Raw genomic sequence first — 72,089 nt, 5'->3', positions numbered from 1 at the left:
GGTTGTCCAAAAATCTCCTAGAGGTACTCCATCATGGTCTCATGCTTCTTGGTAAGAATGTCAGATAGATTTTCCAAGATGTAGACTCAAACCTTATCATTGGTCTTCTTACAACGGTCATACGCATCTTTCAACGCTTGGGATGCATTTCGAGCGGGGACTGGAGGACATTCCTCCGTCAAGACAAACCGTAGATCATCAATGACTAGAATGGTATTCAGGTTAGATTTTCACGCCGCATAGTTTTCACCGGTTAATTTCTCATTTTTTAAGCAAAGATATGATTGTGGAAGAAATGCTAAAACATACAACAATCAATTGATCGTACTAGTTATATTTGTCATAACCCATTACTAATAATCCAATCAATTCAGCAAAAATATATGTAATCATAGAACCTTAATTAAACTACTGATTTCGTTTTTGCAATTTTACTTCAAAGATTCAGAGCAACAGCCACTGAAAGGTGATTAGCTACTCCTCCCCTGAATTGAGACAATCTCAGCCAATCACTAATCCCATAATAACTCTCATTCCTATAGTTTTTTAACTATCGTTGTTTCGATCAAAGATTCATTAACTAACTTAATTCATTTCGTAAGTGTGACCCTCCCATTTTCAGATCCTAGAGGTACGCTTCAACATGCTATCGAAGGGAAAGACAACTATTGAAGATTAACTTAAGAAACCTTATCCATTGCTGGAGTTTGCATTGTTCTGACCCCTATGATCAAGCCCTCCAAAAAGATGGTCACTCCAAGACGACACACAGACAAACCATAGGAATCTCACGGTGCAACCTGATGGAGAAGACCGTAGGATACATTGACACGTGTCCCTCTCCCACTTACTATGAACATTTTCCCCATTCACCTTGTTACTGACTCATGCAAATAGTTTCCGAATGGAGGTTGCGCCCAGAGCGATACGAAGCCGAGCATAAATCTTACTGTGTGAACTCTTGGGGACGTGAGAGTTGAAATTTGATATATCACATATACCAATATCCTTCCACTAAAGTATTATAATATTTTTAGAATTTTATTATACTTAGTTAAAACTCGGCTAATGAATTTATTTAAGTCCTTTTTAATTTGCTCGATATAATATTTATATTGAATAATTTAACAATACTTGATTTCATTTATTAATCTATTTTAATAAAATCAATCATTTATTGCATGCTTATAAAAATATTTACTCAATTCATCTTTCAGGTCGGTTCCCAGGTGGAGGTGTTCCGTTTCTGTTAGCTTAAATACCCCCTTCTAGACAGAACATTCCATAGACAAAGGTCCCTTATGGGCAATTATTTTATAAATTTAATCTTTTAATTAAACTTATATTAATCCTATTAAAACATATTAAAAAGATTAACCTATTCCTAATCTCATTAGAAAAACATATTCCTAATCTCATTAGAAAAACATAAGTCTAGCTTGATTAATTTTAAACTATTTAAAATTAATATTTGGACCTATGTTTGCATGCAACACTTGATTATAGATTTTAAATTATCTCATTAAAACTACAACATTTATATTTTAATGCTTTATTAAAACCTATAAATTTTCATCTAAAGATATCGATTAAATGCAACAATTATATTTATCTAAGTAATGTCATGCTCAATGAAAATTCATTTTCATTTGTAAATATAACAATTATATAAAGCATTCATGAAAAACAAGCATTCACATACATCATTCTACTATTTATTATAACAATTTTAATATATAGTATGATGCATGGACATGCCTAGATTAATCATACATCACTAACATAATACTTTTATGCATGAACATGCTAATTTAATCATACATCTATAGAATATAACCCTTATATTTAATTATGATGCATGTACATATTTATCGTAAGGTGAGTATTTTTAAATCTATATAACATACAATATATAAATTGAATTCAAAATTAATTTAAACATACATCCAATGCATAATTAAATTAAACAGCAAAAAGTGGACCAATTTTGGCACCCTAATGCAAAAAAAAATGATTAAATTAATATAACTATTAATTTAATTAATTAAAAAATACAAAAGGAATTAGGGTAAACAACTTCAGTCGCGTCGTCCTCGTGGCTGCCAGCACTCCATCAGCTTCAGCTTCAGCCACATCATCCTCGCGCTCTACCAGCACTCCGTCAATATTTGCAACACTACAACTATGATGCGTTACGTCTACCTCTCAGCGTTGCAAGACTGGGATAGTAGCATTGTGACATTGATTGGTAAAATGCTACTGTTCTCCTACTTCTAGACCCTGAACTTGTCCCAAACACCTCCATTTCTTTTCGATCTCTTCAACAACCGTTGCTCTTTCGATTGACACGGACGTACAGACTCGAAGCAAGAATTAAATTGCCCAAAAAAATATAACGGGCCTTACAATTTAATCAAATTAAAAGTAATCTAGTGCCAAAATCGAAAACATCTGATTTTGAAAATCGACATTCAAATGATCCAAATGCAAAATATTAAACCCACTCTAAACTTATTTTGTTTCAAAAAATACGAAGAAGGTGGATGCAAGAAATTGGCTCTAATACAAATTGAAAGGATCGAATCTCATAGTGGAAACGTTTGTGTGAGAACGCCTTACATCCTGCAATTCGATTTTTACATAAACAATTCATTATACTAAAACAGAATATAAACATGTAAATTAGCATGCTTTGGAAAGAGATTAGAACCGTTCTTACCTTTTTAGATTCCCAAGTTTTACAAACAATCCTTTTTAAGTTCCAACGAACAGCTCCTCTAACAATCTTGATCACGAACGATTTCTTGAACAATCTCGAATACTACTACGAGAGTAACCTCATTATTCTATATGACTCCAATAGAGGGATAGGTGGTATCCAACTATTGGGAAAGAGAGAGAAGAAAAGGGTTTTGGAGAGTAGAAAGGATTCTCTTTGTGACTTAGGAAAAAATTTGCACAATAACACTTATGTGTTATGTATTGTCAGTGTCTGTGTCTATCTTCCAAGGGGCCATAGGGAAATCTTTATATAGAGAATGGCTAAGCCATTTTCCAAATCTTTTTCCTATTTTCCTTTTCCAAAATAAATTAATTAAATAATACTTATTTAATTAATTAGTCTAATACTGGTTATAAAAATAAACTCAAGCATACAAATCAAGACTTCAACGACTATTTACACTTTCTTTACAATTTGTATGCAAATACTTGTATCAGCTCAAAGTATAAATAGGCATCATTTATATTTAGTAGATAGATCTTTTTACAAACTTACAAGGAAGCTATAAGATCTGTAAAAGAAAAGTGACTTAGCTCTTGAATAATAGAAGTTCTTCTCCTTCTCGTGGTTGTAGGCACTCCATTGCCGAACCACGTACATCTCATTGTAGCTCTTCTCCTCTTCTTTCTCTTTATCACATTGCATGTTTCATCTTCTTCTTCATTCACACAGCAAACTCACGCAAACGATCAAACAAGAAGAAGGTTAGAGAGAAAGCTTCTGTAAATAGAAGTCTGAAACGAGAGAGAAAAAGAAAATTAGATTGTTTTGTTATTTTTTTCCCTTTTTCCCATCAGAGTGGTGTCACTTCCATCAGATAGTGATAGTGGTGATTACCACATGTTGCACATCAGCTGGAAGATCATGGGCCTTTTCAGCTGAAGACATTTTCATCATTTGGGCTTTTCTTGGTCAAGCAATTAAGTGAGCAAGCCCAACAAATACTTATTTAATTAATTAGCACAATTAAATAACACTTATTTAATTTAATTTGCACATTAATTAAATAACTATTAAATCTAATTTAATGTATATAGATATATAATTATCATAAACATTATATGTATATGTCCAATACCTCTTTATTAATTAATTATTTGTGAATCTAATTCACTTGAATTAATTAATTGAATCTTATTCAAATATTACCTTCCAATTTAATTTGAATTATAAATTATATCCATAATCAATTATATATCAATCACATGAATACATAGTTTCCTCAAATTAGTTTGAACGATTCAAATCATCCCTCTTAAATATCCTCTAGTGAGCTAACAAGGAGACTTGGTGGACCCGCAGATCAGAAACTCCAACGATATGAGATTAATTGGCTAAACTCATTAATCAAGTTAATCAATATTTGTTAACTGTGGATACACCTCACTAAAGACCCACAGTTGTACTCTTCTCACTACAAATATATTTCTATGTTCATAGATATAGAGTAATAACAATTGCACCCTTACTTTTCCATTTTTAATTATGTTTATTGTTTAAGTTAAGCAAAATGTTGGGTTAAATATCTAAGTTAGATTGGATTTGTGCATCCCAAGATAAAGGATGAGTTTGAAGAAGGAAAAATGGTTAAGGAAACTTAACTCTCAGTACATATTAATCTGGCTTTACAAGAGAAATTTTGGCTAAGTGTTGATCGTGCTGAAGGATGCTTGAGCATCGAGTAAGTGTCAGGTAAGCATCAAGTAAATGTTGTCGAGCATCGAGTATAAGTAATTGAGAAGGGTCAAGCATCGAGTAAAGTCTGCCGATGTCGAGTATAAATGAGCGAAGAAGGAGGCGAGTATTGAGGGTAAGCAAGGAAGGCTCGCATGTTAAGTTCGAGCATCGAGTGAGGAGTGTATGTTGAGTGAGCTCCCAGCGTCGGATTTTCCCATCGAGTAGCAAGTCCTCCTATCGAGTATTTAACAGAGAGTTTTGAAATTTTCTGTTGAGTAAGGATCTCTCTCCATCGAGTTTTCCCAACAAGGATCAAGTTGCTCGAAACGCTCAGATTTAAACGCTCAGTTTTAGACTTCTCTTTTAGTTACCTAGACAGACAGCTTAATCTTGGCCTTTGATTTCCACTAGTGGGTGAAGAGCCTTAAGGAGATTTCATGTAAAGGGTTAGACAGTAGTATAAAAAGGAAGAGAACTTCAAAGGCTCGTTTTGGACAATTTGTTAGATAAACCCAGACAAAATTGATGCTATTGATCTCACCGGAAAGAGGGTCGGAGAAGGGAGGAAGAGTCGAAGGCTCATTTCAGGTGTTTCCGGGCACTCGACGAAGAAACATGGATCTAGACCGAACCAATTGAATTTTCAAGCCGAGACTTTAAGGTATTCTCGTAGACACCATTTCAAGTAAGTTTGTAGACATTAGAGGGCCCAGGTTAAACTCTTATACTTTAAGTAAGTTTGTAGACATTCGAGGGCCCAGGTTAAACTCTTATACTTTAATTTAAGAAAGAAATTTGCTTACATTTTTTATGCTTCGTTTTTATAACTATACTAAAACTAATAAAAATAATTAAGAAAAAATACGAAGAATAAGAAGTCAAAGTTTAAACTTTTTTTTATAATTACATTTTTATATTTTAATAAGAAACATTATTTTGTAATTTAGTGGTTCTATATTATTTCATATTTAAGTTAAAATTAAAAAAAAAAAAAACAATATTGAAAACTATATGAACATATTTCTATGTATTTGAAAATACAAAAGCCAAACAAAAATTATACAAGTGTTGGTCGTAACGATTAATTGATGATTTTTAATGATTTAATTAGATTTCATATTTTTCATGTTTAGATTTTCATTACATATAAATTATTTTAACTACAATAATAGGTTTTGTTTTTCCCTTAATAATGTCATTGTGTAATATTTGTTTATGTGTTTTTTTCATCTTGTATAATTTATGTACACAAATGCTAGTTGAATTGAGCTCTGGTTAGCATATAATTTTTATAATTTTTGTATTGTGTTGAAAGTTTAATTTTGAACAATTTTTTCTCATAGTATTTTTCTTTTCACATATATATTTATATTTAGTAATTAAACATATAGGCCAAGTATTTTCTTTTTTTTTCAATTTGAATTATATATCTTATATTAATAAGTATACCCCATATTTATAGAATATAAACATGGAATGATATAATAATATACATCTTATATTAATTAATCTACCCTTGCTATTAATCTACCAAAAAAGGTGATTAATAGCAACGGCAGAACGAGCAACACGAAGACTAGAAATCAAATTATGGGATTCAGTTCAATGAAGAAAACTAATTAAACCTTTAGCACATATAAGTATATATGTTTAAAAGTTCTCAAGTAACTTTTTGTTATTTTAAATAATTATATCACATTTTGAATTAGTTTAAAATAATTTTAGAGAAAAAATTTTAATTTATGTTTTTAATTTAAAAGAACAAAAAAATTATATATTGGGACCTTTTGAACCTATTTTTAAAAATTCAAAGGTGAAAAGTTTTGAATTTTATTTGATAGATCGATTTATAGTTGTTTTGGATGTAGCATTTTCGGGGGATCTAAAGAAGTAAGATTGCTCTCCTCTTTCAATCTTTCCTGCCATTTGTCACAATCGCTCTTTCGGAAGCTTCTCTTAGCGATTGTACGGCACTTTTTCCCGCTCATGAACAAGTCAGCCAACTCGAATACGGACTGTCGGTGGCACACCGAGTGCCTCTCGCAACCTCCACCCCCGTTTTAGGGAAAACGGTTTTAGAAAACGGGTTTGGAGAAAAGGTTTTCGTAAGCAGTTTTTGTGAGTGTGAATAAATAAAGAAAAATTGTAGTAGGCTAGAAAGCAATAAACAACAACAGCAGCTTTATAGAGTACTACTCCGGGTATGGGGAAGTGATGATTAGTCTTATCCCCATATAGTGCATTCTGAACAAAAAACTAACTGACACCCTTGCATATGCAAAAGGGCGAGTGGTCACTTACAATGAAAATGTAAAGAAAGCAAGCTAACTAAGCTAATACAACCCATGATATGAAAGTATGCTAGAAGGGGTTGGATCGGGCATGCGGCCATGGGCAACAGGCCCTGGACAAGCATGACCGTGACATTCTCCCTCACTTAATTGGTTGACGTCCCCGTCAACCGACCTTGTTCAAAATCTGCGATGGCTGGAGCTGCATTCTTCAAATCTTCGACCCGCTCCCAACTGATCTCTTCGTCAGGGAGATCCTTCCATTTCACTAAGAACTCTGTCAGTTCTCGTCTGGGTCTTCCAACATAGCGCGTACGTTTATTCAAGATTTATGCAACTTCTTTCTCAGCGGAATTCTTCATCGTGACCGGTGGGCACCTTAGCATGTTTCGTTGTTCATCCTTGGGATCAAGATGATAGGGCTTCAGGATACTCACATGGATGACAGGATGAATCTTCATCCATGAGAGTAACTGAACCTTATATGAGGTTCTCTCGACCTTCTCAATTACCTCCACTGGACCTTCATATTTCCTTACTAGCCGTTGGTCTCTCTGGCCTCGGAAACGAAACTGTTCCGGTCGTAGCTTGATCAGGACCTTGTCCCCAGCTTGATACTCGAGGGCCCTCCGCTTCTTATCAGCCCACTTCTTCATCCTTCTTGATGCTTTTTCTAGGTAGGCGCGAGCTATCTCAGAGGTTTTTCTCCACTCTTTAGTGAAGTTATGTGCTTGAGGACTTTTGCCTGCATAAGGGTGGTCCACCAAGTGTGGCATGAGTGGTTGTCTACCGCACACCACTTCGAAGGGCATTTTTCCAGTCGCGGAACTCTGCTGGCTATTGAAGCTGAACTGGGCCATATCTAACAACTGGACCCAGTTCTTCTGCCTAGCGTCGATAAAGTGACGCAAATATTCCTCGAGCATACTGTTGAAGCGTTCCGTCTGGCCGTCAGTTTGAGGATGATAACTAGAGAAGATGTTCAGTGTTGACCCCAATATTTTGAACAAATCTGTCCAAAATGTCCCAGTGAATCTTCCGTCCCGATCGCTAACAATGCTCGCGGGGACACCCCATAATTTCACGATGTGTTTGAAGAACGGGCAGTCATCACGGCTGTGCACATTTTCGGCGTTGGGATGAAAATGGCATATTTTGAGAATCGGTCAATGATAACAAGGATCGATTCGAACTCTCCCACCTTAGGCAAATGGGTAATGAAGTCAAGAGACATGCTCTCCCATGGTCTAGAGGGCACAGGTAGGGGTTCCAGCAAACCCGCTAATTTCTCCCTTTCGACCTTGTCTTGTTGGCAGACAAGGTAAGTCTTGGTAAATTGCATGACATCGTCTCGAAGACTTGGCCAGTAGTAGCCTTGTTTCAGGAGGGCATAAGTCCTCTGCCAACTATTATGTCCTGCCCACGGTGTGTCATGGCACTCCTTCATCAGCGACCTTCGTAACTCCCCAGATCTGAGGATGTAGAGGCGATTGCCCTTGGTGTATAGTAGATCGCCTTCCACCCAAAACTGGCGTGTCTTCCCCTCTTTGGCCAACTGTATGATGGTTTGCGCTGCTGTCTCGTTTGTCAAGTGAGTTTTGATAGTTTCTCGTACTGTTGCACTCAACGTACTTACTTGTAGGCGGGCGAAAAGGCACAAGGCCGCATGTTCGCTTTTTCGGCTAAGAGCATCGGCCGCTTGGTTACTTTTCCCCGATCTATGTTCGAATTGAAAGTCGAACTCCACTAGATACTCCTGCCACCGTGCCTGTTTCGACGACAACTTCAGTTGGTTAAAGAAGTGGCAAATGGAGTTGTTGTCGGTCTTGACCACGAACTTGGCTCCCAAGAGATACTGTCTCCAAGCCCTCAAGCAGTGAACTACTGCTAACATATCTTTCTCAGAGGCGGCATACTTCCGTTCGGCATCATTTAGTTTCCTACTCTCATACACGATGGGGTGCCTGTCTTGGAGGAGGACACCGCCCAACGCGAAGTCAGAAGCATCAGTCTCTACTTCAAATGGCTTGGTCACATCGGCAATTCCGAGGACTGGCCCCTCAATCATCACTTTCTTCAAGCCCTCAAAGGCGGCTTGACATTCAGAAGTCCAGCTCCATTGGCTATCTTTCTTCAGCAGTTCGGTTAATGGCCCTATTCTTCTTGAGAATCCTTCTACGAACCGCCTATATTAGTTGGCTAGTCCGAGGAAGGATCGTAGTTCGGTCACGGACGATGGTACCCTCTAGTCTCTGATCGCGGCCACCTTGCCCTCTTCCATACCAATCCGACCACACTCAATCACGTGGCCGAGAAAATTTATGCGCTCTTGGGGAAAAAAGCACTTTTCTCTCTTTACATACAACTGATTTTTCCTCAGCTTTTCGAAGACTAGTTGGAGGTGATGTTGATGGTCCTCCAACGAGGCACTATAGACCACAATATCATCGAGATACACTACGACGAATTTGTTGAGGTATTCGTGAAACACTTGGTTCATTAAGGTACAGAAAGTTGCTGGAGCATTGGTGAGGCCAAAGGGCATCACGAGGAATTCGAAGGCTCCATATCTCATGACACAGGTCGTCTTAGGTTTGTCTCCTTCAGCAATTCGGACCTGATAATATCCCGACCGCAGGTCCAGCTTCAAGAAATACTTAGCGGCGTGAAGCCAATCAAATAAGTCAGTAATGATAGGAAGGGGATATTTGTTGTGGACTGTGAGCTTGTTTAAGACCCGATAGTCGATGCACAACCGGAGGCTCCCATCCTTCTTCTTCTGAAACAGTACTAGGGCTCCGTAAGGGGCTTTTGCCGGTCTGATAAATCCTGCATCTAACAATTCATCTAACTGTTTTCGGAGTTCGGCCAATTCTGGCGGGGCCATCCGATATGCATTCTTGGTGGCCGGCTTTGCACCTGGTAACAACTCAATCTCATGGTCAATCCCCCTTCATGAGGGTAAGGACTTGGGCAAGCTTTGAGGCATGACATCTCGATACTCTTCCAAGACAAATAGAACGTCTTGGGGGATCTTCTCTTCGGTGGATTCAACTAATTCTATCGGGATGACCATGAACATGAGTTCATCGTGGGCTAGGCCTCTCTTTAATTGAAGGGTTGAGATCATTCTCACCCCATGTAGCTGCTTGATACTGGCTTGAACTACGGTGGGTGTAGATCCGGTAATGACTAGACATTTGGCGAGGGGCATTGGTATGACTTTATGTTCAAGTAGGAACTTCATCCCCAATACCACGTCGAAATCATCCATCTTGACAATCACGAAGTCAACGAGGCCCTTCTAGTCTCCTAACTTCACCAGAGTTCTCTTCGCTATCCCCGTAATCGGTAGGGCTGCAGAATTCACAGCTTTCATCTTCCCTGCATCTCTTTCCCAGGTCAAGTTCAGGAGGCGGGCTTTCGTTTCAGCCATGAAGTTATGGGTGGCCCCAGAGTTGACCATAGTGCTCTTGGCCGATCTTTGGTTGACCCAAGCGTCTACATACATGAGTCCTTTCTCTAGTAGCTCCGTCGCCTTTCCCATTTTCTTCTGGAGCACAGATAAGAATTTCAATGCCTTCATCCTGGATTCTCAATTTCTGCAGCTAGCTCGATTACTGTCTCTTTCAGTTCAGCCTTGTCTTCGGAGGTAGAGGCTAATGTGGCTTGAAAAGCATTGAACGCGATTCGATTTGGACATTCGCCCGCCCTGTGTGGCCCTCTACATATGAAACAAGATAGGAGCCGATTGTAATTGTTATGCTGTTGCGACGGCCCCCGCCAGTTGTTTTCTGATCTCGGTTAGGATGATTTACGGTCCCCCCCCTGTGTTCTTGTTTCCTCCCCCAAGTCTGGGAGGACTGAAACGACTGTTTCTGTTTCTCCCATTTAAGGAAGTTGACTGCTTCCTCACATCTTGCGAGTCAGTGCTAACGTCGTATAGCCGTTCAGCTATCGCATAGGCAGAGGGGAGATCCTGTACTCTCTGTTCATATAATTTTGATTTCGCCCACGGTTTCAGCCCTTCGACAAAGCAAAAGACCTTGTCTTTCTCAGACATATCTCGTATGTCCAACATGAGTCATGCAAACTGTTTTACGTAGTCCCTGATGTTACCTGTTTGCTTCAGCTCTTGGAGTTTTCGTCGAGCCAAGATCTCGAAATTTTCAGGGAAGAACTGCGAGCGAAGTTCTTGTTTCAATCTATCCCACGTATCAATAGTGCATCGCCCTTCCTGTATGTCTGTAAATCGTGATCTCCACCATAGTTTTGCATCTTCAGCCAAATGCATCGTTGCTAGTGTGACTTTTGACTCTTCAGTCACTGTGTTCGTCGCCTTGAAGTATTGCTCAAGGTCGAAGATAAAGTTTTCCAGGGCTTTTGCTTCTCACACCCCACAGAAGGATTTCGGTTTTGAGATTTTTATTCTGCTTACTGTCATTGCTTCCCTAGATGGGGCTTGGTACGCTACCGCTAGGATGGTAAGATTCACCCTTGCGCTCACATCCATTATCTCGGCTCTGACGACGTCAAAGGTCGACCGAAAGTCTTCAGACAAATCGGTTACCATCTGAAGTATTGCTTTTTGGGAGTCGTCCAGCTCTTCGACGCGCTCCTCTATGTGGGCAACAAAGCCCGATGACCTATCGTCTTGTTCAAAGCTATCGGACCGTACTGTTTTGGTCTCGAGGGTCTCTACCTTCATCATCAATTCTCTGACGGGTAATCCGACTAGGCGGCCCACTACCACATCAATTCCATCGGCTTTCTCAGCAACTTCTTGTAGCCGAGTCTCTAGGAAACGGATATTATTTGAGACCTCTCTCAGCTAGAGCATTTACTCTTCCATCTCTACCAACCTATCCACATGGGACTTGTTCAGGTTCTTCGTCGCCGACATGATCACTGATCTTTCCCTCTGTGAGCCGACCTAGCTCTGATACCAACTGTCACAATCGCTCTTTTGGAAGCTTCTCTTAGCGATTGTGCGGCACTTGTTCCCGCTCACGAACAAGTCAGCCAACTCGAATACGAACTGCTGGTGGCATACCGAGTGCCTCTCGCAACCTCCACCCCCGTTTTAGGGAAAACGGTTTTAGAAAACGGGTTTGGAGAAAAGGTTTTCGTAAGCAGTTTTTGTGAGTGTGAATAAAGAAAGAAAGATTGTAGTAGCCTAGAAAGCAATAAGCAACAACAACAGCTTTATAGAGTACTACTCCGGGTATGGGGAAGTGATGATTAGTCTTATCCTCATATAGTGCATTCTGAACAAAAAGCCAACTGGTACCCTTGCATATGCAAAAGGGCGAGTGGTCACTTACAATGAAAATGTAAAGAAAGCAAGCTAATTAAGCTAATACAACCCATGATATGAAAGTATGCTAGAAGGGGGTTGGATCGGGCATGCGGCCATGGGCAATAGGCCCTGGACAAGCATGACTGTGACACCATTCACTTGAGTGAGTGGAAATTTGTGCGTAATAACCCACTTTTGACTTAATAAGATATGGGAAGAGTATTTATAGGTGAGCAAAAGTAGCAAAGCGACCAACAATTCGATAAAGATATTTTAGGTAAAATCAATTTTAAAAATTTAGGAAATAAATATATATATTCTTAAAGAGTCGAGTACTAAAAGGATACATTTTAAAAACACTCAAGTAACTGCTTGTGTTCATAAAAATTTGGAACTAGAGGTAATTTTCTGGTAATTCCCAAAAATAGCACAAAAAAATTCATCTTTTATAAATAGCACCATTTTTTGCTAATTATTTTAATGTCACATCCCGATGGCATCTTGGATGGGATTTTTAAATAAGAAACCTATCTTTGACCATATATTTTCATAAATGTCTTTAAATTTTATTTTTTTTAGAAAGGTCTTTTAGTGTTATTTTTGGACAAGTTTACCCTTTTTATATTTATTTATATTCGTTTTATATTTTTTTCCTATTTTCGAAGCTACTTTAATAATGGAGAGAGAAAATAAATTTATTATAAAGAGAAAAAAAATATATTTAATATACACTAGAAGAATTTCGGGCTTTAAAGTCGGTTGACAACCAACATTAAAGATAGTGTTATTAAAGCCCTTTAATGTCAGTTGTCTTTAATGTCGGTTAGGGCTTTAATAACACGGTCTTCAATGTCGGTTGCAACCGACATTAAAGCCCTTTAATGTCGGTTGCAACTGAAGACTTTTTTCAAATGAAACCCTCTTAACCGACATTCAAGCCCAGAATCTGTCCTTTTTTTTTTAATTTCGTTGCTGAATCCAGTTTTTTGGTCAAAAAGTTAAAAACGACATTATATGTCTCGTGTTGGGTTAAGAAATGTCCATCATTGTTTTATATTAAAAAGTATAAAAAAGATTGCATGGCAAGCCCATCAATATTTGTCTTCCACCTATGAATTTATCCACAAACAAGAATCAATATTTCCAATCCATTACATATACTCATCAAAATATGAATTAAACACACTAATCACCAACATTTGCATAACAATACCAGACTTTCATAGAATATTTACACCAAGCCCTCATTTCTCTCACTTACACCAAGCCCTCATTTCTCTCATTCACAAATATCAATTAGTACTAATTTCATGAATACTTAACACCAAATACCCCATGAACACAAAAAATATTATACATAAATCTTCCAATAATAAACAGATCATGGTTAGATAAGTTTGCATTCATTCTAAGCTAGCATTTACATTCTATTGAGACAAAAAACAAGAATTTCATCGTTACACAAATCGGCCAATAAAACTTGCCCATTGAGTTCGAATTACATCAATCTCCCCTTGTGTATATGCATTTTTTGTATTTAGAGACTACGAAACAAAGATTCGAATGATTAGGTGAAGGAGTCTTTTCATTTTCACGTGCAATATTCCTTTTTTGTAGGGATACAATTCGAAATAGAAAATTTCAAGAAACTTATTTTCTTCCAATAAGTAGATTCGGAATTGAACTACAAAGAGGAAAAAAAATCAACATAAGTTTACGTCCATTTATTAAATTAAAGTTAGTACTATATAAGAACTAAATAATTTACGTACGAGGCTAGTAATAGGAGTAGTAGGATTATGCACTATTTCGTGTATATACTTTTGCACATAGTATCCGCATCCGACAGAATCTAATTGACGAGGGCACTGCATATAAATAAGTTGAAAAAAATTATTCTTATGTTCGAATGAACATAAATTGTTACAAAATGAATGCAAATTTACCTTTACAGGTTTCCATTTTGAAGAAGACCAATGGTGTTGGAAATCGTGCTTGGCTTGCCATGTTTTCAATCCACTAAATAGTTTGAAAACATTAGTTAAACATAAATACTTTAATTAAGAGCTAAGAAAGTTCAATTACACTTACATATTTATAACTCCATGAAAGTCCTCTTGAACCTTACTTCGAAGAGAGTCCAAAACATAAACACAATTTTCTTGTAAATTGATTACAATCAATATCTAATGATAACTATAATAAGCAACAATTTTGAAATATTAGTAAGTGTATAATGCAAATTAAAAATAACTTAAGAACTTGTATCTACTTACCCTGTGTTATATGGAATAAGGATTAATCGGTCTAAATTAGCCAATTCTAGTTGATTGGCTAAATTTCTGGATCGAATATCTTGAGACTTCACGTGTGGCGATATTCTTGCTTGATCAATTATAAAAAAAAAACTTCTTCATAATATCACGACCACATTCAACCCAAAGATACCTAAACAAATTAAAAGTTCTAATTTAAACATGAAACAAAGTATACATGAGTGAATCTAGATGAGTAATATTTAAGCAATGTATGTCAAAATACACATGTAGCCTATTTCAATCATATTGCAATATTAGATCAGATCATCGCGGCCTAAATAAATAAATTTATCTCTTCCAAATATATGCTCGTCCAAAGTGATACGAATCATGTCTACATCGTTCATGTTATGCATGGCATGTTCGTTCAATAGTTTGATGGTACCATTGGCGTCAGTATATTTGGAGGATTGGTTGAAGCTCTTACTTGTTGAATGGTCCTACCATAACCAAAGTTACAAAAATTCAAAGTAGGAAAAATAATAAATAACCAAACTCATATACTGAAAAAGAGACATACTTTTTTCTCGTCAACCATAAATACAAGTTCACGAGGTCATTTTACAAAGTTGCCTATTGGTTGATTTAAGGACTCTATTTTACCCTTCACAGGAATTGATATAGGAAACTCTTCTCCAATGACAATGTCAATCAGAACTTTAACAGTTAAGCATGACACATCATCATCAAATGTAGCGGCTATTGCAACAATATTATCTACAGTTCCTATCGCCAAGTGGCCTGGTGTCCCCTTAACAAATTTAAAAGAACTTATGTCATGCATGGTTAAGCATGTACAATATGATTAAAATTTAAAAGTCAGAACAAATAAATTACCTCCAAATCTTCTTTAGACATCTTCTCATTATCTTCTTCTTCAAATGCACTTAGTACAACACTTCCAACAAATGATTTGGACTGATGAGATTGTCTGCTGTGAGTTCTTTCTTTTGACACTTTACCATGTCGAACATTTTTTCACTAGAGCCTCCTTCAATTTCTTGGCTCATTGAGGACTTTGGTTTTACTTATTTGAAATATTGAGAATGGGAAACAAAATCACTCATTCTTCTAACACGTCCCCAATGTTCTTCTGTACCTAATGCTTTGGTGAGAACATCTTCACCTACATAGACTTCAGCCAATTACAATTTTCTTTATCCTATAAAACATATTACAATTTTCACACAATATCTATATCATCACAAGTTCCAAACATTATATATATGTCATCTTAAACTTTGCACAATATATACTTACAATCCGATTGGCACATTCTCAAGTAACTTCATCAAAGTATTCATTATTTTTTCCTTTTCTTGCTTCTTTCCATAAAGTCGCCTGATAAGAAAGGCCATTCGATAGGTTCTACATGAACATACATATTTAATTAGCATAAACATATTAGAATAAAATATTTAATTTTAAGTCGAATAACTCACAAATTCTTGGGCAAGATTCGCATAACCCTTCCGAGAAATGTGATGATTAAATATACATTTCGCACGTCTTTCTTTTTGAAGACGACAGATTTTCTGTACAATAAATCTAGTTGAAGTTACCTATCAAAACAATGATAATGTTGACATTTAATTTATTGTGAATGACTTATCTCCCATTCTTCACTCAATCATTCATTGACGAATGATGTCCACTGATCTTGCTCTATATAAGAATATTGTTGTGGGAGGAAATTGCAAGACCGAGGGTTCATCCTTAAATGGAAGTATGAACTTTTGAGTCAATGTTGTCTTGAAAGTCCAAAACTTCCTAGATGCAGATATTAGTATACAATGTTTGGATTTAGAGTCCACATCAAATGACATCTGCACAATGAAAAAAGTAGTTAAACAATAAACTAATAAACTACTATGCACATGAATTAAAATTTTAGAAAACATACCGCTACACAATCAAAAAGTTTGTCTTTTAAATGGTTTGGAACTTTTTTCCAAGAATTATATGTTATAGGTATTTGTTGTCGAACACAAACTCCTATATAATTTTGCATCTTCTTTGCTCCAGATCCAACCGGTTGTCCATGTTCATTATAATCAATGGTCAACTGTTGCCCAGATGTTCTTATTTGTGTCAACTCAGACATTGTAGTTAGGCCACGTGGTATACTTATCCTGCTATGTTTTTGTGGGATTATATTTCTATCATCCTTGCTACTACTTGTTGAATTTTCCATGTCAATCTGAAAAAAAAAAAAAAAAAAAAAAAAAAAAAAAAACATTATTCACACAAAAAACATATAATCTTAATATTTAAATACATATAACCATAGTAAATGACATACCATGTTTAATACATTATTTATCAACCCATCTACCCTCACAATCATTTCTAATGTATGTGGATGTTGTATCATCAATCTCAATAGATGTATCAACATTGGGCATTCTTTGCATACCTCCATAACCACACTCTTGTAGCATATCTCCTATTTCATCTTCATAAAAATCATCCTCAATTGTTCGTTGTGGAGATGTTAAAACAATTGACCAACTCGAATTTGCGGGGTCTTTTACATAGAACACTTGTTTTGCTTGGGAGGCTAAAATAAATGGGTCTGATTTATGTCCAATACGATTGAGGTCCATAATAGTAAACCAAACTCGTCTGTTTTGACTCTAGTTCTATTCTCAACCCAATTACATTTGAATAAAATAAATGATAATCCATGATAGTCAAGCTCCCATATTTCTTGTATTACACCATAAAAGGTCATATCTGACATGACGGGCCTTTTGTCCTTAGCATTAGAGACTTGCATTGTGGTAGTCGTTATACTAACTCCACTATTTTGAATCCTCCTAACATCATCGCGATTCTTTATGTGATAGTAGTAACCATTGACCACGTAACCAAAATATTTTGCCACAGTTGGACAAGGTCCATTAGCTATCCATCTCAAAGAAGGCGATATGAAATTTTTAGGAACTTCGAGAGCTAGTGCAACCTATGATATATTTCATAATATTTTAGTAGTTAACATTTAATTATACATCAAATAGTAGGTCTCTAGAGATTACCCATGTGGACAACCACCGACTGAATGTACGATTATGCTCTTCTTGAAGCCACTTTCTACTTTTATTTTTACCAGAATTGAGCTTAGACAAAATATCCATATGTTGCCTATTATAAATGACAAAATTAGTAGATTATTGAATAATCAAGTAACCTAAAACGAGAATAAGATGGAGATCTACATACTCGACGTAAGGAAGCACATCATTTACATTTTGAATGACATAAAGATGAGCTTGATCCAACTCATCCTTACTCGGTCTGATAAAAGAAGCAGCTGACAATGCTCTATCAATGTTTGAATTCGCTTTCTTTGTTGATGAGTTTAGCCCAATAGAATTAACACCAGATACGAATTCAGAACAAAACTCTATAGTCTCTTCGACAATATAATTTTCTCCAACACATCCTTCTGGTCGATTTCTATTTTGTACATAAGTTTTCAATACTTTCATGTATCGTTCAAAAGGATACATCCACCTCAAATAAACAGGTCCACAAAACTCAACTTTTCTTACAAGATGCACTACAAGGTGTACCATTATTATAAAGAATGATGGTGGAAAATACTTCTCTAAGAGGCATAGAGTGACAACGATATCCTCTTGCATACCCTTTAACTGAGATGAATTGATCGCCTTGCAACATATAGCATTAAAGAAGAAGTATAGGCGAGTAATTGCAAGTCTTACATGTTTGGGTAAAATATCATGAATGGCTACCGGTAATAATTGTTGCATAAGAACGTGATAGTCATGCGACTTAAGTCCGTAGAGTTTCAAATCTGTGAGCGACACTAAACTTTGAATGTTCGATGAATAGCCTTCAAGTACTTTAATTTCTGATAGTACCTTACAAAAGCTCAATTTTTCATCTCGTGTTAATGTATAACATGTGGGAGGTAAAAAGACTTTTTTCTCTCCTACTTGAGGGGCTAACTCTGATCTAATGTTCAGTTCCACCAAATCTAATCGAGTTTTTATTCCATCCTTCGTTTTACCAGAAATATCAAGCAATGTGCAAATAAGATTTGCACATACATTCTTTTCAATGTGCATCACGTCTAAACAATGTCATACGTCAAGATACTTCCAGTATTCTAACTCAAAAAGAATAGATTTTTTCTTCCAATAAGTTGAAGGGCTATCTCCACTGTTCTTTTCCTTGATAGTTTTCTTGCCAAATGAATATTGATACTTGCTTGTTTCTGCAAGAATTTCTTCCCTACTCAATGGTTCTTGACCAAATTCTAATTCTTTTGCGCTATTAAAAGCTTTCTTTTGTTTCCTATATGGATGATGGCGGGGTAGAAACTTGTGATGCCCGAGATATGTCATCTTCTTCCCTTTTGGTAAATAAGTAGATAAAGTATTCTCTCCACAAATTGGACATGCATGATATCCTTTAATCGTACAACCACACAAGTTACCATACACAGAAAAATCATTAATGGTTCATAATAAAATGGCTTTAAGCATGAAACGTTGTTCTTCATATGTATCGTAACATTCTACCTCATCTTTCCAAAGTTTTTTCAAGTCATCTACTAATGGAGCTAAATAAACATCTATGTCATTTTCCGATTGTTTAGGACCAGATATTAGTGCAGTCAACATCAAAAAAATTCACCTCATGCACAACCATGGAGGTAGATTGTACGTCACTAATATCACTGACCAACAACTATATCTACTACTAAGATCTCCATGTAGATTTATCACATTTGTCGAAAGAGAAAGACGAAGATTTCTAGGTTCTGACCCAAACTCTGGCCACAAATTGTCTATTTTTTCCACGATAGGGCATCTTTGGGATGTTTTAATAAACCATCTGTTTCTTTTTTTTTTAGCATGCCACGTCAATAAACTTGTTGTTTCTTTACTTTGAAATATTCTTTCAAATCTTGGAATTGGGGGAAAATACCACATGACTTTTATTGGGATATTCTTAGCCCTTTCCTTTAAATTTTTTTTAAGCTTCCATTTTCACACCAGAAATGAGGCATACATTTGCATTAGAGAGTTCTTTTCTAAACAAGCAACAATTATTTCTACATGCATGAATCTTCTCGTACTTCATTCCAAGAGTACCCAGCATCTTTTTTACTTCATAAGTAGAAGTTGAAATTTCATTAGGACTAGGTAATATGTCATGAATTAATTCCAACTGCTCAGTGAAACTCTTATCGCTCCATCCAAATTTAGCTTTCAAATTATATAACTTTACCAATGTAGATATTTTGTAAAAAGTTTTACAATTTGGGTACAATGGTTTCTTTGCACATCTAATAATTCATCAAAATTATTGGATTTTCCACTAAAATAGTTATTGTATGCAGCGTCAAACATTCCAATTGTGTCATCAACATCAACATCATCCTCATCAATTTTGTCTCTTTCACTAGTAGACACATTTTCAATGTTTCTCTTAATCAGTAATGATTCACCGTGAAAATCCATGTCTGACAACTTTGATCTATACCATTAAAAAATAAGTGATCTCTTATTTTGTTCACATTTAGAGTCTTTGCATTCACACACTTCAAACATGGACAACTCATGACATTCGGTATATTTGAATGTTGTAGACCATTTTTAATAAACATCTCGACCCCTAAACCATACTCAGTTGACATTCTATTCATTTTCATTCATGACTTATCCATGATTGTAAAATATGCAACTTAATCTACAGAAAAGAAAAACAATAACAAGGAAAAATTTAAAAGCATAAAATTATGATTGTAAAATATGCAACATCAACAAATTTAGAACAAATAGAATAAATAGACTTTTAAGATAAGCATCTTATAAATATTACCTTGTACTTGTTATTAAATTGTTATAAAGTCCTTTTTGTGTTGGGTGCACCTTCTCCACTTATCAACCTTCTTAAAACATGTCCAATGCAATCTTTCTATCTTCCTTCCAAATCCCCAAGAATCAAAATTTAGCCTTACACGTCAAACTTGAACCTAACAAATGAAAAACTTCACTCAAAATCATTTCATTATTGCTCAAATGAGTTGGCTCAAAGATTCTAATTCAACTACTTTCCAAAAGAACCTTACTCTGAAATAGTTTAATTCTTATCTCAATTTAACATATGCAAACAATGAATCAACAATCCTAAAAAGAAAGTCTAAGAATTTATACTATCACGTAATGTTTGCCCAATAATGGAGGGCTTGAGGATAATTTGTTGTCATGAACCTACATATAAGAATCCAGAATCTTTCTAAAGAAGAAAAATACCTTATTTTTTTCACAGATTTATATGTCATGATGGTATTTGTCAATAATTCACAAATAGGGAATTGAAGAAACTATATCTGCAATTGTTAATTTGGAGATCCAATGGAAAAATGTCAAACTATTATAATAGTTGTACAATGGGAATATTTTGAGAAAATGAAGAAATTGAATCTGGCTCAATTAAATCTAAAATGGAAAAATGTCGATTGAATCTTCAATAATGACCAAACTGGGATAACCTATATGTGAAAATATTAATCAATGGGATGCTTGAATAATTCTAAAGAGCAGAGTTATTATTTGTCTCCTACCATTTTCTTATATAAACAAGACAGAAAATATTGGCATTTTCTTATGTAAACAAGACAAAAAACACTGTTAACACATTAACGACAGAGAAATGAATACCGAAGATCAATATAAGCCAGTAGCTGAACAACAAACACATTAACAACAATAATATTGGCAAAAATCACTACTGAAATCTAAAGAAATGAATACCGAAGATCCTTTTTTCGCCTGACAATCATCAAAACTTCTATATACCCCAATAATATCTCCCTTTCGAACGACAAAGAAGTCACCCATCTCTGATTCCATGGGAGTTTCAGAATCTAACTTGGGTGAAGGAGAAGTGGCCTTCACGGCAGAGACCCACGACCACAAGGAATAGCAACAGCAACGGTAACGGCAGAAACCCACGACCACAAGGAATAGCAACGGCAATGGCTACAGATCTGAACACTGGCAGAGACGACCCACGACCACAAGGAATAGCAACGGCAATAGCAAACGGCTACAGATCTGAATACTGGTAGAGACGACCCACGACCACAAGGAATAGCAACGGCAATGGCAAACGACTACAAATCTGAATACTGACAGAGACCCACGACCAAGGAGAGACCCAAACGTGATGGAGACTGACGGACGAACGGACGGCAGACACCCTGATTCGCATGGCCAAGGGGAGATAGGGTTTGGGTCAGAGAGAAATGAAAGGGTTTGGGTAAGATAGATCGGCGTGAGATATGTCGAAATAAAAGGGATTTTTAATAAAGTAAGAAAAAATAAATTAGACCTTTAATGTCGATTTAAAACCGACATTAAATTCCATCTTCAATGTCAATTTAAAACCGACATTAAAGATTTGTTTATTTTTTTATTTAAAACCGAAATTATACATCCGATTTTACTTTTTTCAACCGACATTAAAACCCAAAATTCTTGTAATGATAGTTTTCCCATTTATCAATTGGAGAGAGAAAATGAATTTATTTTAATTTTTTCTATTTTTCAATTTGGAAAAAGTGCATTTAATGAAATTTTATTTCTATTTACGTTGGTTTTCACATATCATTTTATTGGTTTTTTTTTATGGATTAATAGTTATTTTAAATATATCTTAGAATATTTTGACGGATTCATAATTATTTTAAATATATCTTAGAATATTTTGTTAGGTATTTGAAAATATTCTAACCAATATATGAATTATACTACCAGTTTATAAATTAAAGATTTCAATGCTTGACATAAATCACAATATAAACCAATGAAATATACCATAGTATATAAATCTTCATAAATTTCATTTACACTACAGTATATATATCATAATACAATAGGTCTAAATAAAGAAAAAACACTCGTTTATATCAAATAAACGAATACATATACCACAATATATAACAAATTTCCTACAAAAGCTAAAAAAAAGTACATATATATCACAGTATATATAAAAAATAGGAAAAAAAATAAAGTTCATCTTCATATGGGGGTTTATAATACATAATTCTCCATCTTTATCTCTTCTTCTTCAGTCATGGCCACCACGGATCTCTCTCCCCGACATCGTCGACCAGATTTGCTTGTCCCACCATGCCGTCGATCGAATCTGCTCAATCCATCACTATCGATTCGTCCCACGCGATTCGTGTCATCAATTCGTCCCAAGTCATTTGTGTCATCTCGTGTTGAGCCATCAATTCGCTCCACACCATCGTCTACCGCCTGCTACTCACACCGCTGGAAGGAGAAAAGAGAGGGAGTGTGAAGGAGAAAAAAGAGGGAAGAGGAAGAAATTGGTGTGAATTATGGGGGAGAAAATATACTAAATATATTATTGAGGAGAAAGAATATATGCATGTGGGAGAGAGAATGTGCATGGGGAGAGAGAAATAAATAAACATATATATATATAATGAACGTGGAGTTAAATTATAAATAGTCACCGATTGAAAATAGAGAGACCAATAAATCTTTTTTGGTAAAAAAAAATGAAATATTCAAGTAATATTACCTATTCTTTAGCCTTTTATGTAAAAATTCCTAAAAAAATAGAAAAGAATAAACCAAAAGCATCCCTCCTTTCTCTAGGAAATTTGACCATACATAACGCAAGAACACCAAAACTTTCACTTCTTTTTCTCTTCATTTTTATTCAATCTGGATTGTCAGGACTGAGACTCCACCGAGAAAATCCAAAAAATATGTGATTTGAATGTATATTAAGAAAAAGTAAAGTTTTTATTTTGATATTAATATCAAACCTGGCCGAAAAGAAACAAGACAAGTCATTAAAACAATTGATCAAAGATAGTGTTTTTTTATATATAGGAAGAAAGAGTGCTATTTATTAAAGATAAAACTCTTTTGTGCTGTTTATGACAATTGCCAATTACTTTTCCTTTTTCTTTTAATATTATGTAGTAACTTTTAAATTTACGTGAAAGGAAGTTAAATAGTCTCTGATAAATTTTGATTTTAAATTTAAAAAGAAAACTAAACTAGTTACGCAATGAAAATTTTGAGATTGGTAAATAGTTTGCAATGATGAACCAAAGCAAACTTATTTTTTCTATTATTTTCGTATTGATAATTAATTTATAATTAATTATAATATATTCATTTAAAGTTCTACATGAGTTGAATTCCAACTTAGTTTGTTTAACTAAATTAGTTTATTAACGTTCAAGTAAAATAATTATTATAATGGTAGATTCAAATCGCTCTCAAGATTATTAAATATAAAATTAGTTTATTAAAGTTTAAAGTAAAATAATTATTTGAGAGTGATTTGAAATTAATGTGCTTTTAATCATCCAAAATTTATTTAATATTTAATTTTGTACTTTGTTAAAATAGATTACGAAGGATTAAAACCTTATTCTAGAGTGCTTTTAAAAAATGACGAAAATCACTCCTGTATAACTTTGTTTTAAAAAAGTGTTAAATATTGTACAAATAACAAATTGCACGGCAATGCATGGAACTTAGGCACATTTTTGTGTAAATTCGGGTGAAAGTAATGTAAGATTGACCCAGTGCAAGTGCTAACGTTAACAAAATCCCAGAAAACTTCCACACAAGTCTCGAAGATCAATAGTCAATTAAAAAAGGCAATGACAGCTTGCTGAGACAAAAAAATTGTCCAAAAATGAAAGAAAGAAGAAAGTAGCCAACAAAGACCTAGAATTGCAAAGACAACCAACCGAGTTTTTTTTTATAACTTGGAAAAAAAGGCAACAGAAAAAAACCTCAAATACAATACAAAACCCCAACAGAAACAAAAAGGCCCATAATTTACCAGAAAGGCAATTTGACAATCTTTTATATTGCAGTGGTGTAGAGCACACCATTTTCCAAGGTCAGATAGGTTCAAGAATATTTTAATTTAAGACACTAAAAAAGTAGAGAGCAAAAAGATAAAAGAGGTTGAAAAAAGCTTGAGTACTTCAACGAGAAAACCACGCCTCAATCTCTACCACAATATTTCCCCTTCCCTTCCCTTCCCTTCTCACAGGAGATCAGCAACATTAGCGGGCAGCTCTTCAATTACCACATTGTAGAACTTCTGAATGTCGAATAGCATTCTTTCATCCTCCGTCGTTACAAAGTTGATCGCAACACCTTTCCTTCCAAAACGTCCACTTCTTCCAATACGATGAAGGTAATTCTCCGGTTGTGTCGGCAGATCATAGTTAATAACGAGAGAAACCTGCTGGACATCGATACCACGGGCCAATAGATCAGTGGTGATCAGAACCCTAGAAGAACCCGATCGGAACTCACGCATAATAATGTCTCGGGTGTTCTGGTCCATGTCACCATGAGTAGCAGATACGGTGTGGTCACGGCTTCGCATCTTATCAGTGAGCCAATCAACTTTACGTCGAGTATTGACAAAGATAACACTCTGGGTGATGGCCAAAGTCTCGTAAAGATCACAAAGAGTCTCAAGCTTCCAGTCTTCCTTGTCAACATTGACATAGAACTGCTTGATACCTTCCAAAGTGAGCTCGTCACGCTTTACAAGAATTCTAACAGGCTTGTTCATGAACTTCCTGGTGATCTCAAGGGCTTCAGGAGGCATTGTAGCAGAGAAGACCCCGACCTGAATCTTGGATGGCAGCAGCTGGAAAATGTCATAAATCTGCAATGGGGATAAACATGTAAGGGCAGTTAGAAGATTGAAACCACACAACTCAAAGATGTGATCAGTTCCAAGGCAATCAGCAATGTACAAATCCGTCATTTACGTATACAGATTCTGTAAATTGAAGAATGGTGAAGTATAAAATTAAAATATATAAATCAAAGCACAGCACAAGAGCAAAATAAACAAACGGCTACAAACTTCATCACCAATAGTTCTCAGAAAAAGATTGAAGAAAGAACATTGGTGGAAGCATCCTACATCATTTTCTACATCTTCAAGAACTAATTACGCAGATAAAAGTAGAGAATTCAAACAGTACATAACATGTCTCGTTGACAACTGATCAAACAAACTGTCAGAATAACAATCCATAACCACTTAATAGATTCTTAATGAAAAATAAGAAAGTGAAAATTTTAATAAAGGAAAACAAAAAAAGCACCATACCATAAAAATTTTAAAGCCAGCCAATGATCAATCTCTTCTGTTGTACTTATCTTACAACTTACATCACAACCCCAACCAAGTATAGAATAGACTCAATCTTCAGAATGCTCTTTGTCATGGTGGAGACAATATAAGCTAAACTAAATTGATAACACAGTCCAGGCAACAACACATTGCCATCTTAAAGAGTGGGTAGAGAGAGAGAGAGAGGAAAATATTAAAATCAGTGTAATAAACTAAAACAAAGTTTCCACGCATGCAGGACAATAGTCATGATAGTAAAAGAGTAAAACTACAAACCTGATCCTTAAATCCACGAGAAAGCATTTCATCAGCCTCATCCAACACAAACATCCGAATGTAGTCGGGACGAAGTGACTGTCTACGTAACATATCAAACACACGACCAGGTGTACCAACAACCACATGAACACCAGCTTGGAGAATGCGTTGATCTTCACGTACACTTGTCCCACCAACACAAGCATGAACCTTCACACCAAGATAATCACCAAGGGCTCGCATAACCTTCTCAATCTGTTGTGCAAGTTCCCTAGTGGGTGCCAGGACCAAAGCCTGGCATTGCACAACACCGTAATCAAGTTGTTGCAAAATGCCAGAGCAAAAAGTTGCAGTCTTCCCAGTTCCAGACTGGGCTTGTTGGATCACATCAAGCCCTTTGCAAAAAGGAACAATTCCCCTTTGCTGAATTGCAGATGGCTTCTCAAAACCTTTAAAACGATATTGAAATTACAATACAGCAAATTGCAAACAAGCCAGAGCGACAAAAAAATAAACTACTACCACTTAAATAACCGTATAGTTTGCTTAATTATTAAATATTAAAAAGAAAACAATAAACAACTCGAGGAGAAAATAAATAGTGCTATATACCAACCATAGGCATAGATGCCTCTGAGAAGATTTTCTTGCAGGCCCATAGAATCAAAACTATCGTAAACTTCATCATATGAGGTGAAGAAATCCTGTCCATCAGCTGAAAGTCTAAATTGACCAAGAGATAATATATAAGAAGGAATCTAGAATTAGAAGGTTACAAGAAAGTAATGAAGATAAAATGCAATGAAGCATAATAATATCACATACAAAAATGGTCTAGGATGTCCAGAAAAGTTAAAACAGAAAACTTACAACTCATTCATTTTCGTGTCATATTGACGTGCATCAAATTGAGAACCTTCCGGAGCCAAACCAGCCATATCTGTATGCAGACAACATATAAAACATGGGGGTAGTTCAGGTTAAAAAAATGTTATAAAGACATCTATTACCAATAAACACGCACAAGCTCACACGACCTTTAATTTCAGCACTACCAAATCTAGACAAGAATAGAGGAAAAGAAGATTGTAGAAAATTTTAAACATATGCCACATGGAAAGAAAATAAAAATGAAGTGTAAACATATTTGATGCCGTGGCGACATCAAACCCTAATGATCTGTTAGGTTTTTCCTGGTCTCCAAATTCATCGTAGATTACAAATGAATTCTGTTAGTTATCATATGAGAAGGAGATTGGTTTGCAGAATTTCGTAGAATTCGGAGGCTAATTCGTCATATTTTAATTTTCTATTAATAAATTAATATAAAAAGCCTCTATTAGTAAATTTCTTTTCCAGCAAAACACAAAGCTTAATGTACATTCATTACAAAACCTTCTGGTTCCAAACAATATGAAGAACTTAACTTCAAGTCTCTTGACCCAAAACGGAGGGTAAAAGGTGGAAGAGAAAATGTAACAGAAAAGCCAAACTTGCACACCAGACAAAGAAGAGCGCAAGCATTAAAATTCTGTCTTTATTTTTCGGGAGACGTTAATGAAAAACGAGAATGGCTAACTGATGTATCAGTACAATCTTCCCGCATCAGAAGCCACTTTACCGCTCCCCAAAACTTCACGAATAAATGATGAAACGTACAGAAAGCAAGGAAAGTATCTGCTTGATATAGAATCAGATGATAAAGAAGAAGAGATTATCCTGATGAAACATCAAAACAATATACAGAGCAGCGCAAGTGTGTCATAAGAGAATCAAACAAATTATTATAACAGAAGCACCTCAGAGAAGAAAATCTCCTCCGATACTGCTAAATCCGCATCATCCACCTCCCCAGAGGCATTAGAAGAAAAGATTAGCCAAGTTAATCAAATTTCTACACTCCATACCACATAATCGCACAGCGCATGTCCAAAACATCAACTAATCTTAACATACACTTAAAAAACGCAATAATCATTATTTAAAGCCTATTCATAGCTCACAAGCAGCAGATTTCTCAACAAAAAACACACACAGACGATCGACGCTCAAACCAAAAAAGAAAACGAAAAAACTCGACGAAAAACGTAGAAATCGATACCAGATCCAACATGAATCGATTTCAGAGATTACAACAAGGTAAAAACTGACTAAATCCAACCAAGATGTCACCGGGAAGATTAAGAAAAGTAAAAACAGAGCATTCACGGTGAATCAAACAAATCGATATGAACAATAGATATAAGAAAGGAAGTAGAAAGAAACCTGTAGATCAGTGAGAAACGAAGGATTGGAAGAAGATTAGAAAGCGTTGGAAGATAGCGAGAGATTCACAAACTCCTCGGATCTGCGCCGTGGAGTTGAAAAGGAGGCTAATGCTTAAGGACTGAAGTTATAATGCGAGGGCGTTAGGTTTTCTAAGGCGGCCCTCTGGCCTTTCGGCTTCTGCTCCAAATCTGCGGTATCAAATTACATCTTTACCCTTACTTTTATTTTTTATTACTTTATGCCCTTAGAAATATGGACTTCGTAATCATTAGTCACGTGACTTGCGTGTGAGTGAACGTGTGCATGTTTTTCTTTTTTTCCTCCCTTTCTCTACGTTTTTTTCCTTTTCTTGGCTAACATTATAGTTTATAAGTATGTCATTTCGGATGATTATACCTGTGGAAGTGGAATATACATCATGTTTTTTGAATCTTACTTTTGTTTTAAACACCTAATTCATAATTTATATTTATAATATTTATAAATTATATCAAACCGAGCATAACTCAATTAGTATATAAGTATTAAAAATCATGAGATCTGTAAATCAAATCCCTCCTAATACTTTAAAAAAAAAACTATAAATTGAATTTTCATGTGATACTTGTCAATATGTAATATATACATTTAGTTCTAACCACGTAGATAAATTATTTACTTATCAACAATTGTGGTGGTGAAATCTTTCTTTTTCTCTCTTCTTTTTTTTTCTTTTTTTGGTTTTACTAAAAGTATCTTCAAATAGTCTTTCATAGTGAGTCAAATTAACATATGACAAGAAAATAGCTTCCATGAAGATAGCTTCCTTGGAATTTTCATTTAGTCATTGATTATCTATTAGTATAGGGTCTATTCTTCTTCTTAAACCTTTTCCTACTATAATATTTAACAAAATCCTTGATATGATAGATTGAAGTTCTTGAAGTTCTTGAATTTCACGAATTTAATCGAACCTATAATTTCTTATTATTAACTCAAAATTACAAATCAAAGCGACGAAAGACTAAATCTCAATAGATCGTGGTCACAAGACCACTCTACCACTTACAATACCCTTATTAACTCAAAATTAAAAGGTCTTCAAACTTCACCTAAGCAGTTGAAAACGATAGGCATATTAAAAGTTGACAAATCATGCAAAATTCAAGGACAAGTTATTCAAATTAGCCAAAAATATCCAACATTACACCAAATTTCTTACTTTGATTTTAGATGCAGCGAATAATGGTTGTTTCCAACGCCATTGTTTTTTTTATATATTAAAAAAAACACTATTTTTGGAAAAATGAACCAATTATGACCTTAATATCCTTTGGAAAGAAACTACCAAACCAAAACTGAGTAACCTCTTGTTAAAACTGTCCAACCAAATTTCAAAGGAAAAACAAGTTCATTTTAAGAACATCTAGTTAAATATTTGTATACCAAACTATAATTAATTCGATGCATCCCGAAAAAGAAGAAAAAACGAAGCAACGTGGAATTTGGAGGCACAGAGAAGGCTGAAAATTCCACTGGATTGAAGAATTTACACTGCGGATACTAAAAACAACAAAGGATTGGCCATTAAACTTACAAGTGATCTAAGCCAAGAGAATAATTTCACCACGGGAACCTGTGACATTACACACAGAAAAAGAGAGGTTGTTTTAGAAGTTCCAAAGCGCCTGTACTTCATGAGGAATAGACACTTCACTTACATTTTTCATACATCTCTTTTATAATCTGTAGCATCGAATCTGTATCTTCTGCCATCTTTGCGATTCTCTCTGCCTCCTTGACAGCTTCAGCAGCTAAGAAAGATTTGTTCTCTGCATCAGCAACTTTGTAGGCAGCCGCTTTCGCTGCATCTTCCACCGTCTCCCCCGATGGCATCACCCCTCCCATAGTATATTGCGCTATCCGTTGCCTGACATCTTTTTGTTTGGGAGTAGGAGTTTTAACTGCCAACGAATTGTCTTTTTTTACCTTGTAGCAATTCTGAACCTGTAGTGTGGCAGAGAACAAAGAAACCCGATTCATAAAGATTTCAAACAAATATTTTAACTCCTACAAAACTGTTCACAACCACAACCCCATGTCATCACCGAACTCCTATTTATTAATAATATATAGACCAACTAATCCCCAAGTTGTTAATATCGATCGTTAACATTGAAAAAGGTTGAAAAACTTCTCGTGATTGGTTGAAAAATGGAAGCATAATGTAATTTAAACATAACTATAGTAACAAATGCGATGTGGCACTTATTTTAATTAAAAAAAATTATATTTCCAAAATAAAAATTTTAATATGTTTTCTTTTTTCTCCCTCTTCTTTCTCCCTCCCCCCATCCAAGGCCATTGCCGCTGCCGTGCTCACCTCTTTCTTTTTGTCTTTTCTTTTTCTCCTTTCCTCTTCTTACTTTCTTCTTCTTTCTCTTTCCCTTTCCTTCTCTCCTCCCATTTATTATTATTGTTTTAAAATAAATAATAAATAATAAATAAGACATTCTCGAAAGAGAAACGATGGAGATGCTTAAAACTCCTCTGTTTCATCTGACATGGGGATTTTTTTTTTCTTAATTGCGCGTGGAAGGAGGAAGAATGATAAAGAAGGGGAAAGAGAAGAAGAAGAAGAAAGAAGAGGAAGGAAGAAAAGGAAAAGATAGGGGAAAAAAGGGGCAATATGCAACGGTGGGGGCTGTGGCAATAGCCATGGATGAGGGGAAAGAGAAAGAAGAGGAAGTGGAAAGAGAAGAAGATGAAAGGAAGAGGAAAAGATAACAAAAAAAGGGCAATGTACAACGGCGGGGGCAGGATCAGTGGCAATGGCCATTGATGCAAGGATGGGAAGAGGGAGAAAGAGAAGAGAGAAGACAAAAACATTGTTTTAATTTTTATGAAAAAAAGTGCCGCATCAGCTTTCATTCACTATAGACTACAGTAATAGAAAATTGACAGCATGAACCAAAATGCTATCTAACCTAAGTCCCAAGCCCCAAGGACCAAAAGTGTAACTTTTCCTCAAATGTCCCATGTAACATCTTAATTTTTCCCATAAAAATACAAAGTTTTCTTTTAGCAGGGGGGAAGGGGATATAGATGTAAGCATATATAAGAGTCAAACTACATAAATTGGTAAAGCATATAAAATATCACAGCACCAACAAATAGCCTTCAAAACTGATTCAATAAAAAAATGAAGAGAACATTCACCTTTTCAAGCTTCCCTTGTGAAACAAGCCTCCTCAACTTTGAGCTCAATTGCCTTCTAAAATTTTGTGGCACCTCATGCCTTTGCTGCATCACGTGAAATCAACAGTTGAAATATCATGTAATACGAACAATGATGTTAATGAATAACAAAAATAGTTCAAAGAAGCTAAAAAAGCATGAAGCATCCCCATATTTCACAAATATATATTGCAAGTGTGTAAATGGTATGTTGGAATAACCTTCTCGAAAAACTGAGTGTCTGGCCTGAGTAAAATTATAATCATGATCTCCATGCAGATCATTGTCACATAAAAGAGTACTACCATTGCTCCTTTAATAAAAATGAAAGGAAGAGGAGAAGAAAAGCAACTGCCATCTTACCTCAATAAAGTTAACAATTGTACCTATGTCACATCCATTAGAATCTTTTATGGTTGAGAGGGCTTCAAAAATCATTGAATAATACCTGGTCAAGAGATCGTTATAAGACCAATGATGAGACCTCAACAAAATAATAAATGACTATGAAAAGGTCAATCGCCACCCTACTGTGATTTTCTAGTGAGCAAAATTTTGCTTGAGGTAGATCAAATAAAATTTGTTTCTTTCATTTACAGTCTACAGAAGAGGTGAATTTTCTCATGTGTAAAAGAAGTCATAAAACTCAACTATAATTGTCAATAGTAAAGAAAAACAACATTCCGCAGACCCAATCATAATTTATGATAGAGCAAAGAAAATGTACTACAATCTTTTGTTGACGAATAAAATACTATAAGATTAAAATATGATTTCGGTTCCTATTCCATTTCTATCTAAAAATATTTCATCAGATATTCAATTTCCATAAACCATTGAACCTCTTTAAAAACTACTCTTTTATCTTTCCTTCACTTGTGGATTGGGGTGGGGTAGGTGGTCGTGAGTGGAGAGGGGGGGAGGCTAGGTTTATAAACACTCTCCCCCCTCCCCCATGAGGTCCAAGAAAATAATAATAACAATAATAAACAGATGATTTCTGTGCTAAAAATCTAAAATAACTAAATGGTTAGAGAGACAGACCTTGGGACATTTTTCCCATCTTGTGTGCTGTTGTTTGGTGTATCATCCCCTGCAGTATCAGCAGATGCATTAACCTTAGCAGGAGCAGAGTTTTGGTTGTTAGAAATAGCAGCAACAATAGCTTTTGCTTTAGGAGCCGCCCTAGACTTCTCTTTTGAGCCTTGTGAAGCAGTACTGACACTCAAATTACGCCATTTATCCTGGGTTCATAAGCAACACGATAGAATAAATAGTTGCAAAAATTATTAGTTAGATAGCCATGCTGTTTCGAGTACACAATGTTTTAAAGTTACATGAAAGACATAAGATTTTTAATCAAGGGATTTACTTATTTAAACCTTAAATTTGAGGTGAACAAAAACCATATCATCATTGTTTTAAGTAATACTGGAATATTAGTAATCTCAAAGATGCATCTAGTAACAGACTCGAAGACGATCTTATACAGTTCATCCAATCCAAGGCCACAGTTACTTGGGGTCCACTAGAATAGCGTTATCCAGACATAGCTTTAAGCCTTTGGGTAATCAATGACCATTGCCACGAATCTCCCCTCACAAGAAAACCCTATCCTATGAACTCATTATCGCCCCAAAACCGCAAAAAAATTGTCAATCAACCAAGTACATGGCATCCATTGAAGCAAGCTAAAAAAACGCGCCATCATATTAATGATATTTATGTTTAAATACCACCTTAAGTTCCACGTTCTGAAAAAGATCTTCTTACATAATTCAGTTGATCAAAAGCAAAACTAAGGGCAAACCATAAAGTAGAGTTCAGTCCAAAAATCAACGTAGAAAACTGTTGGAGAGCATTGGGAAAAGATTTATATTTATTTGAAAAATGTAAGAATAAACCCAAATTCTTCCATGTTAAACCACTCAACTAAGCGAGTGGAATTGCAACTAAACCAGGCAAATACCATTAGATTCTAAACAAACCAAAGCTAAACTTGAACAAAAATCCCACAAGATTTCAGTCAGTCCCACCTCGAGTTTCTACTTAAAACCCTAAATATCAATTCAAACAGGTAAACCAAATGCGAAAAAACACGCATAAGGGAATTGAAAGGAACAGATGGTTGAATGGGGACCTTGAGGTCAATGTTAGAGCGATGAGTGAGAGACGGAGCGAAATCAGGATCTTTGAGAATGTTCTTCCACTTTCCAGGACCGTGCTTATTGACGCCCGCCAAAAGTGCGTCTTCCTCCTCTGACGTCCACTTTTGCTTCTGGTTTCCCATTCTGATTCGCCGTTTTTGGCTTATCTGAAGATCACTTCGTGAAGAAAAGTTCGCCTTCGTTGGGGTTATTACTTCCAACAACAACGAGAAGAAGAAGAGGAGTAGGCTGTTCTTCGGCCTCTTTTTGTCTCTGGTCAATTTTTTCGTTCGTTTCTTTTCGTCATGTTCTTTGAATTTTGTCGCAATGGGCCGGCCCAAAATTCAAACTCCATAATGGGCCATTAATTTTTTTTAGGAATTTCTACCCTTTAAAAATAAACTTAAATTAGGTTAATGACATGAACATTTCACTTTTCCAAAATAATAATAATAATAATAATAAATATATAAATAAATCTATTGATCTCCCTATTATTACTAATATTGTGGACTATTTACAATAATAAACCTAGGTTTTTGTGTATCTTTCCTTATAGCCTATGCTTTCGTATCCATGTGCTTGTTGATATTACTTTTTATTAAAAAAAAAAAAAAAAACTTTGTTGGACCACATTTTTTTCTTCTTCTTTCTTATTTCTTCCTCCTCTCTCTTTTTCTTTTTTCCGTCATTGTTCTCCTTTCTCCTTTCTTCCTCCTATCTCTTTTTCTTCTTCCCATTGACATGACTTGTAGGTGGCTAGACGATGCAATGGTCGATTCGGGTGAACGATGGTGGCGCGATGAATAGTCGATTACGTTGGCAAGAGAGGAATCAATGGTGGCATGATGGATGACAAAATACTAACGTTGGTGACACGATGGTTAGCGTGATGGAGGCTGCAGATGATGAACAAAGATGTTGCAGTGGGCAAATCTAGACAGTGGTGCATGCATATTTGGTAGACCGACGACGTAGCTGGACAAGGATCTAAGACTAGGCAAGTAAGGTTTATTTCATTGATAGTCAAGTAAGATTTATTTCTCGATGTCAATTTCTCTATCTCTTAACTATTTAATTTTGCAATTAATTTGTTCTTAAATTTTATTGGTTGAAATTATTTGCAATTTTTGTTCTTAAATTTAATTGCTCATATATGTCTATTTTATTGATAATTCTTAAATTTATATATCCTTTACCAATCCTTTTATTAGATTTAAAAATTGTGCTTTGAAGTATAATGGTTAATTTTTTGTTTAATTCAAAGTGAAATTATTTGTATAAATTACTTGTTAGCAAAAAGTTTGTTAATTTGAATAATTGGATTCACATTAGTAAAAAAAATCAATTAGTTTGATTAAACCCTATTCGCTTTCTATAGGGTTGCCATATCGATCCTACAAAAACACAGAACGATAAACATAATTTTAATCATGCTTTCTAAACGTACAGAGAGGAAAGAGAAGAGTAAATGCTTACCCTTGAAGAAATCATTCTTCATGTGCTCCTCTCATAATGATCACAGACCCATCCTCTACATCACGAGACCTTCTTCCACAAACATAGCAAGAACACAAAAACTCTTGGACACCACCACTTAAGTCTTCCTTACTGTTTTTAGGGTGAGAATCAAGATGGAGTTGTGGGCTCTCCATTTAATTTTGGTGGAGGAATTGGGAGGAATTCTTTAGAGAGTTTTTGGGAGAGGGAGGAAGAAATTTGCAGAGATAAAATCTTCATTGTGTTTCACGCATCTTTCAAAAGTTCCTCTAATTCCCATATATGAGAAAGATAAGGGGAGTTATTTTCTTAACTCCGTTCATCACCTAAGAGTTATTTTACCTTTAATTATATTAAAATCATATATTAAATTAAAACATTATATTATATCTCATATAATATAACATGTACTTTATATTATATATGATATAATATAATCTCGTAGGGTTTTGTAGTTTGTAATTGTATCATACAAATAATGTATTGAATCAAATATGAGATGTTTTATTTGATATTTAGTAGTATTAAACCCACAAACCAAACTATACATCAAAGGTTATCATTTGTAGCTTAAACATGTATGTGAGACATACAGATGGATCGTGTTTAAGTGATAACCTAAATAGTCTGTAGTAGACGAATAAGATTGGATACCTTATCTTGGTGACACTACAAATATGATATGTTTTGTAGGTGTTACAATTGTTGTAAAGTGCTACAAATGATCTGATCTTGATCATTCATATGAAGGCATGTAAATAAGGGTGTTCTATGCAAAAGAGTTTGTATAAGACCGGACCATAAAATGACTAGTCTCATTATATAACACCATTCATAATAAAGACTTACATTTCATTAGGATGACCATAAGTGAATGACCTGAATCCTAAGTGAATTGTGAACTCTTGTCTATAAAGGCGGTTATTTGATTTTGTATGAGTAAAAGTGGCCAGATTATCGTCTCAATAAGCCTACCATTTTGGAGATTCGTTTGATTGGGGAGTTGGGAACACAATTACACAAGACGAAATTCACTCATTCATCGATGTCAGGGTAAGTAGATAAATTACTCCCTTAAGGGCTGATTTTGGGGCTTGAACTATCACACCTCCTTCCGAGCTCACCTCTTGAACCTAAAAGGGGGTGTGAGGACAATAGATACCACCCTTGTGTGATATCTACTGTCCAACTCTTCTAGCTTGCTTAAAACAATAAACTCGCAACGGTATTTGAGAAAATAATTGAAAGCGTAATTCATTTGAAAATCAGTTTATACAAGGTCGACAAGTTTTTACAACATTAGCCCTACTTCAGCTACAACTAAATTAATCACATTCTAGCCTGTGGCAGACCTCGACTTCTCGCAGCAACCTGGACTCTTCTGCTACCTGCAAGGAAAACATAAAAGAAAAGCACGAGTTGGAAAGTTCAGTGAGTGGCGACAGCTCAACGAATCTTTTTTAACTCAAAAAAATAAAAGCATATCATATTACGAGGTTAATACTTAAACCCCAACCCTTGAACAAGTCTGTTTTCTACCATACCTACACACACGGTAGATAGTTAAAGCTAGCACTCATCATATTCGCTCTATCTTCTATATGCACATAGATTTTCCTCTCATAGGCTCAGAATCTAGGCCTGTTGACCCTCTGACCATCCCATATGAGGTTCCTCCCATAAGGTCAGGAACTAGTCCTTATGGCCCCCTAACCATCCTGTGAGATTTTGCCCCGAGCTCAGGAACTAGGTTCAATGAATCCCTGACCATCTCATCCACATATTCTCATTCTCATTCTGGCTACTCATTCATGACATAAATATATAATCTAAAAGATATGTTTAAGACCTTAAAAGAATACCACTCACAGTTTATTTGTCGAAACCCTTCTCTCCTCGTAAGTTTCGTGGTTTCTCCTGGCTCCCTTTTCGAACCCTAATTTCTAGATTCATATTGAAGCTCCAATTACTCATTATTTAAGACCTTATTTTGAGACACATTCTCCTATAAACTTGTTTAGAAATGTCTTAACTTACTTACCTTAAAATTTGAGCTTCAGATTCCAACTCAAGAGCTCAATAGCTCAAGATTACTCCACCTTGCTCGACCGTCACAACTTCTATGAACACTTCTCAGTTTCCTTCAATTTTGACAACCCTTATCTTATTCCTCACAGAAACCCTCATACATAAATTAAACTCAATTTATGAGATTTTGGTTCAAGAATCACCTGATTTGCATGAGTAGTTTGAGAGAACTTCTTGTTTGAAATTGATGCAGCAACACTGAATGATCTCAACGGCCAGAGAGCTTATTGGATGCAGGGTTGCACCTTCTGGACTCTTGGAACACCTGATTAATGCATGGACTATGCTGATTAATTTGTGCCCTCCTTGATCAATGGAACCCCCTTGTGGTTAATGCGAGGCCTTCCCCCAAAACCCGAAATCTTGCCCTTAATCACTTATTTTGAATGTTCTTTGAAGGAAGATTGTGTTGTGAGCTGAAATGAAGTCTTGTGGGGTATTTACAAGCCTTAGGAAGCAGCTTAGTCGTTGAATACAAGCCATCAACGCATGCCACATTGAGTGCATGAAAATCCTAAGTGTCAGTACCATGCAATGTCCAGCGCAAGGGTCCATGACACCTCATACTTGTATAAATTTGAGGTGTCTTCTTCATGCATTGTCCAATGTATGAACCTCTTTTGCATGCCTTGATATGTGTCCACCTCCTTCTAGGTTGTCCCATCCTTCATTTGGTTGAGCCACGCACTCCATTTTGTTGTCAACTCATCTTTGTCCTCCAAGACAACACCCATTGGTGCATTTAACCTATGTTGGGCGCATGGTTGCTTTAACAACCTACCCTATGCACTCATCGTTGCCTTCTATGTGCCCATGATGAAGTTTTTCAAGACATGCTCTCTTAATTTGGTGGTTTGGCTCCTAAAATCAACCCTAAGCTCACCTCAAAGCTTCATTTTGAGCCCCAGACCACATTCTTGCACCATCCAATGGCCAATATGCGCCCATGCCTCAATCCATGCATCAATCCTCTTCTTTCTTCTTCCTTTGGTCTTTGCTTCCTCTTTCCATGCATAGTCTATCTTCTACACCCATGGACTTAGCCATATGCTCTTCATGCCCTACCTCTCTTTATGGTATGCACCCATGAAGTCCAATTGGCTCATTTATGTGTCTAACCCTCCCTTTTTAGGGTTTCTTCACTTGTGGTGCTTCAAAGCCTTCAACACTTAGTCAATTCTTCCTTTCTAAAGGCCCTTATGCGTTCATTAACTCCTCTCATGTGTTCATGAGATGTCCTATGCGCTCATGAGGGTACCAATGCCCTAATCATAGCATAGTTCACTCATCTCCCCTCATAGCATAGCTTCCTTTTTGCATTAGCCATCCGAGGTTGTCCAAAACTCCCTTAAAGATGTTTAATGTGTCCAAGTCCCTTCTTTTCCCTTATGCTATGGATTCAGCTTCTCAACCTCATAGCATAGCCTGGACACTTAGCCAAAATTTGGGCTCTTAACTTACTATGTTTCCAACACTTAGAAATTTTTCTTCTTCTAAAGCATAGTTTAGAGACTCGCCCTCATAGTCTAAAGCATAGTTTGTATAAGACCGGACCACGAAGTGTTATAGTCTCGTTATATAACGTCGTTCATGACAGAGACTTCACTTCACGAGGATGACCATAGGTAACATGACTTCAATCCTAAGTGAGTTGAGAATTTTTGCCTTTGAGGGCGGTTTTTTGATTTGCATGGGTGCGAATGGCTAGTTCACCGACTCAAACCTACCACTTTGAAGATTCGTCCGATTTGGGAGCTGAGAATTCAGCTACACAAGATGGGATTCACTCTTTCTCGAAGAAGGGGTATGTAGATAGATTGCTCCCTTAAGGGCTGATTTCAGGGCTTGAACGATATGGCGCCACACACCTTCTCATGGCCCGAGAGGTGTCCACACATAGTAGAACTATGTTGTATTGTTCATTAGAGGGATCAGTGGTACTTAAAAAGTTAGATGTAACTACATGGGCAAAACGGTAAATTGACCCAACTGTACTTACAAGCATCTGTGAAGGGTTATCGTACTGTTGATTGGTTATATCCAATGGACACGAAAATATATTTGTGGTGAGAAGAGTACAACTGTCAATCTTTAGTGGAATACCTGGCAGTTAACGAATGGTGGATCTCGTGGCTAAAAAGTTTAGTCAGCTATTCACGTATCGTTGGAGCTTCGTGCCATTGGTTCATAAGATCCCTTTGGTAGCTCAATAGATTCAAGTTGAAAATTAGTTTTTGGGTCAGTTTGAAATGTTCAAATTGACAAGAGGGAGTTCGATTATATATGATGTGATTGAACGGGTCAATTATATATGATATGGTTGACATGATGTATGAGATACATTAATTGGAGGGAAATGACATAAATATGATTTATATCTAGTGGAGGAGAAAAGGGCTATGGTTAATGTATTGCATATGATGTGATATTAAACTACAAGTTATAAATATAATAAGATTATATTTATTTTTTTAATTTAACAATTATGGGATAACTGTGTATGTTTTTTCCCTGTAACCGAATGAGTTAGTGGGAGGTTGCATTCAATTTTCGTAACTGAAGAATAAAATAAAAATTGTTTTCATTTTGCAAAAAATCAGACATTCGCTCATCGAGTTGTGCATACTACCTATCGCATAGCAAATCAAGAGCTTACACGATAACTCAAAGTTTCTAAATGATCGTATACACGTATACAGTTTACTAAACGATCGCATAGGATTATCTAAACGATTGTCTAGTTCTTTCTAAACGATCGTGCACCTGAGCGTTTTACTAAACGATCGTCTATATGATCTCGCTCCTTTTACTACACGATTGTGTACCTTTACCTAAACGATCAATCGTCATCTATACGATAGACACTCGATATCTTCCACTTGCTTGGTCGTGGTAAACTATCGTCTCTTCCTTCTTCCCTCTACCAAATTCAACAGAGCCACACCTCCTGGATTCTCACTCTGAGAATACCGAGTGTAACATCCCGCACATTTTTATTTAATAATAATGTAATTTTTAGTAACTTTATTAGTTGAAAATTCAGTAATTGTCCTTAGTTGAAGAACATGTTTGGAATTTTGGATTTGAAGTATAAGTGCGAGAATTTAAGTGTTGCCGTGAAAGTTATTCAAAATTATTCAATTTGAAAATTAATGGCATGAATTAATTTTCTTTGGAAAAGAAAAGGAATTAAATAGTATAAAGTGGAATAAGGAAATGATTTATTTATAATTATAATATTTTCCTTTTATTATTATTATTATCACTTTTTTAAATAAAAAGAAACCCCCCTCATCTCCCTCACGCACGGTTTCCCCTCTTCCCCAAAAAACTTTCTTCTTGCCTTCACGAGCCGCCTCCCCTCACTGCCCATTCCGAACGTCATGCCCCCTCCCCTCACTGCCATTCCAAACGACGCGTCGCCTCCCTTCACTGCCCAGATCCGAACTCGCCGCCGCTCGCCCAACCGGTTTCTCCACCGCCCGCCGCGCCGTCTTCCAGGAGCTTGGCTTTTAGCTTTTGGGTAATATCTATTTTTTGTGGTTGGGTTTTTGAAAGACTTTGGATGCCCACACTAAGTTGGATTAAGGATTAAATTAGTCACCTTATTTAATTTCATATTTGAACTTGGGAAATCAAAGCAGCGACTGTCCAGCAGATTCAAGATCGTTCGGCAAGAGTATTGGTAAGAGTTTTGATCCTTATTGTTGGTTTATGGGAACGCTTTGGTTATTGAATTAAGTTTGACTTAACCCTTGTATCTTTAAGGTTCCAAGTCATCGTCCATTAGGAGTTAAAATCTGTTAGCAGAAGATTTTTGGAGTCGAAATCTTGGGAGTGGTTATTGATCAAGTTCTTTGGTTAAGCTTTGAGTATTGTGGTTTTGAATCTGAGATTTTGCAATTATTGTTGGACTAAAATTTAATGGTTGTATTCGTATGTTAAGGTTGTTACTTCAAACCGCGGTCATCGTTTGGTTGTCTGATTTTATCTGTGGAATTTCGATTAAGGTAAGTAATCTTACTACTGGAACTGCCCACGGGCCAGGCTTTAGTTGTATGCCAGTGTGATGAGTGTGTGTTATGGCGAATGTTAGCATGACGATGATAGTATGATCTGAACCAAAGTATGTTCTGGCACGAGATCTGAATTGTTTAAATATACACATAGATACTTGAATGTTAGTATGAGATGGTATGTGTTTCCATATGATTGTATCTGAGCTATTGATGTTGAGGCATACATGTATGTTGTAGAACTATGATATTAATGTATACTTGAATGTTGTAGAATATGCTGTTGAGGTATATGTGTATGTGGTAAAGCCATGGTATCGAGGATTATATGTATGTCATAGATTCGTACAGTGGTGATTTTGGATGTTGAGATCATGTGATTGTCTTTACTGATTAGTTAGATGCCTCTTTAGATTTTGTGTTTCCTTCGGGATTCACCAGTTTGTGTCTCTTTCGGGATTCACCAGAGGTAGGGGCATGTTTAACTACAGTAGGATAAGACTCAGTCTCCTTCTTGCTTCATGTGTATATATGCCATAGGTGGGTATCTAGAGAACATAGATGCCCAGGCCGACCCAGTAGTGGGGTTACTTACTGAGTATTTTATACTTATTCTTTCTCGTGTTGTTGTTTCATGTAAGGGTAGAGATGCACCTGCGATGGACAAGCGGAATCTGTGATCAAGCCACTGGGACTAGTTTTTACGCTTTTGCATAAAGAGATTTAAAGTTCTTTTCATATTTTCCTTAATGTTAGTTTTGATGTTCGAACTTGTTAGTAAGAATTGTTTTTTCATATTTATTTATTAACCTTTATGATTTATGGGTATCCTAATTTTGTTTTTGACGTTTGCATTTAATAAAGGGCCTTTGAACTTCCTTATCTATTTAACATGTATTTCAACATAAAGGAGTGTCGCTTTAAGTGCCATGCATGCATGTATTTTAGTAATGGCCTAACTTAATTCCTAGGGGGTCGGGTCGTTACACTGAGGGTTTCAAGTGGTGGTGTCTTCCTTGCTACCGTGTTCGTGAGGAGTCTGTTCGTGGGTAGACAATAACGATTTGGTGGACGATTGCTTGGACAATCTCAGCGAGAGCGAGATTGGCTTCCTGGACGAGAACGGGTTTTCTGTGAAGAAGAGTTCTTAAACTGGTATGTATTTCGTTCTCTTTGTAATTTAAAGTTTCAAAACATGCCTGTAATTTGTTGTTAATGAATAACTTGTGTGTTTGATTGTGAATGCGGTAATTCTATCACAATGAGTTTGGAATGATCTTGCTTCCACTCAGAGGTACTCTTTGATAAGAGTTCCTTCAATCACGCTGTTGACTAGTTATATCCAATGAACACAGAAATATATCTGTAGTGCAAAAAATGCAGTTGTCGATCTTTAGTGGAGTGCCCACCAATTAATGGATGTTAAATAATTTAATTAAAGGAGTTTAATTACTTATTCAAGTACCATTGGAGCTTCAATCCATAGGTCCATGAGGTCCCCTCTATAACTCAACAGCGATTTAATGAGAATTGTTAAAATTAAATAAGGGAATTAATTATATTTAATTTAATTACATATGATATAATTAATATAATATATTTGATACATTATAATATAAAGTTTATTTGAAAGAGAAAAAATATTTGAATATGATTCAAATATAATTATGTGAATTGGATTCATATAATTAAATTTAGTATAAATGAGATTTATATTAAATGTCATTGATGAGAGAATTAAAACTATAGGTTATATTGTATATGATACAATATTAAACCATAAGTTATATGTTATATATGATATAATATATAGTTACACACACATATATATAATAAATTAATTATTATTATTATATATAATATATATATATATATATAATTAAAATTAATTAATTTATTATTAATTAATTTTTTTTTACTTTTGAATTTTAAAGGGAGGGCAGTAACTTCCCTTCCCTTAATTCTCTATTTATCTCAAAATCAAAGTGGTTGTAAATGTGAGACTCTTTATGCTTCTTCTGACAGTTTACAGAAAACAGAGAAAAAGTTATCTGAAAAAAAATAAAATAAAATTCTCCCCCTCTTCTCAATCTCATTCTCTTCCAATTTTCTAAAGAGCCCATAGCTCCTTGGATTATCTTCCCAGAGAATACATAAGTAATTTTCAGTGTGGAGGCCATTTTGGGATTGATCGTGTTTTGTTCACGATAATCCGGAGAATGGAATTTTCGTGAAGATTGTGAGTTCTTCAAGTATAAGTTCTCTCTAACCCTATTTCTCTTCTTTTCATTTATTAAGGCATGCTGTAAATTTAGTTTTTGCATAATTTTACATTATGTAAGTTTGCATTCTATGAAATATTAAAAATGAGGACGATCCACATTTTCGCTCAGGGCCCTCACAAGTTCTTTCAAATCTAACTTTAAATTTTTCCATATAATATATAGTTTTAACATGAATCATATTCATATTAATTTTAATTAATAGTTTTTATATGAATCTCATTTATATAATTAATATTTGAATCATATTCAAGTGTTTATCTCTCTCATTAAACTTAATATTATAATGTATTCATATTTATATTAATTCCATCTCATACAATTAATTCTCTGTAATTAATTTGAATGAACCAAATTTAATTCAAAATTAATTGGTTATCATTTAACCCTTATTAAGCTAGCAAGATACCTTATGAACTTACAGATTAGAAGCTCCAATGATACGGGATTAATTATAAACTCTTTAATTAAATTAATCAACATTCATTAACTATCGGTCAATCTATTAAAGACTGAGAGTTGTACTCTTCACACTGTAAATATATTTCTTTGTCCATTGGATATAACCAATCAGCAGTAAGTTGACCATTCACAAATGGGTCAAAATTACCGTTTTACTCCCGTAGTTACACATCTAACTTCTTAAGCACCACTAATCCTTCTAATGAACAATTAGTTATAGTCTAACTATAAACTATACCCCTTTATGACTAGTAAGAGAGTGAGGCGCCTCATTGTTTAAGATCTAAAATCAGCCCTTAAGGAAGTAATTCATCTACTTACTCTAACAACGGGAATGAGTGAATTCCATATTGTGTAGCTGTGTTTCCAGCTCTTCACTCGAATGAATCCCCAAAATGGTAGGCATATTGAGTTGGCGAAACTGGCCACTCTCACTCATACAAATCAAAAGACCGCATTCACAGGCAAAAGTTCACAACTCACTCATAATTAGGGTTAATTACCTATGATAATCCTAGTGAAATGTAAGTCTCTTCAAGTAACAGTGTTATAAAGAGAGACTAATTAGTTCATGGTCAGATCTTCTACAAACTCTTTGTATAGGATACCTCGCTCACATGTCTCCATATGAATGATCAGGATCAAATCATTTGTAACACTTTACAACAGTTGTAACAATTACAAAGTGGGTCATATCCATAGTATCATCAGAATAAGGTATTCAACCTTATCCATCTACTACAGACTATTTAGATTATTACTTAAACATGATCTACTTGTATGTCACCACATACATGTTTAAGCTATATTAAATAACCTATGATCTTAGTTTATTGGATTTGGGTTAATACAAACTAAATGTCAAATAGAACAACACTATATTTTATTAAATAAATAATTTATATACGAATAATTTACAAACTACAAAACTCACGAGATTTAGAGCATCAACCCTAACATAGACGTAACCCCAAGTTTGGCATGAACCAGTATCAGTGCCATTCTTTTTTATCCTTATCCTCTTTATTTGCTATTTTATGATCGATTACTTATTTGGCTCTACCCTGTGAAGTGGGAGTTTAAGATATAATTTAGTTTATTTCGTATTTATTTATATCTTTCATAAGTTCCCAACAAGTGGTATCAGAGCTTTTGGTTCAAGAGTCGTAGATCTAGAGCCAAGAAGTTTCGAAGGAATCATAAAATTTAGTGGGACAAATTTTCATATTGGAAAATGCAGGTTAAAAATTTCTCGACTTACAAGAAAATGTATAAAGCATTGAAGAAGAGATTGATAAGGATGTCATAAGATTTGGGAGAAGCTGGATGAAGAAGCAGTCACAGTCATCAAAATGTGTTTGCCGATGAATGTTGCCAATCTTGTAGCCACTGAGACTAATGCAGTCGATTTGATGGAAGCACTTACCAATAGGTATGAGAAACCATATGCTAATAGTAAAGTTTATCTCCTTAAGAAAATTTCAACATGCAAATGATTGAGGATCTTTATGTTAATTCCTATATCAACGAGGTTACCACTTTAATTATTCAATTGAAATATGTCAAGATAGAATTTATTGATGAAAATAGCAATGCCTAATTCTATTGGGTATTACACATTGAAGTTTTTAGCCGTTTGTGATTTAGTTATAGCTAAAGAAATTCGTAGGAAGGACAATAGTAAAGAATCTATTGTAGGTTCAACTTTAGTTGTAAATAGAGGTGAAGACAAGATAAATTCTGAAAATGATGGGTCGAGTAGTAGTATAAAAAGTGAAAGAATAGGAAAAATGAGATAGAGTGCTTTACAATCACGAAAAGGGCAACTTTAAAAACTAGTGCAGGAAATTAGAAGAGGATATTAAAAAGAAAGAAGTAGGCAAATATAGTCGAAATTGATGGTGTATGTGTCTATTAAGAGTAATACAGAAAATGGTGGCCACTCATCAAAATGAACGTTTGACAGTGTAGCTTCTATACGCATAACTTCAAATAGGAATTTAACATCAGGGCACCATGATTTAGTGAGAATGAGTAATGGTAAAGTTTCCAAAATAATTAGAATTGGAGATGTTAATATGAAGATGAAGCATGGAGAAAAGTTAGTGCTACAAAATGTCAAGTTTGTGGCTAGAATGAAGATAAATCTCATATCTATTGGCAAGTTAAATGGTGAGGGTTACAATTGTGAGTTTGGCAGTCACTAGTGCGAGCTCACGTTAGGATCCCATGTAGTGGCAGTTGGCCAAAATATTCTACATTGTTCAAATGTCAATTTCATGTTGCCAAAAGATCAGCGAGATAGTGGATACCAGTTAAAGAAAGGTGCAGTTGAGCTAGCAGTAAAGATAGCCAATTTCAATCAGTCAAATCAAGATCCATAGATTTAGAAATAGTTGGGAAGTCCGAGAAAGGAAGTTGATGGCTCTCACGAACCCTAGTTGTCAAACATTCAAATGAATTGATGAAGTCGCCAAAGCGAATAAGGACATCAGGTTGAAAGGCCAAAGCAGTTACTGAGGTCGAAGACAAAGTCTCCAGCTTGGCAGGAAACTTTAAGGAAAGAGTCAAGCCACTTTTAGAATATATCTTCTTCAAGAACAGATATTTAGGATTGGAAAAGATGTCAGTTGGTACCACTTAACTGAAGTAGGAGTACGTAACTATTCTTTATGTCTGGGGGACAGTTCCACGTAGCTTGCTCATACGTCGAGGCAAGCATAGATGAACTACAGCTATTTTTTTATGGTTTCTTATTTTGTTACTTTGTTGATTTTATAGTTTTTATGTTGATCTTTGGAGTTTGCTAAGAATATCAGAGATAACATTTGTAATGGGAGTAAATCTTAGAATTGTCCAAGATGATAAGTTTCGTTGCAGCGGGCAAGAATTAAAATATCGATGTCGATATCTACATCGAAATTTCAGAACTACGGATTTCTCTTTGTTTGTTTATTTCAATACTAAGTTGTGTACTAGATTCAAATAGTTTGTATAGGATTATCTGGGGAGAGATTTGTAGCATGAGTTTGAGGGTTCTTTGCAATCTCCATTGTAGTAGAACTTGGAGTTATAGAAGATCTATTGGATGTAGTCCCGAGTTTGGGAAGGGATTAGTATATTTTTCAGTGTCATTCTCTTTTATCCTTGTCGTCTTTATTTGCTATTTTATGATTGACTACTTAATTGGTTTGTGAAGTGGAAGTTTACGATATAATTTAGTTTATTCCAAATTTATTTACATATCGCATAAATTTCCAACATCAACTCACATCGCTTCCTAATATTTATGAAAGACCATCGCATTAAGCCCATCAAGCCTCAATTGCAAAATATATGTGAAGTTTTTTTAAATTATCATCTCAATTGAGTGTTGAAAATTGAGAAAAACATGTGTGTAATGAAATAATTAAAAGAAAATTTTAAGCAACGAAAACATGTAAAAGAAAATAGAATCCTTAAGTTACAAAAGATTGCACCATATATCTTCATAATATAACTCCATTTAGCACTCCAAATATAGACCTATAACTCAACTCAACGCTATGCTATATTATATACCTTTTAATTCCAAAAATAATTTAACTTTACAGATAATTATTACGAACTCAACCAAATTCTTGTTGTCAAACGTCTCCTTTGTGATTCCTCCTTTAAAATTATATTATATATTTTGTAGAATCCCTAGAATAATAATTTGATTGTTACTTATTTGCAATTTTACTTTATCGATTCATAGATTATCGCTGTGAACTTAAATAGCATAAGCTTCAACTTTTTTTCTTTGTCCTTTATAGTAATATATATTTTGTAGAATCTTTATAATAATAAATTGATTGTTACATATTTGCAATATTACGTTGTTTTTTTTATAATAATAATTTGATTGTTACTTATTTGCAATATTACGTTATTGATTTATAGATATCGTCGTGATCTTGAATAGCATAAGCTTCAACCTTTTTTTTTTTTCCATAAGATTTGATTATAAACACTGGATTTTCTTATTTATATTTAGAGCTAAAAAGGAAAAATATTATGATTTTTTTTTCCTAAAAAAAATATTAAATAGATAGTTATTTTAAATAAAGTAAAGAAAAAAAAAAGGTGTTTTTTGGCACAAAATTGTTCTAAGGTGAAAGATTCGACTTGCCATCAGTAAAAAAAGAAAAAAAGGTTAACAAGGCTATCAATCCTAAAAAAATATATATATAAAATATCAATTTATAAACTAAAATTGATATTTTAGTTTAAAGTTTTTTTTAAAAAAGTAATTTTTGGCATAAAGTTGTTTGAGGTGAATGATTCGACTTACATCAGTCAAAAAAAAGGTTAAAAAGAGCCATTGCTCCTAAAAATATTATAAAAAAATTATCAATTTATATCCTTAAATTTCAGGTTTGTATTAATTTAATCTACAAACTAAAATTGTATCCATTTAAATCTTACACTTTTGTAAGTGTATCAATTTACGTCTTTAATTATGTTCAGAAACACCTTGTGAAACTTATAGTTGTATAAATTAAACATTGATTTTCATAAATGAATCAATTTAGACTCTTAGTTAGAATTTTCTTTGAGAATCGTCCATTCATTTACTCTAACAATCTATTTTGAAAAATCGATATTTGAACAAGCTTACAAGTGTTTAAGAATTAATGCGTTGATGATTTTCAAAGGTAAATTATAATGAATTATCTAAATTGATTGACTTATACAAATTTAAAGGATATCTGGTAAAGAACTTGAAAATATAAACTTGAAAACAATGAATTAAAATAAAATAATATTTCATATTTTCAAATATGTATTTGGTAGCATATTCAAAAACTAGATTCTAATTAAAACAATTTTTAAAAATGTGCTTGATACTATGTTTATAAATCACTAAGCTAGTTGTGCTTACCACTAAATATTAGTTGACAATAAATAATTATTATTTTTGTATAAACATGTTTTATGTTGAAATTTTTTTTTATAATTATTATTTTGTAATATTATATAATTTATAATATATATTTTTTTGAAAAAAAATAAACTAAACTTATAATATGAGATACTATATTTCTAAATATTTTTATATTTATTTAACATGTTATACATTTTAAAATTTAAAATTCAAAATAAGAATACAAGGAAAACAAATAAATTTGGGCAAAATGCATTTTTAATCCCTAAGATTTGAACTAAGTGTCTTTTTTATTTTCGAGATTTGAAAATGAACATTTTAGTCTCCGAGATTTGGTTAATGGTTCTAAATAGTCATTGGACCATTAGTTTGACCGACAAAAAGTGACGTAGCTGTTAAATTGTGTATGGATGAGTGGGTAAATATCTTAATTTAATAATAATTTTGCTGGTGAGCTAGTTTATTCTCTACTTACTCGTTCTCTATCTTTATTTTCAATTTCTTCTAAACGTTTGTTCCATTTAGAAGAAATACAGACGATAGACATTTAGGGTTATTCTTCTAGATTTTTAGAAAATACAGACGGTACAAGAATAAAATGAAAAAAAAAAAAGAAAAAGAAAAATGAAGATTATCATTAAAGTAATATATTTACTCAATCATCCACGTAGAGTCAACAACTTAACATCCGCATCATCATGTAGGGTCAAATTAACATTTCAAGAACCATTTAAAACCATTAACCAAATATTGGAGACCAAAACTTTCATTTCAAATCTAAAAAATCAAATAGACACTCCGTTCAAACTTTAACAACTAAAAGTATATTTTGTTCTAAAAAATTTGTTTTCAAAATTTGCTCTATTTAGATAACATAATTCAAAAACAACTTTTAGAAATATAATTCAAGTTGTCTTCCAAACACATATTTATTGAACTATGTGAATTTGAAAACCCAAAATAAGGTCCGAATCGCCAACCAAACAGGTTCTAAGGAGTCATTTGATTTGAAGTTTTAAAGATGTTCAGAAATTAAGGATGTCTAAGAATAAAAAGTTGGGGAATAAGATTGTTGAAAATTAAGATGACTGTGTTTGGTTGTATATAAGAATGTTATCAGAATTTTATGATAATAAATTATTTTTGTATTTAATTTATAAAATCACCTCCCTAAAATTTTAATAGATTAATTGATAAACAATAAATTTAATTCAACGTTTTGAGCAAAATTAATTATTTAACAACCAACTAATAATATCAATTAAATTATTAATTACAAGTATTTATAAAATGAGTAATTTATAATTCAAGTTACTTGATTACATAATTTGTCAATTTGATGAATTTATGTAATTGCGATGTATTAATTAATAAAACAATAAAAGTAGTTTGAAAAAAACAAATATAAAATTTTAAGATAACAAATTAATGAATTATAATTAATCAAAGATAAACTAATCATAATTATTGAAAAATAATTTCATAAAATATTAATGATAATGACAATTAATTAACTACATATATGATTTATTAATTAATTTAATAGTATTAATGCATCAATTCTTTATGGTTTATTATATATAATCTATTTATTTATGAGTATGGAATAGTTAAATTCAAATATCAGAATTCAAAAGGGATTTTCAAAAAAAGAAAAACAAGGGAAATTATTTACACAAAATAACAAAATCATAATTTTTTTATAGAGACCGATAGAAGTCGATCAGTGTCTATAGTGATAGAAATTGATAGAAATCTACCATTAATAGATACTGATACTAGTCTAACAATGTCTACCAGTGTTTTTTTTTTTTTTGCTATTTCTGTTTATAATTTGACATTTTTTCTATATGTGAAAATTTCCCTAGTTTAAAACATAATATAATTTTGTTTAAATTGTAAATTTAATATATATATTAAAAGGGAAGAGAGTGGGAATAAAAGAATACACACTTTTGGCTGTAATCTATGGGTATAAAAAATGTATGAGAATAACTTATTTCCATGCTTAAAGTTTCTAAATTTGTACCAAGGGATATGTATCCCTTACCTATTTCCATATTTATTTTTATTCTAATTCCTTTAATCTAATTGTCCCATAAGAATTTGATTGATTCAAATTATAAATTTTATATGATGTTATTCAAACCAAATCTAAAAATAGTGTAAATTAATATATTAACAAAAATTTGTACATTTATATCTATATAACTAAAAAGTTTGGAGTATAAATCGAGATATCCGAAAAAACAAAGTTTAACTCATATTTGACGGAAGGGTGTCGTATGATTATATTTGCGAATTGCGACCCTTACGCGCCCAGATGGACAAATTTTTCCCGGAGCCAACATTCGTTTCCAAATGTCCAAAAAGGACACTTATATATATATATATATATATATATATATATAAAAGTATTCAAAGAAATAGAATTTTCCTATTTAAACTAAATACTTGAATCCTAAATAAATGAATTTCCCTTTAACAGGCAAAATATAAATAATTTCATATTAGATATTTATCTATACAGGTTCAATGTAAAAAAAAAAAAAAAGTCTATAGAAAAAAAAACAACAAAAATAAAACTTACTATTCCAAAATAATAACCATGAATAAATGAAAAAAAAAAATTGATAGAGCATTCAAACTTCTATCTCGAGATTTAGAAATATATATATTATAATCGAAAACAATAACTTTAGAGGTACATTTTTTTTTTTACTTATGAGTGGGAGAATGAATCTTTGTCCTTAAATTGATAATACAAATTTATGTCGATGGCTATATCCTAATTAAAAGACAATCACAAATTATAATCACTACATGTACGTTTTTGCTATATTTAAGACTGTTTTAGGTTATATTTATGTCTGCGTTTTAATATTTTATGTACATTGAATAATTCCCAGCCCAAGCCCGGCTCGAGAGTTTTCTCGACTAAATCGAACCGAACCGAGCGGTTCAAACCGGAAGTAGAAATCGGTTCTTCTCGTATCGTTCCCCAATCCATTTATCTCCATTTTCTACTTCTCACTCTCCATCTCCCATCAGTTTTAATCGGCAGTCGCCCAACCTTTCGCCGGCAACGGTAACATTATCCTCCTCGGCCGCCGCCAACAACGTGCCGGCAACTGCGCTACTCTTCGCCGTACGTCGGCCCACGCCTCCACCCTCCTTACTCTCATCTCCGGCCGGCAGCCGCCTCCAAACTCGTCGGTGGGTAAAATTAAGGTAAATGTAAATCCAACATTCGGTTGAACCGAAGCGGAGAAATCCTCGGTTTTATCGGTTTAGAAGTTTTGAGAATTAAGGGGTTCGATTCGGTTTATGGTATTCGGCGAAAACCAGAGCGAATTGAGCCGTGCAGACCCCTAGCTGCCACCTAGCGTGGGGAGAAAAAGAAATAAACGAAAAGTCGCAGAAAAACAAATGCCTCGACGTGAATTAAGCTGAATGGAATCGGAGTCAGAGATCTACTACTGAACCCTAATAAGCTTTACCCAATATTCCAATTCTAATTTCCTTTTTAACGTGTTGTTCATCATCTCAGCTGCAGATCGATCTCCATTTGTTCTTGGACGATCCAGTTTTGCGCCAGACAATATGGCTTACGCATCGCAAATTATCAACCATTCTAAAAAGGTGAGGTTCAATTCGAATATCACATCATTTCCGTACTCTGTGAATTATTGATTCATCTGTTTCCAATTTGATTTTGGAATTACTCTCTGAATCATTCTGGTTGTAAGCTTCGTGATTTGGGTCATATGCATGTTGCACAAACAGGAGGGTATATATTTTGTTTTGTGGTCTTTCAAATTCGTTTAGACTTTTGACTGTATTGCGCACAAAATTTAGCTGCTATATCGAATGGGATAATTAAGCTAATATTTATTTATGGACACTAATATCTGATGGGCATTTCATTTCGATTGCAGTTTTGGTTTTTTATTAAGGTTATTTATGGTTCTTTCATTTTCTCTCTTCATTTTCCCCTCATCATGCTATTGAACCTTATTGATTCTCCTTGTTCCACAAATAAGCTTTTGGGGGGTGTTTATATATTTGGTTTTCGTTACTTTTGGTGTGGGGTGTGGTGGGGGTTGGGGGGAATTGGCCATATTAGTTTCACCCCTTCATGCTGGATGTCAGTTTTAGCTGGAGGGAGGTTCTTTTATCTGTTCTTGTGGATTTGAACCGTTGCTCATGCTCATTGACTTCCGTGTAATGTTGTTGCATTGCCTGATTTATAGTTGTCCTGTAGTTTTCAACTTGAATACACTGATTTATTATCACAGGTTCATAATTGAACCCTCACTTGCTAATTTATGTCAACAAATTATATCATGTCCATCATACAAAGCCATGGAAGAGGTTTGTTGTTGATAGGATATTGCATTCCGATAGGGCGTTGGATGCTCATAAACTGAACGTGGCATCATTTGTTTCTTTTCAATGATTTGCCAATGTCACTATTAGGAATTATCTTATACTTCTCATGTACATGCATTTATCCTTGATTCTTTATATATATATATATATAATATATATATATTTTTATACTTCTCATGATTCACATTCATCTTCTCGAAGCCGTTTCTTCATACAAGGCTCTCACAATGTTCCCTGGTTTTAATCAGAACGTTTATCCCATGCATGTTGTTCTTGCAGTTAAGAAGTGCTCCAAAGTTACTTCGGCAAGCTAGCGTGGTTCGCTGGTTTTCAGAGGATGTGCAGTCCTCTATTGTTAAGGACAATGGTAAGCAGTTGTAACCAAGAACTCTGAACCAAGAAAACCTGCTTGGTCAGGTTACTTTTTGGTATTTATTTGCTATCCTCTAATGTTCCTGATTGTACATCTGAAGTTTAAGAACACTGCTTGGTTACTTTGGTATTTATTTGATGTAATTAATTAGAAATGAATTATATGTTTAAGAACATCTGAAGTTTAAGAACACTGCTTGGTTACTTTGGTACTTTGGTATGAAATTTTGTTTTGTTGGTCAGTTTAATGAATTATATGTTTGATTATTTTGCATGTTATATAAACTGTTATAGTGTGAGTGCTTCCGAGTCTCCAACAGCTGGCTCTTGAAGTTGCCCTAACAAAAGTAGTTGTTTCACAGAAATCTGGAAGATCCAGGGTCGTGGTTACCAGGCTTGGGAAAAGGGGGGAATCAAGAACTATGCCAATTTTAACAACGTGAGTTGTAACCACAAGTTTGTCTGTTCATGAAATCATTAATCAGTACTTTCTAGCTGATTGAAATGTTGCTTGTCATAATTTCTTCCATCTTCTGCTTTAGCTTGTCACTGTACCATTTGTGTAACAACTTCTGATATAACATGTTTTGTACTGCATTGTACTCTTCCCTTTGTAGAGATCGCACTTTCTACAATGTCAAAGAGGTGTTTCAATGATGACGACAAGTATTGGGAATCCCTTTTCTGGGTCAGCATCTAACCACACACATGCACACACGCTCCCTTATAAAACAACACATTACATATCAGCATGTGCAATTTATTTGTGAGTTAGGATGCTAGGGCTATTGTTCTGATCGTGATCAAAACTCAAAAAGTGTCTAATATCTGTCTTTTCCCCCAACAGTTCACGAATTAACGCTATGAGAGGTTTCTCCTCTGATTCAGGTACATTGTGGTTTTATTTTCTTTTTCCATTCTGCAGACATACATGAATTTGCTTCACTTTTTCAATTGATTTTCTGTATATACAGAAAGATTTTGATTATGATTCTCCCCACCACCATCATTGTGTGGTTTTGTTTACTTCTAACCCGATTAAGCATGAAGTGTTTGCATAATGCCATTTTTCATTAGAACAACTATAACTATGATGGCCTTACTTGAATAGGATCTATTCTATAGGTTGTTCAACTGCATCCTTGAGTTCTAAAGAACAACTCTAACTATGTACTTGTCAATGATATAACTGCACTTCATGCTGGATTTTGTTAAGATTCTTTTCTCAAATTTGTCTTTTCGTATTACGTTCAACTTATCTTCCCATGGAAAACTATCTTCAAATATACATTTTACATAGAATCATTCAACATGCTTCAGGTCTTCCCCCACATCAAGAGGTTGGAATGCCTTCGCTGTCCCCTACAATGACAGAGGTAGCTTATGGTCACTAATTTGGCATAATAATTTATTGGCAAATAAATGCTAAGTTGTTCTCTATGGTATGCAGGGCAATATTGCAAGGTGGTTGAAAAAAGAGGGTGATAAAATTTCTCCTGGGGAAGTGCTTTGCGAAGTTGAAACGGTATATTATTCTAATACCTTTTTGCAGTTGGAGGCTGAAAGTAGTTTTTTTTTACTGCCTTTTTATGGTAGGATTATAGAAGTACAGTTTCTGATTTTTCTTCTGCATACTTGAAGGATAAAGCAACAGTAGAAATGGAATGCATGGAGGAAGGTTATCTTGCCAAGATAATTTGTGGGGATGGAGCAAAGGAAATTAAAGTTGGTGAGGTATTGATAATGCTTTCCATCATTTTCCATCCCTCTTATCTTTGTGAAAACTTGCAAGGGGAAAAGGATTGATCGTTGTATTGCACCATTGTCATAGAGGTGATGACAATGGCCATCATTGAAAGCTCTATTGGGAGAGAGGCACATGATATTTTTCCCACACTTTGACATGGTTGAAATGAATATTTTATTTATTTATTTATTTTTATAGGTAATTGCCATTACTGTTGAAGATGAAGAGGATATAGCAAAGTTTAAAGATTATAAACCCACTTCATCAAATACTGGTGCTCCAGCTGCTGCGGAGAAATCTGCCCCTAGTCCACCAAAGAAAGAAGTAGTTGAAGAACCTGTTCGTTCATCTGAGCCAAAGACTGTTAAGCAGAGTCCTCCTCCTCCAGTTGGAGAGCGTATTTTTGCTAGTCCTCTGGCAAGAAAATTAGCAGAAGAAAACAATGTTCGTTGCAAAATATCTTTTTCAATTAATATTTGGAACCTTATGTTTGTGATTTCTTTCTAGTTATATTTTGAATTTTATGAGCATAGGTGCCCATTTCAAGTATCAAAGGAACAGGTCCTGATGGGAGCATTGTGAAGGCTGATATAGAAGATTACTTGGGTAACTCATTTTCTTTATGCTGGGCAGTGGCACCGACATCTTTATTTATTTATTTATTCCTGTGCTGTTGTCTTCGATCTGTTAATATTTGTTAACATCTGACATCTCTGTTGTCTTCATACCTATAATACGTTTCTTATTGTTAAAAACGTGACCCATTAATATCTTTTACCTTATATGTCTCTAGCTTCACGTGGGAAGGAATCAACAGCTCCCAAAGCCAAGGATGCAGCAGGTGCACCATTGGATTATAGTGATATCCCACACACTCAAATTAGAAAGGTACCACCCGCTTTCTCCATCTCTCTCACCACGATAATAAAATTTCTCGGTATTTTCTGGCAAGCTTTTAGTGTAATGTGGTGATATTTCACTCTCTGCAGTGCCTTCATCTATATTCTCAGTGTCTTTGCTACTTTATTCCTTAACAACGCATACAGGCTTGCACATGTTCTAGAAACACAAAAGTAATGCAGTTGTGTGTTTTTTTATATCAGACTCTACACCTTTCAGCTGTTGGATATTCTATCAAGTGGATTTCTTGTATCTGTTATATGTTTTGTTAGCGGCTTCTCTATTTTCAAATTTGAATCTTATTTATTGGGTTAATAGACATACCATTCTAAATATTCCAACTTGGGCCATGTTTTCCAAGAGCTAATATTCTACATTTTAACAGGTTACAGCATCACGATTACTATTCTCAAAGCAAACCATTCCTCATTATTATTTAACAGTAGATACATGCGTTGACAAGCTCATGGAGTAAGTAATTCCTCCACACATTTGCAGTTAAATATTGACCAAAGTTATAGATTTAATCAGCATTCTTTTTGCAGTTTGAGAAACCAGCTAAATGCACTACAAGAAGCATCTGGTGGAAAGAGGATCTCTGTCAATGACCTTGTTATTAAGGTATTTTAAAGAAATTATATAATTGGGTATGTGGTTCAGTTGTTTTCTGCAGGTACTGAAGCAATTATCATCAGTTTGGACTTTCTATCTGTTCATTTTTCTTTTCATTGGTCTAGGACTTTTTGCCCTTTATATATATGTATATTGAAACCTAAGCCTAGGAGAGAAACGTACTTCATATTTTCAACAATTCTCTACATCCATTCTATCCAACGGTCCAACCCCATCTTTTATATATTTATATATATGAAAAAAATCCTTGTAATCATAATACTGCTGCAGGCTGCTGCCTTGGCTCTTAGGAAAGTCCCTCAATGCAACAGTTCATGGACGGACAATTATATTAGACAGTAAGTGATAAGACTTGTTAATTCTAATTTGCTTATTTTCATTCTCACATTGTGATGTGATTTTTTTCTTTGTCCACATCCAGGTATCACAACGTGAATATTAATGTTGCAGTGCAGACTGATAACGGACTCTTTGTACCAGTCATCAGGGTCAGTAGTCGTCTCTGCATATGCTATTAATATACTGTGCTTTATGTTCAAGAAAATGTGAATTTGTATAATCTACAGGATGCAGACAAAAAAGGTTTATCTACTATTTCGGATGAGGTAAAGAAATTAGCTCAGAAAGCAAGAGATAACAGCTTAAAACCAGAAGATTATGAGGTGGGCAGCGTTCAATATTGGTTTGATGCTATGGGAACAAGATTTACTCTTGGTTTTAGGATTTTGATTCGCAGTTAAATCCTTTTGTAGGGAGGCACTTTTACCGTGTCTAACTTGGGAGGTCCATTTGGAATCAAACAATTTTGTGCCATTATCAACCCTCCACAGTCGGGCATTCTTGCTGTTGGATCTGGTATGATGCAGACCATATCTTTTGTTTTTATTTTTTTATTGCTGTTCTTTAAAATTATTAACATTCACATTTAATCTTGAGCAGCTGAGAAGAGGGTCATACCAGGATCAGGCGCTGAAGAATTCAAGTTTGCTTCCTTCATGTCTGTTACACTGAGCTGCGATCACCGCGTTATTGATGGTAGAATTTTGAACCTGAAGTCCTTTAAGATTCTATAAAACTTGAAAAAAGAAGTGTAAGGTGTGTAACATTATGTTCTTTGTTTGTTCAGGGGCAATTGGTGCAGATTGGCTCAAAGCATTCAAGGGTTACATCGAGAATCCTGAATCAATGTTGCTATAGATTGATTGATTTCACCATTTTCATACCAAAAAGCAAAAAAAGGTATTGTTTTGTCGCATAAGCAATCCTGTGGTGGGAAGATATGAATGCGATCTCAGCTAGTTTTTTGGATTTTCTATTTTCGGCTTCGGTTGTACCCTTACGGTCTCCTTCTTGGCAACCAAAGGAGATTGGAGTTTGCATATATAGACTAAAGGGAATAAGGTGGTCATTGTTGAGGAATTAAACTTCCGAATGTAGCTTGTAATTTGTTTTCCTTTTTTTTAACGAGCCACAGACTTTTCCATTGGTCCATTGCCAGATCAATAAAAGATAGACGACGAAGAGGAAAATTTGTCTCCATCGGTCACAATTTTAGGTACTTAAAAAGTCAATCTAAACTGGTCTTTATTCTTTCAACTGCTTCTTTCGATATGATATCTCAGTCTTGAGCTTGAACATTGAACTTTTGCATCAGAAGTTTGATAAATAGAAGGCAAGGAGCCATTGCTTTGTTGCAGAGCTTATCAATGGGGTTATGATTTAGCCGAAAGATATGACATTGCAAGTTGGGAATGACAGAGATTCAGGCACGAAATGCAGAGATTGGTTTGGGATGCGCATGCAGTGTATTTGGGGTGCATGAAAATGTGTGCCCAATTAATTTAGTTGAAAAACTAAAAGGATAATGCTTTAAACGCCAATCTCTCACATTCCATTTTGTACTTACACCTAAAGCTGCAAAACATAATCATCAATGAGCTCAAGAAAATAAAGTTATGCACACCCCCTCTCTCTTTTCTAGGGAAAAAAAAAGAAAGCAAAAGGTATAAATGCAAGTAATGTTTAAAAGGTAGACGTCGATGAAAATATTACTGATGAAATATCGAAAATTAATAAATAAATCTCTTTTTAAGTTTATTAATAAAAAATAAGTTGACATTTATTAGTTATATTTACATTATTGACATTTTGTTATTGTATGGATTTATGTATACTTTTACGATATAATGAAAATTTCGATAAACTTGTAATTTTTAAAATAATTATTAGTAATTGTGTTCTTAGAAAAATTAATTATGAGAGGAAGAAATAGTCGTTGGTAATTTTAAATTTTAAATTATATATGTATATCTTGTTTAATCTAAATTATTAGATAAAAGTGTTTTTTTAATAATTGTTATAAGAAATTTAATCAATTAAAATTTGGGAATAACTGTGAGAAAATAAATTAACATGGAATGATAAATTTGAGAATAAAAAATGGTCGGGGAAGATATTAAATTTTCAAAGAAGCTAAAATCTAAAAGTTATATCTAATAGCTCAGGATGGAATATTAGGACGGATTAAAAAGTGATTATGGATAGAATAGTAAATAATTTATTTTTCCAAACAGTCTAAATAGTTAAGATTTTAAACTGAAAAAGGTAAAAAGCTATATCGTGGTTTTGTTTATGACTTAACTATGTTCATGATTGGTATGTTAATCATCTTTTTTTTTTTCCTTCTTTTTTAATAATAAAAATTAAAACAATTTATATAACAAAACAAAGTCGAGAGTAGAAACTTACACGTCAAACCTTTAAGAGATATTATCTTACGAACATAATTTTGGTCTCTATAATTTGAAAAAAATATTGTTTTCAAATATAGAAAAATGAACTAAAATATTTATAAATAATAATAAAATATTACAAATACTGTAATAGACTGCGATAGATATTTTGTGTAAATATTTTTACCAGTTTTGTCACTTAAAATAATTTTCTTTTGAATTTTTTTTGTTATTTAAAATAATTTTTCTTTGAAAAAAATTAGAATATTAAATTGTCGATTGAACCAAAAGCTTAAGCACATAACCTCCTTAAACCACCTACTCTAGTACCATGTAAAATTATTAATTGACCCAAAAGTTTAAATTGATGGGTAAAAACAAATTTAATATCATATCATCAGAATTTGGTCCATATAGTTTTTTAGGTAATATATGGGGTAGTAAAATTGAATCTCTGACTTTGAGATTAATAATAGAAGGACTATGTCATATGAACTATCATACCACTTTAAAAGTTAAAATTTAGTTCCTATAATTTAATAAAAACTCATAACTAGTCGATGCTAATAATAGAAACTGAATTCTAGCTCTCTCTAAATAATAGGGACCAAATCTACAAGTTGACCTAGATAATATATTTCAAACTAATGAGAAAATCAAACATAAATTACACATATTCCAAGTTCCCATAAATAATCCAAACATATATCATATAAAACTATATCAAATCGATAAGATCAAAACTTCCCAACTAAACTTAGATCCATGTTCTAAAAAACAACACAGATAAAAAAAGAATTTAGATCTAAAATTTCGATTAAAATGTATCGCAAAAAGCAAAAAAGAATTAAAAAAAAAGAAACATAATAACAATAACAATAATAATATAATAAAATGCATGCAATTCCCTTTTTATTTATATATAAAATAAAAAAGAAATAATTTGCACCGCCATTGTTATTTGATTATTTGTAAAAATATTAGGTTTGTTGTTACGTGAGAGAGTAGAGAAGAAAGAGAAGCGTTTGGGGGAAAAATTTGTCAATGACAAAGCAAAGTCCACCACGTGGCATTATCCCAAAGGATCCTCTCTTTTAACAAAGTCCAGATTCCATCGACATGATTGGTCCCCAGTGGACTTTTTCTATTTTTAATTTTTTTGCCTTTTCCAAAAAATAAAAAAGTATCTGGACACGTGTCTTTTCTCATGAAAGATCCATGAGTTAATAACCTTTGGTGATATGAATCGAGCATTTTTCTGTCGCAGACAGCTTTCAACGATTCAAGATAATTACTTGTATACTCACTACGTGTCCATCGATGGAGCTTCATTGTCTCAATTAAAACACACCCATTTTTAAAATTTTTAATTTTTTTTCAAAAAATTTCTCTCTCTCTCTCTCTTGAGAGTTGATAAATCAAAATAGAATCAAAGTCATTATAGAGTTCTTGATTCTACTACTCCTTCAGCTTTTCCACAACATTCAACTGGTGAGAAGTGTTGTTCATTTTCTTCTTCTCTTCTACTACTAATTTCCCCTAATCTCTTCCCCTTTTTGAGCAAATGGGATCTTTAAACTTCTGATTTTTGTTTAATTCTATGTGGGTTTTGGTTTTTTCGTTTCTAAAAAGGAGGAGGAGTGTGTGTGTGTTAAAAGATTCGTTGTTTTGGATCGGATTTTGATGGGTTGCCTTGGATCCAGGAAACTGTCAAGTTCTATGTGAAAAAAGAGGCGAACCCTTTTGGGGATTTCTTGTGATTTCACTTTATTTTAGATCCTTCCACCTGTCTCCTTCGCGGGTTTTTCTTTTCTTTATTGGATAAAGGTGAGATATCCTCGTTTCTCATATTTCTGAGTATATAAGAGCTGATACTGGAGAAAAGATTGTTGATAGTTAGCAGTTCTTATCAGAAGGGAAGAATTTGATGGTGAGTGAAGTTTTTGGTGGAATTCCTTCTTTTGTCATTGCTTGAATTTTGAATTATTGCAAGGTTAGATCCCTTTTTCTTATATAGATCTAAGGAGTAGGCGACTGATTTCTTCTGCTTGTTTTGAGCTTACACTATTGAGAATCTGTAATTTGATTGTGAAGTTTGTCATTGAAAAGTTTTGTGGATTTATGTTGAGGATTGGTAGAAGTTAAATCAGCTTAGTTTTCTCTAGTTTGATTGGTAAGATGTTGTGATGGGAAAATATATCTGCTAAATGATGAGGTTGTAGAGATATTGGAAGATAGATAGATAGATATCTGTAGGATTTGTAAGAATGATGGAAGAGATGTCTCCTGCTGTTTCTCTGACCCTTAGTTTGGGTAATCCAAAGTCTGATAGCTCAGTAAATTCTGGTCATGTCGAATTCACACGGCTAAAGTTAGTGACGGACACAGTAAATTTGTTCTCTGCATCATCCCCTGAGTCGGGTTCTATTGGTAATGGTAGTTGCCATGATTGTAATGGTATAGTCGACAGCGTAACTGTGTCGCAACCGACTGAGAGTGGTCAAGGTATAGACAGTTTTTGGGGGTTATTGCCGAAGAATGGCACAAATTTGACTGTAGATAAGGAAGATGCATCCTTAGCTACTCTGGATGATCCTGATGAAATGGTAGATGATGGGTTGTTTGCTATTGATGGCGGTTCAAGTATTAATGTGCAAGAAGTTGTCAAAATTGGAGATGTTAGTAATGGTCATATCGTTGCTAAGGCTATCATCTTGGTGGAATCAGGGAAGATCCCTACTAGTGAACTTATTGTGGCGACAGTAAGCCCAGATTTAGAAGTATCTGCATCGTCGGAGCTAAATGTTCCTGCAGTAGTTTTCCAATCGAAAGGGGGGGATAGTGTTCATAAAGTTATCCGTAGTGTCTTTGAACGCGATTGTGTACCCCTTTGGGGGTCTGTGTCGATTTGTGGTAGAAGACCAGAAATGGAAGATGCAGTTTCTGCCGTTCCTTGTTTTGCAAAGATTCCTATCAAAATGCTTGTAGGAAATGGTATGCTGAATGGAGCCGGTCAAAGTATAACACATCTCAACAGCCATTTTTTTGGTGTTTATGATGGACATGGGGGCCCTCAGGTATTATCTCTTACCAGACAGCAGTTAATTTGTTCTACTAAAGAGCTCCTCAATTTCTCTTTGCTGAATGTGCTGTCATTCTTGTTTGACTGTAAAGAGTTTTGAATTCTGTATGTGTAGAACTTAACAGTTATTTTGCTATCTTTTACTACCTCCTCTTCTTGACCCGAGTCTGTTTCATAGTCTATGTAAATTTGTAAAAACTTGTATAGGATCTATACTTTAGAAAGGAGGACTTGAAGCAGTGATGGAAGTTTTTTCTTCCTTTTTAGTATATGAACAAAATTTATGTTCTGCACAATCAAAAATTTTAAACAGCACAATCAAGCAGTTTAGAACTTTTAATGTGTCCTGCTAACAGTAGACGATTCTCGAGTTCTGTGTTGTATTCTGAAATAAAGGTTTTCATGTAGGTTGCTGATTATTGTCAAGAACGCATACACTTGGCATTAGCTGAAGAGATAAGAGGATTTCAACAAAATTTAAATAATGGAAGCAATGGAGAAAACTGGCAGCAGGATTGGGAGAGAACCTTTAACAATTGCTTTCATAGGGTTGATGATGAAATAGAAGGAAAAGTTGGTAGAACAGTCTGTGGGAGTGGTGGAGATGTTTCCGATACAAGCTTTGAGCCTGTTGCCCCGGAAACTGTTGGCTCTACGGCTGTTGTTGCCTTGGTCTGTTCATCACACATCATAGTTGCAAACTGTGGTGATTCAAGAGCAGTCCTATACCGTGGTAAAGAATCCATGGCTCTATCGGTCGATCATAAAGTACGCTATGCATCCGATCTCATGTAGAATGATAGAGCAACCTCTATCTTGTGAAGGAACTAATACTAAATGTAATTTTTCCACAGCCAAATCGTGAAGATGAATATGCTAGGATTGAATCATCTGGAGGCAAGGTCATCCAGTGGAATGGACATCGTGTGTTCGGAGTTCTTGCAATGTCAAGATCCATTGGTACGTTCATTCTGATCAAATCTTTTTTGCTCTTGCTTGTGCATCATGTAATTTGGAAGTTGTGGCAATGGAATTGCATGCCTTTTGAACTATACTTTAGCACAGAGAGATTAGATTTATCTCGTTCTCCACATACCTAACAGGTGACAGATATTTGAAGCCATGGATTATTCCTGATCCAGAAGTCATGTTCGTTCCTCGCGCGAAAGAAGATGAATGTCTTATTTTAGCCAGCGACGGACTATGGGATGTGATGACAAATGAGGAAGTCTGTGAAGTAGCTCGAAGGCGGATTCTGCTTTGGCACAGGAAACACGGGGCTTCATCTCTTGCCGATCGGGGCACAGGAGTTGACCCAGCTGCACAAGCTGCAGCAGATTACCTCTCAATGCTTGCTCTCCAAAAGGGAAGCAAAGACAACATCTCTGTGATTGTAGTGGACTTGAAAGCTCAAAGGAAGTTCAAGACCAAATCTTGACAACAAATAATATACCAAACCAAACTAAACGTGCCCATCGAGCTCATAGCTTCATACCTCAAGAGACACAGTACGTTTTAGCAGGTTACAACTCAGTCCATTCGTACTCTCACGAGTTTTAATGAGTTCCAAAATATAGAAAACTGTATATGTATCATAGAACTTTCCTCATGGAAATTCACCAGAAAAAGAGAAACAGCATCTGTAATGAAGTTCTAATCTATGCTTTTGGACTTCACCATACCCAATACTTGATGATGCCATCTTGAACTGCCATACCATCTGTATAGGTAGAGAATTTTGGGATTTACTGATACAGTTTCTGTGGATCTATTCTTTGGTTTCTTACAGCCAAGTCTAAACTTCTGGGGATATAAGTTGAGTTATCTGGTTCTGCTTACATTATATAGTCTCTTGATTACTACTTTTCAATGGTAGGAAATAGGATTGGAGAGCAACATCCCCATTGTTTTCAGGGTTGTGTTGTGTTTGATTAGTTATATCTTTTTCTTGGATCAACTCCAAATTCCTTACAAGACAATGATATTGTAGATTTATTACATTCATTTCATTTTGCCGCCTCCATCTTTTCATCTACTGTTTATTGAAGAAATTGTTATTTTAAAGTTGAATTTAAATGAATGTGTTTGAACTTCTGAACTTATAGTTGAGGATATATGTCTCGAATCAGTTGATTTATTCATTAGTTGACTAGCTAACTATGAAACTCAAAGCCGACAGACGTAATACATGTTTAACAAACAATACTTAACTAATATGATATGATTTCGATATATCCACTAATGATGCTACAGTTGACCACCTAGTTAAGAGATGTATATCATTGTTTTCAAGTTAGGATCTCATATAAAAAAGACTATATTATGAAGTTCAAATGTTAAGATGGTATGGGATGGAGGGGTGAAATTACAAATTGTGTCCGTCTAACCCTTGCCTATTTATTTTAAGAATATTTGTTTTTATATATTTAGTCAATAGGTCTTAAATTTGTGTGGAACGGTTTCGATTGTAACTCCATTAAGGTTGCTACATAATTCTTAACCAAGATACTTGGTGTGTTATGTAACTATCATATTGATAAAGTAAACTAAGATAATTTACGAGACAGTTCTAACCTAAAAATTTTGGATATACATCTGATACTTTATTCTCGAGATTTGAAGAATAGTTTTCAACGGTTTCTCGAGTTAGTTGACTTATTGAATTGATGATGTGTCAATTATTTTTTATTTTTATTTTTGAGAAAAAGATGTGATAAGATTATGTTGATGTGATATTATTAATTTTATATAAATTATTGTGGTCATTTAATAATGTTATCTAATTAACTCCCACATCATTCTTTTGTTACGTCAACTAATTCTAAAGATCATTTAAAATCATTTTTCAAATCTTGGGATCAAAATGTTACTTTTGAAACTTCACAACTTGGACTAAAAGTATAATTTGTTAAAAAAGAAAAAAAGATTTCTTAAGATTTTCTTAAGGGAAAAAGAGCAAAATTAATAAGAAAGACCAATGTTTTAGTTCTCGAAATAAAAAAACAAAAGATTAAAGTTTCGTTTGGTAATCAATTAATATTTTTTTAAAAAAAAAAATTTAGAAACTAAACCTATAGATATTATTTTTACTTCCAAATTTCTTTACTTATTGTCAAATTTTACCAATGATCTAAAAAACCAAATCAAAATTTGAAAGCTAAACAAAGTAGTTTTTAAAAACCTGTTTTTGTTTTTGAAATTTAGCTAAGAATTCAACTAGTGCAAATCATAAAAAAATATGCAAATAATTATAAGAAAGAAGGAGGAAATAAAATTAATTCTTAAAAACAAAAAATAAGAAACGAAATAGTTATCAAACAAGACTTAAATGGTATCAATTTAAAGTTAATAATGAAAATAGTAATTAGAAGTTAAAAAAAGAAATAAAGAGGTGAATTAAAGTAATGTATGCAGTGAGAATCCAGTAGTCACATGAGGTTGGAATCATATCCCACCAAACATGGACCGTGCTGTCTCCAGTTCTTTATGAGTATTGACACAACAACATATAAAATCTCTTCTGCCTTTCCTTTCACAACTCATCTCATCTAATTGGGATACTTTTTCTAATCTCATTCTAACATATGCTCTTAATTAAACTATAATATATATTGGCAAGAATAATACCTATATCTATTCTGAACTACACCAATTTTTGTGCTATACATTCAAGCGTTCAATCTTAAGTTATCACATGATGGATTTTTTTTTTTTTTTTTTTTTTTTTTTTTTTTTTTAAAAAAAATAGTCATGTGTGTGCGCATGTGTGATTTTGAGGATAATTATAGAGTGATTAGTATAATTAAATTTGATATTTGTTTAATTGTTAATTTAGATAAATTAATATTTTATAATTAATTGATTAATTATTTATTTTCATGTAAGGCTGTAGACAACCATTTAGGGTTTGCAATAGAGAGATTCTGATCATCCATTTTAATATAGAATATTTGGTTTTCGATCATCCATTTGAATATAGAACATTTAGTTCTTTGTGAGAGTTCTCTCATCTTTAAGGGATGGATTTACCTTGCTTAGCCATGAATTTAACTTAAATCTCATTTTTCGCTGCATCGATGTATTTTATAAATTCTTTCTTTTGTGATTGAATGAGATACACAGAGACAGTGCACCCAATTATTCTATTAACGATTCAAGTAACACATAAAGTTCCATTACCAATAAATTGTAATACTTACTATTTAACTTTTTATTTCTTGCTAGCAACTATTTAACTTTTTTTTTTTTTTTTTTTTTTTTTTTTATAAATATATATATATATATATATATATATATATAGACTTTGTTCTTATACTTGAAAGAAAAAAATGATATAATAAGACACAGTTTTTGCAAAAATTGACAAATTATAGAAAATATTCCAACTTTGGAATACAAAACTATAGAGTTTTAAAAGTTTCAATAATATAATTAAACTTTTAAAGCAAACGTTAAAAAATATTCTTAGCGGCTGTTTGACTAAAACTATTGTTTCATGGATATAGATATTAAATATCTAAAATTTAAATTTTATGTTTGGATTTGCATGATAATTAATGTAGGGAAGTTAAATCAATGTGTTTGATTACCATTTTTGTATATAGAAACTAAAACGAAATAATTATTTTATCAAATATAAGTGAACAAGTAAAATAATGATAATTAATTTTAGTTATTTAATATATTTTTATATTGATTCATTAAAATCATTTAAAATATCAAGAATAGATTTAATTAAACATTACTTAATTTTTTTTATTAATTAATAAAATAATTAAATAAATGTTAATTCATTAGAATATTAATAATTAATATTAAATTTTATATTAAATAATTAAGATATTATGATAAATGTATTAATTAAAATTTATTAAATCTAAATAATATATTTACATTTAATAAATAAATATAATTAATTGATATTAATTTATTAATTAATCGGACTTTATTCATCTCCTAGGTATAAAAATCTCACAACTATGGAGGCACTAAAAATCTCATGCCATATGTACTTTAAAGTTAGTAATAATATTATGGGTTTTAAAAGGTGAAATCATGTGAAACAAATATAGATATTAAATATCTGAAATCCCATAACAATATTTGTGTAACAAACAGTCTCATATTGTTAGCTCTATATGGACATTGTTTGAATTTTGGTTACAAATGCCCATGAACTTTCAAAGATTTTCATAATACCCTTGGAACTTAAGAAAATGTTAAAAATATCAATATTGTAAGCATAAAAGGAACCATTAGTCTCTCATTTTAAAAATACCTCTAACGTTTAAAAGCCACTACATTAACATCCTTAACCTTACAAAAAAAAAAAAAAATAATAATAAAATAAAACATGTCATAATTTTTGAAAGTTTAAGGATATTACTGAAACTTTAAGTTCATAGGTATTTTTAAAACAAAGTACGAACTCTTTACATCCCAAAATTAATTGTGAGAGTATCTTTCAATTTTTTTTTTTTTTTTTATTATTTTTAAAGTTTAAGGAGATTAATAAACCTTTTGAAAGTTAAATGAATATTTTTTAAACAAAGTTCCCCTAAACCCTAAACCCTAGTTTCATATCTATATTTCGTTCGCAGACTTATAGTTTATAGAGAAGATTGCATATGTTAACTACTAAGCAAGATAACGTTAAGGCTAAATCATAAAACTACTCATTTTGTTTGGTGTTTAAGAAATATCATTATCATTTCAAAAGTTGCAACTTTACTTTAGACCTTTCATTTTAGGTTTCAAAACTGCACTTAAAGTAAAAAATAAAAAAATTGTTAGAATGTTGATCGAAAAATTGACATGTCAAAAATGCTCTTGGTGTAAAAAAATAAAAAATTGGTAGAATGCTGGTTGAAAAGTTGACATGTCTATATGTCATTTTGTCGGACTTAATTCAAGCGGGTGTCGCAGTCACTATTACATTTTTTCCATTCAACGATTTTTTATACATTACTCTAAGGAATTAGTGCATACCAATACAATTGGGCCAAGCTCACTTTGACAGTAAATAACTAGAAGTTAAAAGATTAAAAAAAAAAAGAAAGTATAACTTTAGGCAAATGTGTGGACAATAGTGGAGATGATAAGTTCCCTTGTAAAATATACTAGATATTTAAATTGAGTATAGTTTGAGTGGTTGAAGCATGGAGGCTATGATACTTGAATCTTTAATCTAAATACTGAATTAAAAATCACAAAGGTTAGATATGTAAAGTGAGATAAATTGAAAAAAAATAAATACTAGATTTATTCTATGACGAAGCATAATTGTACACTCACACAATTTTTATTGAGAGTACATTTAGTAGATCTAGTGAACTATACTTACTTCTTATGTGACAAAAGATTCTAGGTACGTATTGCTCACCCTTCCTCGTCTACTTCAAGAACCGTGTGAACGAAGAGTGGACAAAAGTAAAAGAGATCCTTATAATAATAATAATAAGAATTAGATATTTTTTAATACCGAAAGCCGAGAGGATTCTAACTACAAATATCTTATCATTACCTGATAATATATGTGTACGTGGGTTTTAAGTAACACATATTGTATTTATTTATTATGGTGGAGATTACAATTCATATTTTACATTTACATTTTACAAATTGCACTCACTATAAAAATAAATAAATAAAATATGGATATGATTTATATGGCTCTATTCTCTCCACACTGTGGCAAGTGGCAACACAAAAACACTTCTTCCCCCATTAGAAAAAAAAGAGGCTACAAACCAAAATGGACATTCCGCCGCCACACCGGTCGGAACCAACTTCCGACAACCGCTACCTCCGCCGTACTACACCATTTCAATCCCTCAATTTCAATGCCTTTGCAATACTCTTCCTCATCATTTCTCTCTGTTTCATCTTCGTTATCTTAATTTCTCCATTTTACAGTTTCAGTTTCCATTTCTTTAAGCCTCAATCTCCATGGAAAAGCATGGACTTCGTCAGTCTTGCTTTGGTCCTCTTCGCCATTGCCTGTGGGCTTCTCAGCAAAAACAATGGCGAAAACACACAAGAAGAAATTTACAGCGCTATTGTTACTTCAAATGATTCAGAACAAACCCACAAGTCAAATCCTTCAACCCCAAATCAATGGAATGGTTATTCAGATCGGACGGACCAGATTCTTCTCCATCATCTACCGGAGGTCCCCGGCGTTGAATACTGGAACCTCTCCTCCGGCAGTAGTTATATGACCAATTACCAATCTCTAAGTTCAGATTCTCTTCAGCATTGTCGAAATTTGAAGGATTTTGATGATGGGTTTGTTTCCAAAAGAGCTTCTAGAGCTACATTTTCTGTTTATGATGAAGAAATTTCCTCTTCGTTTTCGGCTCTGCATCAGTTCTCTGTTCCGCCATTAATGACAGCACCACCTCAGCCTTCTTCGCCGCCGGTGATAATTCCGCCGCCAGGTGCGGTGGTTGAAGCAGAAGTAGAGAGAAACAATGAAGAGGATGAAAATTTTGAACCTGAATTGCTCGGACTGAATTTTCAGGCATTGGAAGGTGAAATGAACGAAAACGAGAAACAGAGAGAGGTTGAGAGTAAAGAAACAAAGAGGAACAACAAGAAGAAGAAGATGAAGAAATGGAAAAAGGGTGTTGAGAATTTCAAAGAATTTCTTACTCCACAACATCGGTACAATCGACCTTTACCTCCGCCACCAGCGCCACCGCCGTCAGTGGCGGTTCATCACTACCAAACTTCAAGTATAATCGGCGAAATAAATAGAGATTTCCCAGCGCCACCAGAATCTCCGCCGCAAAAACTCATTGGTGTGAGAACCCAAAATAGCACCGGTGAGCAACCGCCGTCGACGGCGGCGGAATTGCAGATTGTAATGAAAGGGGATTCAACAAGAAACGAAAATGCAGAGAGAACGATTACGGAAATTCGTGGGATTCCAGATGTAAACAGTAAAGCTGATAGTTTCATTGAGAGATTCAGAGAGGGTTTGAAATTGGAGAGGATGAACTCGATCAAGGAAAGGCAGAGGAAGACGAAGACATCCATTTTGGGCCGTATGGGCCCAGAATAGTAAGTTGCTCGGCCCAAAAATTTTATTTAGGGGTTTAAGAAAAGTTAGTATTTCATAAATATCTTGAATTTTGATTTTTTTTAAGGAGGTCTTTTTAGGACAATTGTATCATTTTTCATTTATTTATATCTGATTTTTGTATATATTTCACTATTTTCGAAGCCACTTAATGAGAAGAGAGAAAATAAAAAAAATGTATTTAATATAATTTTTCTTATTTATCAATTGAAGAGAGAAAATGCATTTATTGTAATTTTTTTTTCCATTTTTCAATTTGGAAAAAAATGCACTTAATGAAATTTTATTTTCTATCTTCATTGGTTTTCATGTATCAACTTATTGGAATATTTTGACAGATTCATGGTTATTTTAAATAAACCTTAGAACATTTTGTTAGGTATTTGAAAATATTCTAACAAATATATGAAATATACTACAATTTATAAATAAGAGATTGACTTAATGTTCTACATAAATCACAGTATAAATCAATATATGAAATATACCCAATATATAAATCTTCATAAATTTTATTTACACCACAAAAATATATATCATATATACCATTTAGGTAGTCAGAAATCACAATAGTTAAAATTTGTATGTATCATAATACATGAAATCTAAATTAAAAAAAAAAACATTCTCGTTTATATTAAATAAACTAATACATATACCACAGTATATATCAAATTTCCTACCAAAGCTGAAAAAAAGTACATATATATCACAATATATATTAAAAATAGGAAAAAAAATAAAAAAGTTGAATCGGATCCGCCGTTCGTCTGCTCCAAGTCCGTTGTCGTCCATTTGCTCCAAGGCCGCTATTGTCATTTGTCTTTTTCAAGTCCGCCATCGTTGTTCTTGTCGTCCCGTGCTCATCTCGTCGCTGGATGCAACTTACACGCTGGAAGGAGAAAAGAGAAGGAGGGAAAAGGAGAAAAGAGAGGGAGGAGGAATGTCTTGAAGCATTGAGGGAGAGAATACCTACATGGAGGAGAGAGAGTGTGCGTGGGAAAGAAAGAAATGCATGAGGGAGAGAATTATATATATATATATATATATATATATATATATATATATATATATATATATATATATATATATATTTATATATATATATATATAACGTAAGTGAGGGCTATATTTATAAGTGAGGGTTAAATTGTAAATAGCAAGTGGTATTAATGAAAATAGGAAGGCCAATAGGTCTTTTTCATAAAAAATGAAAGGTTCAAGACTTTATCGTAATATGGACCTATTTTTAATGGCTTTGTAGAAATCCCTTTTATTTATTTGTTTGTTTATTAATGATTAATATATAATTCATTTCCTAATTATTTTCATTATTTTTTAGTTCAACAATGGAAATGAAAGTTCAAACATGTATAATGTTAATGGCAAATGGTCAAAGATAGCACGTTTAAATGTTTATCTCACAAATT

At 34.0% G+C, this 72,089-nt stretch overlaps 5 protein-coding genes across 8 annotated transcripts; 3 read left to right on the top strand and 2 right to left on the bottom strand.

Annotated features, from left to right (window-relative positions):
* Nucleotides 1–24,137: 24,137 nt before the first annotated feature.
* On the bottom strand, nucleotides 24,138–28,315 carry LOC120077515 (eukaryotic initiation factor 4A-8). The gene is made up of 5 exons (XM_039031776.2): nucleotides 28,096–28,315; nucleotides 26,701–26,770; nucleotides 26,447–26,553; nucleotides 25,849–26,279; nucleotides 24,138–25,095 (listed from the first exon to the last, which is right to left on the bottom strand). The coding sequence occupies exons 2-5, from the start codon at nucleotides 26,766–26,768 to the stop codon at nucleotides 24,460–24,462; spliced, it is 1,242 nt and encodes a 413-aa protein (XP_038887704.1). The 5' UTR covers nucleotides 26,769–26,770; nucleotides 28,096–28,315; the 3' UTR covers nucleotides 24,138–24,459.
* A 1,266-nt stretch (nucleotides 28,316–29,581) lies between these two features.
* Nucleotides 29,582–33,769, bottom strand: LOC120078268 (telomere repeat-binding factor 4-like). Its single transcript, XM_039032827.2, has 6 exons — nucleotides 33,455–33,769; nucleotides 32,359–32,558; nucleotides 31,678–31,762; nucleotides 31,297–31,380; nucleotides 29,799–30,084; nucleotides 29,582–29,713 (listed from the first exon to the last, which is right to left on the bottom strand). The coding sequence occupies exons 1-6, from the start codon at nucleotides 33,602–33,604 to the stop codon at nucleotides 29,682–29,684; spliced, it is 837 nt and encodes a 278-aa protein (XP_038888755.1). The 5' UTR covers nucleotides 33,605–33,769; the 3' UTR covers nucleotides 29,582–29,681.
* Nucleotides 33,770–51,590: 17,821 nt separating this feature from the next.
* LOC120090629 (dihydrolipoyllysine-residue acetyltransferase component 2 of pyruvate dehydrogenase complex, mitochondrial) lies at nucleotides 51,591–58,299 on the top strand. 4 transcript variants are annotated; one of them, XM_090310953.1, is made up of 21 exons: nucleotides 51,591–51,949; nucleotides 52,269–52,360; nucleotides 53,390–53,477; nucleotides 53,845–53,921; nucleotides 54,100–54,170; nucleotides 54,330–54,370; nucleotides 54,803–54,858; nucleotides 54,933–55,007; nucleotides 55,124–55,216; nucleotides 55,428–55,673; nucleotides 55,763–55,835; nucleotides 56,023–56,117; nucleotides 56,515–56,600; nucleotides 56,675–56,750; nucleotides 57,033–57,100; nucleotides 57,184–57,250; nucleotides 57,329–57,424; nucleotides 57,515–57,617; nucleotides 57,702–57,797; nucleotides 57,889–58,001; nucleotides 58,261–58,299. In XM_090310953.1, exons 2-20 carry the CDS (start codon nucleotides 52,322–52,324, stop codon nucleotides 57,957–57,959), a joined length of 1,617 nt encoding a protein of 538 aa, XP_090167079.1. In that variant the 5' UTR covers nucleotides 51,591–51,949; nucleotides 52,269–52,321; the 3' UTR covers nucleotides 57,960–58,001; nucleotides 58,261–58,299. The 4 variants fall into 4 exon arrangements, with proteins under 4 accessions (XP_090167079.1, XP_038904281.1, XP_038904287.1 ...); XM_039048353.2 differs by having other exon boundaries at nucleotides 57,889–58,299; XM_039048359.2 differs by lacking the exon at nucleotides 51,591–51,949 and adding an exon at nucleotides 52,048–52,182 and having other exon boundaries at nucleotides 57,889–58,299.
* A 2,433-nt stretch (nucleotides 58,300–60,732) lies between these two features.
* HAB1 (HYPERSENSITIVE TO ABA1) lies at nucleotides 60,733–64,599 on the top strand. Its single transcript, XM_039037791.2, has 4 exons — nucleotides 60,733–62,571; nucleotides 62,985–63,344; nucleotides 63,431–63,536; nucleotides 63,680–64,599. Exons 1-4 carry the CDS (start codon nucleotides 61,762–61,764, stop codon nucleotides 64,012–64,014), a joined length of 1,611 nt encoding a protein of 536 aa, XP_038893719.1. The 5' UTR covers nucleotides 60,733–61,761; the 3' UTR covers nucleotides 64,015–64,599.
* A 4,507-nt stretch (nucleotides 64,600–69,106) lies between these two features.
* On the top strand, nucleotides 69,107–70,849 carry LOC120086670 (uncharacterized). Its single transcript, XM_039043423.2, has one exon. It carries the CDS (start codon nucleotides 69,331–69,333, stop codon nucleotides 70,639–70,641), a length of 1,311 nt encoding a protein of 436 aa, XP_038899351.2. The 5' UTR covers nucleotides 69,107–69,330; the 3' UTR covers nucleotides 70,642–70,849.
* Nucleotides 70,850–72,089: the final 1,240 nt, after the last annotated feature.

The sequence above is a fragment of the Benincasa hispida genome, chromosome 1, assembly GCF_027475165.1.
Source record: "Benincasa hispida cultivar pf3 chromosome 1, pf3_genome.v1.1, whole genome shotgun sequence".
In the NCBI taxonomy this organism is placed as follows: Eukaryota; Viridiplantae; Streptophyta; class Magnoliopsida; order Cucurbitales; family Cucurbitaceae; genus Benincasa; species Benincasa hispida.
The sequence above is the reverse complement of the archived record's forward strand: the minus strand, read 5'-3'. Positions and strand labels throughout refer to the sequence as shown.

Coding starts and splice junctions, on each gene's coding strand:
- LOC120077515 (XM_039031776.2), bottom strand. CDS start 26,768: ATGGCTGGTTTGGCTCCGGAAGGTTCTCAATTTGATGCACGTCAATAT. Junction 26,554..26,700: donor GACACGAAAATGAATGAGTT/GTAAGTTTTCTG, acceptor TGGTCAATTTAG/ACTTTCAGCTGATGGACAGG. Junction 25,096..25,848: donor CTCGTGGATTTAAGGATCAG/GTTTGTAGTTTT, acceptor TCCCCATTGCAG/ATTTATGACATTTTCCAGCT.
- LOC120078268 (XM_039032827.2), bottom strand. CDS start 33,604: ATGGGAAACCAGAAGCAAAAGTGGACGTCAGAGGAGGAAGACGCACTT. Junction 32,559..33,454: donor GCTCTAACATTGACCTCAAG/GTCCCCATTCAA, acceptor TTATGAACCCAG/GATAAATGGCGTAATTTGAG. Junction 31,381..31,677: donor CAATTGTTAACTTTATTGAG/GTAAGATGGCAG, acceptor CACGTGATGCAG/CAAAGGCATGAGGTGCCACA.
- LOC120090629 (XM_090310953.1), top strand. CDS start 52,322: ATGGCTTACGCATCGCAAATTATCAACCATTCTAAAAAG. Junction 56,118..56,514: donor CACACACTCAAATTAGAAAG/GTACCACCCGCT, acceptor ACATTTTAACAG/GTTACAGCATCACGATTACT. Junction 56,601..56,674: donor TGCGTTGACAAGCTCATGGA/GTAAGTAATTCC, acceptor TTCTTTTTGCAG/TTTGAGAAACCAGCTAAATG.
- HAB1 (XM_039037791.2), top strand. CDS start 61,762: ATGATGGAAGAGATGTCTCCTGCTGTTTCTCTGACCCTTAGTTTGGGT. Junction 63,345..63,430: donor CTCTATCGGTCGATCATAAA/GTACGCTATGCA, acceptor ATTTTTCCACAG/CCAAATCGTGAAGATGAATA. Junction 63,537..63,679: donor TGCAATGTCAAGATCCATTG/GTACGTTCATTC, acceptor CATACCTAACAG/GTGACAGATATTTGAAGCCA.
- LOC120086670 (XM_039043423.2), top strand. CDS start 69,331: ATGGACATTCCGCCGCCACACCGGTCGGAACCAACTTCCGACAACCGC.